Source organism: Vitis riparia, chromosome 8 (genome assembly GCF_004353265.1).
Source record: "Vitis riparia cultivar Riparia Gloire de Montpellier isolate 1030 chromosome 8, EGFV_Vit.rip_1.0, whole genome shotgun sequence".
In the NCBI taxonomy this organism is placed as follows: domain Eukaryota; kingdom Viridiplantae; phylum Streptophyta; class Magnoliopsida; order Vitales; family Vitaceae; genus Vitis; species Vitis riparia.
Window position 1 is genome coordinate 16399595 of NC_048438.1, and position 62760 is coordinate 16462354.

At 36.4% G+C, this 62760-nt stretch overlaps 5 protein-coding genes and 1 pseudogene across 9 annotated transcripts; 2 read left to right on the forward strand and 4 right to left on the reverse strand.

Moving 5' to 3' along the window:
• Positions 1 to 4721: 4721 nt before the first annotated feature.
• On the reverse strand, positions 4722 to 6351 carry LOC117921210 (annotated as a pseudogene).
• Positions 6352 to 9021: 2670 nt separating this feature from the next.
• LOC117919959 (probable LRR receptor-like serine/threonine-protein kinase At3g47570) lies at positions 9022 to 12727 on the reverse strand. Its single transcript, XM_034837280.1, has 2 exons — positions 9954 to 12727; positions 9022 to 9655 (listed from the first exon to the last, which is right to left on the reverse strand). The coding sequence occupies exons 1-2, from the start codon at positions 12682 to 12684 to the stop codon at positions 9240 to 9242; spliced, it is 3147 nt and encodes a 1048-aa protein (XP_034693171.1). The 5' UTR covers positions 12685 to 12727; the 3' UTR covers positions 9022 to 9239.
• Positions 12728 to 17162: 4435 nt separating this feature from the next.
• On the forward strand, positions 17163 to 20610 carry LOC117920823. Its single transcript, XM_034838470.1, has 5 exons — positions 17163 to 17500; positions 18248 to 18287; positions 18363 to 18523; positions 18607 to 19341; positions 20011 to 20610. Exons 1-5 carry the CDS (start codon positions 17306 to 17308, stop codon positions 20245 to 20247), a joined length of 1368 nt encoding a protein of 455 aa, XP_034694361.1. The 5' UTR covers positions 17163 to 17305; the 3' UTR covers positions 20248 to 20610.
• Positions 20611 to 23828: 3218 nt separating this feature from the next.
• LOC117920249 (RNA polymerase II C-terminal domain phosphatase-like 2) lies at positions 23829 to 42021 on the reverse strand. Of its 5 annotated transcripts, none has more exons than XM_034837677.1 (16): positions 41577 to 42021; positions 41021 to 41491; positions 38814 to 39024; positions 38435 to 38592; positions 38267 to 38337; positions 38026 to 38131; positions 37843 to 37932; positions 37453 to 37594; positions 37024 to 37349; positions 36806 to 36863; positions 34563 to 34690; positions 34417 to 34470; positions 29662 to 29758; positions 25803 to 25963; positions 24490 to 24566; positions 23829 to 24322 (listed from the first exon to the last, which is right to left on the reverse strand). In XM_034837677.1, exons 1-16 carry the CDS (start codon positions 41844 to 41846, stop codon positions 24217 to 24219), a joined length of 2526 nt encoding a protein of 841 aa, XP_034693568.1. In that variant the 5' UTR covers positions 41847 to 42021; the 3' UTR covers positions 23829 to 24216. The 5 variants fall into 5 exon arrangements, 4 of the variants coding, with proteins under 4 accessions (XP_034693568.1, XP_034693567.1, XP_034693566.1 ...); XM_034837676.1 differs by having other exon boundaries at positions 34563 to 34693; positions 41577 to 42020; XM_034837675.1 differs by having other exon boundaries at positions 36982 to 37349; positions 41577 to 42020.
• Positions 42022 to 45596: 3575 nt separating this feature from the next.
• LOC117920659 (clathrin light chain 2-like) lies at positions 45597 to 46089 on the forward strand. The gene is made up of 2 exons (XM_034838256.1): positions 45597 to 45704; positions 45853 to 46089. Exons 1-2 carry the CDS (start codon positions 45597 to 45599, stop codon positions 46087 to 46089), a joined length of 345 nt encoding a protein of 114 aa, XP_034694147.1.
• A 410-nt stretch (positions 46090 to 46499) lies between these two features.
• Positions 46500 to 52933, reverse strand: LOC117920816 (putative serine/threonine-protein kinase). Its single transcript, XM_034838460.1, has 7 exons — positions 52847 to 52933; positions 52153 to 52376; positions 50726 to 50838; positions 50308 to 50518; positions 49267 to 49504; positions 48040 to 48190; positions 46500 to 47095 (listed from the first exon to the last, which is right to left on the reverse strand). The coding sequence occupies exons 2-7, from the start codon at positions 52223 to 52225 to the stop codon at positions 46739 to 46741; spliced, it is 1143 nt and encodes a 380-aa protein (XP_034694351.1). The 5' UTR covers positions 52226 to 52376; positions 52847 to 52933; the 3' UTR covers positions 46500 to 46738.
• Between the last annotated feature and the right edge of the window lie 9827 nt (positions 52934 to 62760).

Consider the following 62760-nt stretch of genomic DNA (forward strand, 5'->3'; position numbering starts at 1 on the left):
GAATAGTAAAAGTAAATAATTTTTGAAGGAAAGGGAGTCGATAAGGGAAAGGAGAAGAAGTTGACCGCGATTAAATAGGTGCTGAAAATATGTCCCACGCAGAAAATGAGGGGAGTGGTCAGCCTCAGGAGGGCGGCCCATCGTATCCATCAAAGAAAAAGAAAAAAAACGAGTGGTGGGTTGATGATGGGAGGAAAATGGGGATTTGTTATACTACAAATAACATGTCCCTTGCCCAATGATTGACGCAGCCGGGCGCTTGGATCCTTCCCAGGCCACGTTGGTGGCAGGCCGAATGTCCTTTTCCTCTTTCAAATTTCTTTTCTACCCTTGAATTATTGCACTTCTGGGTATGAAGATTAGGATTAGGGTCAACATCTTGTGAAGTATTTAAAATAATTGAAACACCCAATCTTTAGCCACCACCTAGGACTGGAATGGCGCAGACTAAACTGCAGAGAGGTTCACCCTAGAAGCACACCATTTCCCCTAGTTCATGGTTTCATGTTTGGGACGCAAAAAAACTATTCTTTAATCCTCACCGAATCATCAACTTGCCTACGTGTAGTCATATAAAATTTTACTTCACTTGTTATCCATCATCTGCTGGCAGACGGAAAATAGTAAAAAAAAAGAAATTAAAAAGGAAGGGGGAAAAAGAGACATTTCTCTATCAAGTATCAGGGAGAAATTAATGGGTTTCATTGTCAACTAAAAGCATGCCCCAAATTTTGTTAATAGTAAGGTTTTAGTTTTATTCTGTCAATGGAAAAACTATGTTTACTGCAGGTTAGATTGGCGGCATACGGAAGGACATTAAGCCAAATGACAAAACATATTGCCGGTCCTTGTAGGGAATCTGGACTTGCGAAAGGGGTGTGATCGATTGCGGATTGGCGCTGACGTTTCAAACAAGAAGGGGTCTGTTTCAGACCATGACGCACGTCATTATGATTGAAGCAAATCCGATGCCACCATCCCCATTTTTTTATGTTGCGCTCATTGTCATGTGGCTAAAACATTTTCCTTCCTGAAGTAAAAAAAGAAATCTTCATTAAAAAAAATGTCTTCTAATAAGAGGATTTGTGATAATTTGGCAAGGAAGATGTTGAATATAAAGAAATGAACTAGAGAGGAAGTTTCTTGGATTTGAGAACTATCAAGTAAAATTAAAATTTATTACTATATAATATGATACTTTATATAATACATGTTATAACCTAAAATGTCAAATTCTTCATCTCTCTTTCTATTGGAAGTATGATTTAGAAGTTATGATTAACCAAATCTTTCTAGTTCGTTAAGAATGTTAACATTACATTTTTTATTATCAATTACTAGTGATCCAATAATCATAACATAATTACAATTAAAAAGACCCAAAGAAGCAAGATTATACTTTCATCTCTATATCTCTTTTTGTTATTCAAATACATTATTTCATGTCTTCTATAAATCTCTTTATATCGTGGAATGATAGTTCCTAGATACTTAAAGAAAAGACACCACCAATTAGATGGTACCAACGATGTAATTTGATCATATTGTTTATACTTAAATTTCATTTATTTGTACTGCAATGAGATTTATTTTATATACGTTTAATTTGTTTGTACACTAATTTTATGTGTTTGTACTTTTATTTAATGATTCAAATTTCATGCATATATTTCAAAGATCCAAATTCAAATTAAATAGATGTTAATTCAGTATCATATAATTTATTTTCTCTTACACCTTAAATCTTACGGGTGATAAGAGATATTGCAAATAAAAATACATCAATTATTATTATTTTCAAATAGATTCTTCAAGGATGTGAAGATCATTGATTAGCGGTTATGCAAACAACCAACAATGTCGACTACCTAAGGCTATGCAACAATGATGACATTTAACTACTATGAAAAGTGCAACACTAAACAATGAAAAAGGGATGATAATAATAAGACAAAATTTTTAATGCTATGAATGGATTTGGAGTGGCCTAAATATTACGCTCCACCTTCTATTATATATATATAATTAAATTATAAAAAGTTTAATTTATTTTTTATTTTCCAGTTTTTAATACATATAAAATAATAAATAAATAAAAACTACTTCTAAAAAAATATGAATTATAAAAATTTATAATATTATAAAAAATATTCATTTTAATATCATTAAAATTTTAAAAAATAAACTGCCCAACCACATTTAAATATTTTATTGAAACGAAAATAAAGGAGAACAAGATCAGGATCAAGATTTAAATAAAGGGAAAAAGATCAGGATGGATCACCCGTCCTGATTCCGTCCGAATCCAGCCTTTTGTCATCCCTACGTTGGAGTATGTCTCATTGCCATTGTCCGAATGTTCTGTTTCGGGTCAAATACAGCCACTCCCACGCTTAAGCCATAAGCGTCAATTAGAAAAATCAAACCAACCCCACGTCACCCGTCTCCAATCATTATCTAAGAATGGGAGAATGGTGCTTTTGCGATCGACTGTTCATGTCCAATTACAGCGGTTGAAAAAGGGGAGTGCATGTTTGGGGTGAAGTGTCTCATAGTAGGGGGATGATCCTATGTTTGCGGCCCGCAGGACCATTAAGAGCCGTACCCTTAGACCACTCATCTAGGCACGTGTTAACGTTACAACCACCGGTGGGAAGGAATCCGTGAATAGGGATAACGATTGATTCCTGGTGGGTGATCTTCATATCACGTCAAAATTCTGGTACAGCCAACTCAAACACAGCACCGTAATAATCAAGTTAAAATTGTAAATCAAAATAAGTCGTAGATTTTAAATACACTTGAAGGTCACGCTAAAGGGAAGTACTGGGCATATCCTCTGCAGCAAATAATACAATAATGATCGTTGAAGATTGGAAAAATGCTGAGCTCCAGAAAATAACAGAAGAACCGATTTATGTTATTGGGATTCCATATGACGGCGCTCCTGTTATGTTACCTGTGGCTTGACTCCATTTGAAGAATCAAACCAAGGAAAAGAGAAGTACTGCTATGAATACCTTCAAGCAATTCAATCTGAGAATCAGACTGTAGGAGTGGTAACAGCTTGATGAATATGATTCTTTTTTCTTATGTTTTATCTTCTACTCACACATAACCGAGGATGAGGATCATTCAGGCTCGTTTGTTCCTTGAAATCTAGCAATATGATGTTGGAGATGATACATATCAGCAAGTTTTGATTAATATTAAATTACTACGATGTTCATAAAATTGAACCATACAGAACATAAATTTGTGCCTCCCATTATCAGTTACATTACAAGCTGTGAGAGGGAAGTTACCACAGTTACAGACTACACTGGCTTATTTATTAGAGCACAACCCCATAAATGATTTAGACTGAATCTTCCTAGTCATGGACCATAATCGGAAATTTATCAATTCAATTTAAGATTTAGTATTATAACCTATACCCAATTCTCTTGTCTTGAGAGCATTAGACAGATTAACATGGCAAAGCCTTCTTTGATGTTTGCTACCACTCCATTTTAAGGCAACATGAAATTCTACCATGGTGGAATGTGATAGTTGTCATCTTGCAGATACAATTCTTGAAATCCCTTCTCTTGTACTATGACAAAGAAGAATCCATCGGTGAATGATGCCAGAGGAACAGTCACCTGGCAACAATGTTCTGGAAAACCCTATACAATGGCACTCGTTTGGGTTTTCTATAGCATAAATTCAACAGGGATGAATGAGCTGCTCTAGATTAATGTCAACCTGCAAATCTGCTACTTTCTTTGCCTAAGTTTTCAAAGTGGCCCTGCAATCAGGACAGGGGAGAGACATTCTTGGTGGTTGCTTGTATCTAAAATATTTTGTACCTCATCTTAATCTTACTATGCACTATTCCTGAGGGTGATCAGATTTTTATACTTGCAACAGTTCATCTGCAAGCATGCAGCAGATCTTTTTCTTGAACTAGATGGAAATTGAAAACTATTATTTTTTATTTTTTGTTGTTCCCTTTATTCTTCCAGTAAGGTATAAGGAGGATAAGGAATCACCTACCATTTGGGAGTAGGGGAGCATTTGGAAATAACCTTTTCCATATTATACTTGTTATTGTCACTATTATTAGACATGACTAGGAGCTTTTAGCCTCTTATAATAAAAGAAAACATTCATCCAATACCAACACAAAGATCAAACAGCCTTAATCCAAAAATTATGCCAACAAAAACGATTCATGTATCTAACGAATCAACAGCCATTAACTTCAACTACATCTGGTGCACAACAATAACAAACATTACATGCTTCCCCAACTACAAGAAGAAGGCCCAGCGCTGTCAAATTACATAATGCTACCAATGAATTGATTTTCCTTCACATCTCACTCAATCTCAGAAGATGATTCCAAATGAGAGTCATGCTCCACTTCGTTATAATAGCTAGAAGGCAGTATTAGTAAGGGGAGGCAGTGATTGGTATTTAGTAATGAAGGGCGATTGTTATGATGGTCAACAATGGCGAGGTGAAGAGATGGGCGACAAGTAAAAAGTGGCGGTATAGATGGAGATGCATCATTCACAATTAGAGCTCATAAGGGTGATTAAAATTGAAAAGGTCAACAATTAGGAACAAGAGAGTATTGTTTCACCAAATATTGTTCCATAAATGAAATCTAGAGTAGAAGACCAGCTGGTCATGTGGGAAGTGGCAAAGCACATAGCAACCACAATACCCATCTTCTTGACCCCTTCAACAACATGAAATCAATATAAACAAGAATTCCAAATCACCTCCTCTTAACTGCTGCAAAGAAAATTTAGATTCTTGTCCAAGAAAACTTGACCTGTGGACTTCTAGAAGATATTGCTAGGGCTCAAGCATAAGACAGGCAAACTATACATAGCTCAAGCATTCATTACATGGCAATATTGAGTGGTCTACCTATACTTGGTTATTTCTGCTAAGTTTCATCAATCATGTCCTTAATACTATGTACTTCCAGGACAGCATCACAAATATCCATTCGTTCTCTTGGTGATTCCTTAGAACATGCAACTCCTATTCCAAGTATAGAAATTAAACAAACGCTGACACTGGCCGCTTCCTCCTCTTCTCCTCCCAAGAGTGTCCGTACATGATCCACAATCTCCATTGCTCCTCCTGCCAAAGTCATGTCCACAAACTTATGAAGGCTGAGGCCATCGTTGAACATGTCATCAGTAGGTTTTTTCCCTGTGAACATTTCCAACAAGATGGCTATACACATCCCCTTGAGTTGACAGATCACTACCCATGCCATACTAGCAGTTCAACAATAACACATCTCACATAAAAATTGCAGCAATCACCTGTATGTTTTACTAGAACAAAGGGAGAAAAAAAGAAAAGGCTTAGTCACCTGGAGCAGCATATCCAATGGTTCATTTTAAAACAACTGAGCTGGTCTGAATATGAGAATTTTCATTGATGTGATGATGAAGGAACCTTGCAAGACCAAAATCACCCACATGAGCATTCTTATCATTGTCTAGAAGAACGTTACTTGGTTTTATATCACAATGTATGATTGGATCTTGGCGTTGGTTATGAAGATAATCCAAGGCTGAACCCACACCAATTGCTATATTTAATCGCTGAAGAAGGTTTAGACTCCTCTGCCCATGTGCATTCCCTACTGGGGCAAACTGATGCAACCAAGTCTCGAGGCTCCCATTTGGCATGTATTCATAAACTAGGGCTTTGAAGTCATTACCATGAAAGTCAACGCTTGAGCAAGCAGTTATGATCTTGACAAGATTCCGAGGCCGAATGTTTCTCAAAGCTTCGCACTCAGGCCATGAAACTCTTGGAAACTCCTCTGTTCTGAAGGTTGAATACCTTCACTGCAATGACTGTTTCGTTTGGATGAAGAATTCCCTTGTATACTGAGCCAAAGCTTCCTGTACCAATCAAATGGGCTGAAGAGAATCCATCTGTTGCTTTGACAAGCAACCCATAAGAAATATTCATAAATCGGTCCTGCAACAGAGATTCCGAGGGTTGGCCTTTGCTCACTTTTTTAAGCCGATGAAGGATTATACAGGACATCAAAATTATTCCCGAAAGTCCTATAGGGATTGTTAATTCGAGGGCGAGAGACATTTTCTACTTTCTCTTTTGGTCTTTAGAGCATCTTGGCAACTGTAATTCAGGTATACCCCCACAAAGCCTGTCATTTCCAGCAATTGAAATTGCACTTGCATTTCTGAAAACTCCATCTACTGGTATCTCACCTTCGAAATCATTCAAAGAAAGGTTCAAATTCCTCAAGGGAATAGTAGCCAAGTATCTTGGAATTTCACCCGACAGGTTGTTGTGTGAAAGATCTAGCTCTTCGAGACCTCTCAGAGTATTCAACGACTGTGGGATGTCCCCACCAAAGGAATTATCATACATATAAAGGCGTTCCAATCTAATACAACTGCCAAGACTGCTAGGAATATCACCAGATAACTGGTTTTGGGAAATGTCCAATTCAACAAGGTTTCTCAAGTTACCCACTTCCCAGGGTAGTAAACCACTGAGACTATTTCGAGCCAGGTTGAGGGATTTCGCTAAAGATGATAGGCCAATAACTTCTCGGGGTATGTCACCACTTATGTTATTGCCATAAAGATGCAACAATATCAAATTGTGGCAATTTCCAAGAGTTGAAGGTATACTTCCCTGAAAATTATTTTCCTCTAACCAGAGCTGGTTCAACAATGTTAAGTTTCCGATAGAGGAAGGGATTACCCTGACAACTTATTTTTATCGAAACCCACTTCTTGTAGCTTGTGAAGATTCCCATTGGAGGTTGGAATACTTCCTGTGAATTGATTTTTGTGCATATCTAATGCAATTAAGTTTGCGAGATTCCAATGCCTGTTGGGATGTTTCCAGAGATTTGATTTGCTGCGAATGATAGCCACTGGAGTTGGGTTGAGAGGTTGCCCAAGGAATTGGGTAACACCCCTCCTAAATTATTATCACTTAGGAACAATATTTTCAATTGCTGCTGTTGGTCAAGGAGGAGACGAAACTTAGGTCATTGGCTTCCCCACTTCCCAAATAGTTACTAAACACAGCCAACCGTCTGAGGTTGTGGAGATTTCCAAAACTAATAGCCACCATACCAGAAAATTTATTCGATGACAGGTCAAGTATTTCAAGATTTGATGTATTTGATAATGATACCGGAATGGGTCCACTAAGCCTATTTACGTGGACAGAAAAGAGCTGAAGCTTAGAGAGAGTGGACCATAAATCCAATGGAAGACTTCCTTTCAATTGATTAAATGCAACACCAAATTGAGTAAGAGATGTAAGGTTGGAGATCTATGGAGGGAACGTACCGGATAGTTGATTCGTGGAGAGTACAAGGGTCACTAAGCTTTGTAGGCGACCCAGTGAATGTGGGATACTTCCGTTCAACTCATTGGAAGCTGCAACAAGAACTCTGAGAGATGACAAGTTCCCAAAAGTAGGTGCTATGGTACCCGTCAAACTGTTGTAATCAATAAAAAGTTGCAGCATGTTGGATAAGGAGCCGAGCTCAGAAGGAACTTCTCCCCAGAAATTGTTGTTGCCCAGGTCAAGGATTCTCATATTAGAACATTGAGAAAGGTTAGCTGGGATTTGTCCTTCCAACCAGTTATTTGTCAAGTTTAGAATCTGCATCCTGACTACAGGAGGGACCTCACCTTGAAAACTGTTGTTGGATAGATTGATGGTTCTGAGGAAACTAAGGTTTCCAATTAGAGGAGGGATAGAGCCCACCAGACCCAATGAATGCAAATTTAAGACGGTGACTCTTTGATGCCTGCCACTGCAAGACACGCCTTGCCATTGGCAGAAGTGGAGAGAATCATTCCATGAGCTAATGGCCCTGAGAGGGGCATCAGTTATCTGAGTGTTGATGGCAAGCAGGGCAAGACGATCAGTTTCGTTCCAAATGGACCCTCACGGCTTTAAAACGTGTCAACATGATTAAGAGAAGTTCATACTTATATAACGTCAGGAACTTTCCCCTATCCAATATGGGATAATTTTTTATTTTACTTAAAAGTCTAAGACAAACTTCAAAATAGGTATGGTTTTTTTGTTGATAACACTTTCTTGTAAAAATACCATGGCATTCAACTTGGCGTGAAGTACGGGAACACTCACTACAGAATATTGGGATGTCACTGGAAGAGAATGCCTCAGAAGTTTGAAGTCAAGTCGGAGGTTGAAGTTTTACTTTGAACAACAACACATCAAATTCAACTGAAAGGTGAATGCATAGCTGGCGATTGTAAAGTAGAAACTGTAACGACTCGCACCCAACCATGTAGATATTGTCCGCTTTGGGCCCAAAGGGGCCCTCACGGCTTTAAAACGCATCTACTTGGTTAAGAGAAGTCTCTACATATATAGCGTCAGGAACTTGCTCCCCTATCCGATGTGGGACATCACAAATACCCTCCCATGCAAACACAACGTCCTCGTTGTGTCCCATGGGATTGCGGGGCCAAACAGACAAAGCCAAACAAACCCCCACACCGGGGTCGAGGATTGGCTCTGATACCATTTGTAACGACCCGCACCCAACCATGTAGATATTGTCCGCTTTGGGCCTAAGGGGGCCCTCACGGCTTTAAAACGCGTCTACTTGGTTAAGAGGAGTCTCTACATATATAGCGCCAGGAACTTGCTCCCCTATCCGATGTGGGACATCACAGAAACTCTGAAGCAATGGGGAGGAGCCATTCACCATACTTACACAGAGCAGGGATCCAAATTAACATGAATATAAGCATTATATTTTACTTCGTAAATCCGACTAATTAAACAAAATCATTAGCATTTACCAGTTGCCCCATATTATTCACTTGGATAGAGGAGGAAATTCACCTCCACCATAAACCTTACCCTACATACCCAGAAAAATGAAATTTAACAGAAAGCTTTAATCATCTTAATTGCTTCCAACTGACGTGCTGGAAAAACTTTCAGTGCTCCTGTTATGAGAGAGGAAAATTAAAACATAAGCTCAAATGCTCAAACATGGTATTGAAATATCTGGCTTCCATCTAGAAAACAAACATAAGCTAAAAAGAACGAAAAAAGAAAAGAGAAAAAGGTTTCCAATTGCTTATTTAATCTCTATCTCAGGATCCCTAATGATCATATTTCCAGATAGGCCACAAAGCACCACCAGAAAAAACAAGCCATAAAATTCAATCTTGAAAAGACTTCTACCCAGTGCTTGCGCCAAAGCTAACCCCATGTCCAAGAAGAATTTTTCTGATAAGTTGCAGTTCTTTGATAGCTTCTGTAATGGCCATTCGCTCTCTGGGAGATTCCAGTGAACAAGAAACTCCAATTCTAAGTATTGAGATCAAGCACTCATGCATTTTCTCTCTTTTCATATGTGCCAGATTAGAACTGTCTGCGGCAGTTGTTTCCTCCTCTTTTGCTTCACTAGAGAGGAAAATTGGGTCTATAATGTCAGCTATTCGTTCAGGCAATGCCATCTTCACAAAATTATGGAGATTCAGTTTATCATTGAACATGCTCTCAGTAGGCCTTTTCCCGGTAAACATCTCCAATAGGAGAATCCCATAGCTGTATGTGTCACCAAGGGCTGAAACCTTAGTTCCCATTCCGTACTCTGTAAAACTCAAATTATAGTTATGGTTGTTAGGACAAACTGCATGTAAGTCTGGATATGATAAGTTCTAAATTGAGTATTTATGCATGGCTTGATTGCCCCCTTTGTGAAGGCCTTTTTTTCTCCCCAGAAACCATTCCTAAGAGTTTTTCTGGCTTGAGGAGTCCCTTCCCGGATAGTTGAATCTTGAAACTGATTCTTGTGAAATGCTGTGAATATAGAGTGCAACTACAACTACAACTACAAATAAAAATTAAAAAAATGAAAAAAAAACATAAAAACAAAGAAACAAGGTTACCTGGTGCTGCATAACCAATGGTTCCCTTCAATCCAACAGAGCTGCTCTGACTGGGGTGAGATCTTCCTGCGGCTTCTGGAATGAATCTTGCTAGCCCGAAATCACCCACATGAGCAGTCATGTCATTGTCAAGAAGAATGTTGCTTGGCTTCAAATCACAATGAACAATGGGCTTATGGCAATGGTGATGAAGATAATCCAGTGCGGAAGCCACATCAATGGCAATGTTCAATCTTTGGGGAAGGCTTAAAATCCGAAGGACATCATTTATTTCATCTGGTGTTGGGACTGGGTGCAGCCAATTTTCCAAACTCCCATTGGGCATGAACTCATAGACTAGAGCTTTGAAATCATTGCCTTGGTAATCAACACTTGAGCAAGCGGTTAAGACTTTGACGAGATTCCGATGCCTAGTGTTTCTCAAGGCCTCGCACTCTGCCTTGAAGCTCTTAACAGCTCCACGCTGATGTAGCTGTATTACCTTAACTGCAACCACTGTCTCATCCTGATCCAGAATTCCTTTGTACACAGAACCAAAGCCACCTGTACCGATCAAGTTGGCAGAAGAAAATCCTCCAGTTGCTTTGAAAAGACTGTCATAGGACACATTCAAGATCAAATCCTTGGATGACGCAGATGTTTGAGAAGGCTCTCTCTTTACCCTTCTCAGTCGATTGATAACTAGAAGAGACATTATCAAAACTAATCCCAGAAAGCCAGTTAGTAATCCGATCATCAACTTGAGTCCGCGCTTCGATTCTCCTGTTTTTGGCTTAGTGACAGGGCATGCAGGCAAATGTAATTCAGGTATACCCCCACAAAGCTTATTATTCCCAGCTACTGAAATGGAAGTTGCATTATTGAAGACCCCTTTGGTTGGTAGCTGGCCTTCAAAATTGTTGAAAGACAGGTTCAAATTGCTGAGGGAAAGTTGCTGAAGAAATTCAGGAATTTGGCCAGAAAGGTTATTGCGTGAGAGATCCAAGTCCAGGAGACCTCTCAAAGAAATAAAAGATGGAGGAATGGAACCTTTAAAGTAGTTACCTTCCATATGAAGGTGCTCCAAGGTTAAACAACTGCCAAGGCCATCAGGAATTTCACCAGACAACTTATTGTCAGAAACGTCCAAGTGCCCCAGATTTTTCAGTTCTCTCACTTCGGACGGTAGCAAACCAATCAATTGATTTCTAGCTAGATTAAGGGAAATCGTAAGGGAAACAAGACCCATAACCTTTTCAGGTATAGTACCATTGAGAGAGTTGTGAGAAAGGTCTAGCTCTTGCAGGTACAAAAGATTCCCAAAACTAGAAGGAATTTTCCCGCTTAAGTGATTGTTTTGAAGATGAAGGGAATACAATCGCGTGATGTTTCCTAGTGAGGATGGAATATGACCCGATAACTGATTTCTAGACAAATCTATTCGACCTAACATCTGAAGGTTCCCAATAAGGACAGGAATGCTCCCTGTGAAATCATTGTTTGCTAATATTAAGTCGGTCAGATTAACCAGGTTCCCAATCCCTGGAGGAACTGTTCCCGACAACTGATTGTTGTCCAATTTTAATTTCATAAGTTGGGTTGAGAGGTTAGCTATAGAACTCGGCAACACCCCTCCAAATTGACTACCACTGAGATCCAACACCTGCAAAGCCCTGCATTTCGTTAAAGAGTTCAAGAAACTCAAATCATCGGCCTCTCCTTTTCCAAGAGGGTTGGAAGCAAGAAACAGTCCCCAAAGATTAGGCATGCCTCCAAAGTCGATTGAAACTTTCCCAGTAAAGTTACTCACGGTGAGGTCGAATTCAAGAAGGTTAGAGGCATTTGATAATGATGAGGGTAGGGAACCAGTGAAGTCATTATTGCCAATATTTAAAACTTGTAGATTAGGAAGAGTGAAGGCCAGGTCCCAGGGTAAACTACCATAAAGTTTATTATATGCCAAAGAAAACACTTTCAATGACGACATATTGTAAACTGAGGAAGGGATGATACCAGAGAATCCATTCATGCCCAATCCCAAAAACTCTAAAGTCTGAAACTGGCCTAATGCTTGTGGTATGCTTCCCTCCAAGTGATTGACTGCAAAAGACAGAGATTTAATGCTAGTGAGGTTGCCTAAAGAATCTGGGACTGGCCCGGTCAGATTGTTGTAGTGAAGTTGCATTCTCACAACCTTTGGATATGAGCCAAGCCAAGATGGGATCCTCCCAATTAAGTTGTTGAAGCCCAGACGAAAATAAACGAGGTTAGAGCAGTGGGAGAGATTGGCAGGAATCTCTCCGGAGAAGGAGTTGTTGGTCAAGTTAAGAGCTCTGAGTCTGGACAGACGCCCAAGTTCTTGTGGGATTTGGCCATGGAAGTTGTTGAGTTCGAGGTTGAGACCGGTAAGGAAGGTGAGGTTCCCTATAGAAGGAGATAGAGACCCCACCAAGTGAAGGGAGTTGAGGTTTAAGGTGTTAACTCGCTGGTGACGGTGTCCGCATGTGACACCAGTCCAGTTGCAGAAATGGACAGAATCGTTCCATGAAGTGGTGATTCCAAGTGGGTCTTGGGTTATCTGTGCTTTGATGGCTAGTAAGGCCAGCCTATCAGTCTCGTTGCCATACAAAATGGTGGATGAAGTGGTTGGAGATGGTGAATGGAGGAAGATGATGGTGTATGGTACAAGAATTGAATGGAAGATAAATGAGCGAAATGGAATCAAAGTATTGTCTTGAAGAGAGAGTAGCATGGCTGGTAGTAACTGGACAGACTATGAAGAGAAGTGGGCAATGTACGTGCATATCCTCTTCTTGGGATGAATGAATCCCAGTTCCCATGTATATATATATACAAGAATCCCTGCCAATAAATTTGAGTTTGATCGGCCTTCACTGACCAATATGCCCACACCTTTTAACGTCATCTTGAAGCCACTTGTTTACTTGCACAGTTGTACTCCAACCTAACTCGCCCAATATGCATGACTTTTTTCTACCACTAACAATTAGTATAATTTACTTCATAAAAGAATGATTACAATAATTAATGATTTGTATCTGGACAATACTTCAAGAATTAGTACATCCACAGGCTAACAAGAGGAGAATCATACAGAATTATTGAAACCGCTCAAGCCAACAGCTTCGCAGCTAGTGGGAAGATGGAAGATAAACCTATCCACTTCAGAACTGGCCCCATGTTTTTGGCAGCTATAAGGTGATGGACATGAAATTCAGGGCCAAAGGGAGGACATTTTGTCAATAGAGTGTGAACTCAATAGGCTAGGACTCGGCGCTGCGCGTATAGCCTCGTCCAGTTGATAGCTAGATTGGTGTCCATTGTCGTTACGGTATTATCAGCTCAGTTTCATACCAAATTGATTGAAACTCCAGTGTTAATAGAAGGAGAGTAATGTATATATATACAAAGGTTAGCATTCGATGATCAAGGATAACTTATATCATTTTGAAAAGATATCATCAATCAAAAATTTTATGTTTATACTTGTTTAGGATGATGCCAAATCATACTACTTGTGGATCATAGAAAATGAGAAAGGTTGGATTCATGAGTTTATTGAGAGTGATTTAATTTAATTTTTTTTTTTTTTTTTTTTTATCACATGACAAATATTCACTCGGCAAAAGAAGCTCACGACGGGTAAAATGTACACGCGAAAAGTTTAATTGGCGGAGGAGGATAAAATGAACGTTAAAAGACACGACACGTAAGCTTTACATTTTTATTTTTATTTTTATTTTTTGCTTTTCCTTTCAATATATTTCTTTGACTTGACGGATGAATTAAAAAATCGATTATATCGTCCAAGTAGAAGTCAATCAAGTCAACTGATGAGATTGTAAGGTTGCAACTAATAATAGGATAAGAAAGGGAAAACTAGAGTGACATGGTCCAAATTTTCACAGTGGATGGTGGTCCCACATCCAAGACTCGTTGGTCCTCAGGCCAATGCCCATTACTCGGATCGAAGGTTCCTTCGATTTCGAGAGAAACAAACAAAAGAAAACGAAGATTATGGCCATCATTGTTGACTCTTGCAGTTCAGAGGACCACCAAAGATCCAAGAGATGAACGTACAAGAAGGTGAAGGCCTAGATTAGTGGGGTTAAGAATTCAAGTCTTCTTCCTGGCTTTCTAAGCATGTCGGCATGAGGGGTCAGAATACTTAATCACGAACCAACCTAACAATTCTTGAAATTTGATTACCGATAACTAATCAGAAGACTCCTAGAAATGATGGGAAGCTTTGGCTAAGGAGAAGACTAGGAAGAGATGGTCTTTGTTATTAAACAATAATGCAATTTGCAAGGTGTGTTTCATAATTTAAAATGAGCTACAATCTAAAATTGCAAGGAAAATGTTAATGATAGGATGGCAACGGGGCAGATTCGAGACGAGTTGCCCCCGTCCCAATTCCACCCCGTTTATTCAAATTAATTATCATTCATGTCCCATTTAAAAAATTAAATGGGACGGGGTGGGTATGATAAATTTCATACCCATCTCATCCTGTCTTGTTTAAACTTTTTTTTAATTTTAATTTTTTTAAAATTACTTTAAAAAATTTTAATTACATTAAAATAAAAATATTTTATAAATAATTAAATTATTATATTTTTTATAACTTATTTTATTAAAAATATTTTATTATTATCTATATATTAAAAATAGTAAAATAAAATTTAAATTAAATTAATTTTATATATAATCGAGGTGGGGCGAGGCAATACCCGAATCCATCCCGAGTTTTAAAAAAAATTCTCAAATTCATTTATTAAAATTGAATCCCATCCAATTAAGGGTGGGGCGGGTACCCAAAAAAAACCAATCTCATTGTCATTCCTAGTCAATGAGTGGGTTTCCACGCGGGTAGAGTTTTGATAGTGGGCCAGGTCCCTCTCTCTAGGCCGCCTTCCTTTTTCTTTTTCCTTCACCGTGATGGTAGGCAAAGATGAAAATATTGGTAATCACGGATATATCGGTACTTCGATTTTACAGATATATCGGATATATCGGAAATATATCGGCGAATATTTTGGAAAAAAATATTGGTAGACTTAAAATTGTTAAAAACTCATGAAAATGTAAGAAAAACTTTATAATAATATAATTAGAAGTATAATAGACATTTTAAAGTTATTTTATTGAAAATTTTGATATATGTATAATATGATTTATCATATTTGATAATAATATCGTATGCATCGATAAAAATATGAATTTTATAAGTATACATTTATTATTAAATTACATCTAATATTATAATATTTGATTATAATATGTCTAATTTTAAAATATATATTAATATTAAAATTATGATCCATTTAATTTAATTGTATTAAACAATATAAAATAAATTATGATATATATATAATTTTTTAATATTTAATTAATTATTAATGATATTAAAATATTATGAAGAAAATTATATAATTTTTATATTTTTGGTAATCAATTAAAAGAAAATTTTGCATTTAATTATAAAATAATTATAATTAATTTGCTCTTTAAAATATTCTTTTAATATTTTTTTTATATAATGAGTTTAAGTATATATAAGTTTAGTACTCAATATATAATAAAGGCAAGTGGAGTGTACCTCAAACCTTGTAGCACATTGATTTCACTGTAGCGTGTTTGACTTTTGTTAATCATGCGATATATCGGGAAAAATCGACGATTTATTGCCAAAATCGTCGATATATCATCGATTTATCAGGATTTATCCCGAAATATCGCCGGATCGATATTTCTCCATGAAATGTCGTGTTGATACCCTCCGATACATGATATTTCGACGATATATTGCTGAAATATCGCAACATTTTCCTCCTCAGTGGTGGGTTTGTAACCCGTTGTTGCTAGGACATGTTGCCTCTTGTTTATCATGTGTGATGCAATAGCAAAATAATAATTATATATAGAATAAAAAATTTTACAATGAATACAAACATTAATATAAAAAAACTATATTTGTAAAAAAATATAATAATTTTTAAGATAATAAAATGATAATTGATCTTTATTAAATTTTATTAAAAGATTAATTAGATTATTTTTAAGGCATAAAACAATGAAAATGACCATTTATGATTAGATGATACATTTTCGTAATAGGATTGTGAAAAAGAAAAAAAGAAAAAAAGACCCTTAATCAACATCTAATTTGTAAGATCAACTATCCTTGAAAGCCTATTTTGTGAGCGAGCTCCATGAATTTCCACGGATGATGTCCACACAGTGACACTCTATTTACGATGCTATGTTGGGTCGTCCTACAACTTGGCCCACTACCACTTCTTATTCATCACAGGGCCTACTTTTATGATTCAGTGGGAATCCAGATTCAGCTCGAAAAGTAGGCCCATTAGCCCAATCAAACCCATAATAAAAAGGCCCATATTCATTCATTCCAATGGCGTTCAATGTTAATGACCACATCTTACCAATAACCATAAATATCAAATCTGATGGATTCCACATCTTTATACAACCCTTAATTTTGACATTTAGACAGAGTAATTACAACATTATCGTTTCTATTTGTTATGAATTAAAGAAGAAAAAGACAAAAAATGTATCAAGCCCACATCCATTTTTTTTTAAATAGTTTATAATTTAAAAAATTAATATGAAAGTTATAAAAATATTAATTTTTATATAAAAACTCTATTTTAACTTCTTCAAGGAATTATTTTATACTTAATAAAACTTTTTATTAACTGAAACATTTTTCCATTTTCCAATATGGGCAGGCAACAGGCAACAGGCAGCAGACATCGGGGGTTGCACTTGTACAGACCAGCAGCTCAATTATATCATTATCATCACATACCTTTAATATTAATTTGAGAGTTGATCTTTTGAATTTCTGAGCAATTGAATTTGGGGGCATGGAAGCGCAGAGTCGATGTGGGACAGTGGGAGTGAGCAAGGAACAGGCGAAGAAGTGATGTGTGGTAGTGGGAGTCTGAGTGGGATGAACCACCGTCGTTCAAAACGAGCGGTGGGAAATGTGTGAGTGAGTTTAATAATAATGAAGGATCTTGTTACTCTAACTTCTTGAAAGGCTCAACAGTTGGGTTCAGATTCTAACGATGCAGCAGCGATACACCTGGATCCCCCTTTTTCATCTATCTAAGGTGATGGGCCCCACTTCTTTGTTTATATTATTATATTATTAGATATACCCTCACGCTCTCGCACTCTCACCTGAGTCTCACCCACCACAGCGCCACAGCCACTTGTACATAACCCAAGAAAATCACCCAGTGTTTTTCACTACTTTCTCCATTCCCCTCTTCTTCCCGTGTTCCCCTCTCAGTCGTGGCCATTGCTAACTGTACTGAATGATGAAAGCCCTAGCCAGCTCTTCTTCCAGGGTTTTCCCTGGAAAGTATAGAGAGAAATGGTTTTCGTCTACTATGGATGCCCAGATTCGTTTCTTGCGATGTCAGAAGCTGGTTGATGTTGGTTTCTTCAATTCGATTTCTGTGCAGCATAAGCCCATCCCTCCCATTTCTTCGTCGTCTCCAGAACCCCAGGTATAGTTGCTTTTCTCATCTTTATTGTTTTTTTTCTTCTTCTTCTTCTTTTACTTTATTGCGGTTTGTCGGAAATCAAAAGCAGTGGTGGATTCTTGATATGTTCTTTTTTTTTTTTTCCCCTTTCACCCTACGTTTGTGGGATTTTCATGGCATCTTTTTGAGCAACCTTTCTTGATTATATGAACGGCATCCTGGCAGCACACTTTTACTTCCTCCTCCCATCCACTCAGAATCAATGTTTCCTTGGATCAAACATTATGAATTCAACTTTATCCCATTAAATTCTGGGAATCATGCATTTCTCACTTTATTTCTTCCCATATATTTACACAATTAAGAGCATGAACTTCTGTAAAAGCTCATTATTTTGTTTTCCTTGAACTGCAAACTTTTTTTTCTTAGTTTTCTAGGCAAAATAAAAGTAAATGTTGTTTGAAATAGGAATCTTACAATCTTTGTTTGTAAAAGATCAAAAGTTAATCATCTTTATGGACATATGAATAGAGACCTTCTCATTCTGGGTTTATTCCTGCTCTTGACAATATTCTTTTAGATATGTTAGCAAAAGGGGATATATCTAGGGATTACTGAGTCACGAAAGAATTTAACACAAGGCAAGAAAACATATATGCAGTATTTCAGGATTTCAGAGTTGGGAAATAGTCCAAGGCATGTTTGAAGATCAATATCTGTATATAGTTATATCGCATTTGGTTTTGATTTTGTTTAACAACCTCAATGTAGGCCGAATTGGAAACTGCAGAAACTAAGATTCAAAAGAAATGTAAGTTCTGATTATTTTTCATGATTTTTCTACACTGGGTAACCTTGCTCTTAATGTAACATAGCTGCTTTGCAGCTCGATCCAATACTGTTCATGTCAGATTACAGTTGCAGAAACGGTGCTCGTATGGTGAGCAGTTTCTGATAGTAGGGGATGATCCCATGTTTGGCCTATGGGACCCATCAATCGCAGTACCCTTGTGCTGGTCAGACGGCCATGTGTGGACAGCAGAACTGGTGAGAAAGAATCCATTACAATAAATGAAGTATATTTATTGCAATGAAGTTTTAATCTGTTCTGATGTTCCTCTATTGGATAGGATATACCCATTGGAAAATTGATCCAGTTCAAGTTCATACTGAAAGGAATTACTGGGACTATCTTGTGGCAGCCCGGCCCAGATAGAATTCTTCGCACCTGGGCAACAGAAAACACAATCACTGTTGTTGAAGATTGGGAAGATGCTGAGCTGCAGAAAATAACAGAGGGACCAGTTTCTATTCTAAATGAGGAACCAGTCATCAATTCAGACACGTTGATTGCTGCAGAGGATGTGACTCATACAAAAGATAAACACATATCTGATATAAACAAGGAATCAGCAATTACTGTTACCACAGCTCATCCATCTGAGAAACCACCAGCAGAGGCACAGAATAAACTAACTGTTGCAGACAACATTCCTAAATCACAAGAAAAACTCATGGCTATGGTTGCAGAGAATATCATTTACCCAAAGGAGGAACCCCTTGCAAATGCTAATGAAGTGCTTCGAACAAAGACTGCACCTTCTCCTGAGGCTACCTCTGAGAAAGATGTGTTGATGGCAGGGAACAACCTTGCAGATAATGGCAGAGCTGCGCCTATCAAGAATCCAGGAAGCGCAGAAATTAAGGAAAATTTGATTACCTATGAAGGTCCTGTTCTTGTACCGGGTTTGACGCCATTGTCAACAATACCAACTGAAGAAACAAGCCAAGATGGGGACAAGAGAAGTACTTCAATGGATGCCTCAGTCGGAGCAATGGAAGCTAAGGATCAGACTGTACCAGAGGTAACTGATTGATGAGTGTGAATCTTTTTTTCTTCTCTTTTATCTTCTACTTCATTCCGTTAGACCAAGGTTCCGGCTGAGTTGTATGTTCTTGAAATGTGTCTTCTATAAAGAGCAGCAATATTTGAGATGATATATCAGCAAGTTCAGCTCTTTCACTTGATTGATATTGAAGTATTTCAATTGGATAATCATAATTGAAAGATATAGATCCATAATAGAGTATAATTTCATCAATTTGCACCTCCAACTATCAGAAATTTAATGAGTAGATGTTCTCTTTTGGTAATAATATTGTTGCAGTAAATGTCGTATGCAACATACATTACAAACTCTACCCTGAATGTTTTCTCAGTTACAAAGTACACCATTACCTTAGAGCGCAACCCTTTAAAATTTGTATTTTATCCCGTAGTCTCTTGTGGGAGGCTTCAACAGATTAACACAACCAATCTATTAGATGTTTGCACTTGTCAGATTCATTACACCCAATCTATTCATGTTTTGAATTGTCTATACTGATAATTTGGCAAAACCCTTTTTGATGTTCACTGCACTCCATTTTAAGGCAACATGTTATTCTACCATGGTGGATTGTTATAGTTATATTATCCTGCAGATACCATTCTTGACATCCTTTTTCTTGTACTGTAACCTAATAAAATCCAGTCAGATGACAAACAAGAACCTGAAGGTGAACCACATCACGAGGGTACAACAGAAATGGTGTTCATTGATGAGAAGGAAGAACTACAGGATGCTGAACTCGAACAAGAGACTTCTTTGGCCGAAGAAAACCAGATGAACTCAGATTCACCTGGCAATGGTTTCTTGGGAAATGATGTACAATGGGGTCGTAGAACTCTGCAGAAGTTTCTCACTAACTTGGGTTTCCCTATAGCATGAATTCAACAGGAACACAACTGGGAAAGGAGCTCGTCCAAATTAAATACAGCCTGCAAGTCTGCAACTTCCATTGCCTAAATTTTCAAAGTGGCCCTGCAATCAGGAGAGAGGGGCATTCTTGGTGGATGTTTGTATGTACATATAGAATTTCTGTTACTTTTACCTGTTAGAATTTGTATCTCATCTTTATCTTGCTGTGCACCATTATTTGAGAGTGATCAGATTTTTGTACTTGTAACAGTGTATGATTTGCAAGCATACCATGAGATCCTGTTCTTAAACTTGATGGAAATTGAGTACTAAATAGTCCAGGACTCAGGTGGTGTTTGTTTTTTTGGACTTTTTGCTGAAATCAATTTATTTTCAGAATTTAGGTTGTTTGTGTTTCTATTTTTTCATAACTTATTATAAACTTTTTACTAAATAGAAAAAACCAAAATATGTAGTTTTTTTTAAATAGAAAAAATAACATATTAGTTTTTCTTTATTTTTTAATACTTAATAAAAATAAAATACTACAAAAATAAACAACCTAATATTTAACACAATTAAGTATTAAGGTTCTATTTAGAATTAAGTAAAAAAACAAACACTACCTTAGAGATGTAAAAAAACTGTTTTCTTAATGCTATATTTTTGTATTGACAGCAAATTCTTTGAACTGTCTTTACTAATATTGCATATTCATGGTTGAGGCTGATCTGTATTTGAAAATGTCCCTTGATTTGTTGTTAATATGTATAAAACTTTATTCTTCCATTAGGGTCAAGGGTGGACATGGAATTCACCTACCATTTCGCAATAGTGGTGATAACATTCTTTTCTTGTTATTGCTATTTGCGACCATATGACCTCTTCCTTCCTTATTATCAATGTTCAGGCAGGAATGCAACAATGAACAAGCCGGGTTATTTTCTACAAGCTTGAGTAACATGCTGAGAATTAAGTACATGCTGCAGGGTACAAAATTCCAGGTATAAAGCAATAAGAACTTGGCTATTTTCATTTACTTAACTAGTTGTTTTTTATTTTACTCATAAGCACATTCTCAGTGTAATTCCCCATCCTCTGTGGAGTATGTCATATTGTGTGTGGCTTTAAAATCTATTGGAGTTGTAGAATTGCCCAACCAATCCAGAGAAGGCAATCCCAATTGGCTTGTACTCTGGAAGCCTTCAATTCAGAAATGAATCGAATAACCTTTTACTCCTGGGATGCTTGAGAATGGAGTTCTTATGAAACTTTTTAATTAAAAACGGCACTGAAGAGATTAGAATCTACATGCAAAAGAAAATTACCATTTCCCTGGCTGGCACATGGCATAAAAGGCAAATAGTTTGCAAATACTTGTTTACTGGTGAACGGCATTACATTTTTTTTTTGAACATTTTTTATGGGGGATTTCTTATCATAAAATATTTAAAAGGAAATACTGCATTGATGCAGTCACCATCACCATAAAATTTCATTCTCCATTCCTTCTTAGAAAATAAAATTAGTCTTCATGCTCTCTTTCACATCTCATGGATCCTCTACGCCCCCTATCACATCCTCCATGCAAAACTTCACAACCCAGGAGACACACCAGCTTCACCACCAGGGACTTTATTTATTTATTTATTTGAACCCATACCTGCATCAAAATCAACTCGACTCTTGAGCACTTGCTGTACTTCAACGGGTGATGATCGGACCTGACTCGTTGGAGAATTTATAGGAAAACGGATAAATTTTTTTTAAACCAAAATCGTCTTTTCAAACTTTTCAAAAGGGAACTCGTCTCTTCAAGAGACGAGTTCCATGAAAAAAAATATTTAGGGAAAAAAATTCCTAAGGGAACTCGTCTCTTCAATAGACAAATTTCATGAAAAAAAATATATATATTTTTTATAAAAAAAAATTCCCAAATTAAAAAAAAAAAAAACAATTCCTTAAGAACTCGTCTTTTGAAGAGACGAATTCCATGAAAATATATATATATTTAAAAAAAAATTCCCAAATTAAAAAAAAAAAAAAAAAAAAAAAAAAAAAACAATTCCTCAATAGAACTCCTCTCTTGAGTTCCCATGAAAATAAAATATATATATTTTTTAAATTCCCAAATTATTAAAAGAAAAAAAAACAAGCCAACTCCTCAAGGAACTCGTCTCTTGAATGGAATTTTTTTTTTTTTAAATTCCCAAATTTAAAAAAAAAAAAAAAAAAAAAAAAAAAAAAAAAAAAACAAAAAGCAATTCCTCAAAAAGCAAAAAGCAAAAAGCAATTCTTGAAGAGACGAGTTCCCATGAAAAAAAAAAATTTAATTTTTTTTTTTAATTCCCAAATTAAAAAAAAAAAAAGAAGCAAATCCTCAAAGGGAACTCATCTCTTGAAGAGTCGAGTTCCCTCCCATGGAATTTTTTTTTTTTTAATTCCCAAATTAAAAATAAAAATAAAAAGCAAATCCTCAAGGGAACTCGTCTCTCATGGAAAAAAAAAATTCCCAAATTTAAAAAAAATAAAAATAAAAAATTCCTCAAGTTCCCATGGAAAAAAAAAAATTTAAACAAAAAGATTTAAAAAAGAGATGAGGAATTGTTTTTTTTTTTTTTTTGGAATTTTTTTTTTTTAATTTGAGAATTTTTTTTCCATGAGAACTTATCTTGAAGAGACGGGTTCCTTTGAGGAATTTTTTTTTTTTTTTTTAATTTGGGATTTTTTTTTAAATATATATATTTTTTTCCATGGAAACTTGTCTCTTGAAGAGATGAGTTCCCTTGAGGAATTGTTTTTTTTTTTTTTTTTTTTTTTTTTTTTTTTTTTTAATTTGAGAATTTTTTAAAATATATATATATATTTTCATAGAACTCGTCTCTTAAAGAGACGAGTTCTTGAGGAATTGTTAATTTTTTTTATTTTTTTAATTTGGGAATTTTTTTATAAAAAATATATATTTTTTTTTCTTGAAACTCGTCTCTTGAAAAGACGGGTTCCTTTTGAAATTTTTTTAAAATCGTCTTTTGAAAAGACGATTTCGCCTTTTAAAATTTGAAAAGATGATTTTGGTTTAAAAAAAAATTATCGGTTCACCCTCTCTCCTCTCTCCTCTCTCCTAGATGGCAAAAACTACCATATATTTGTAATAACTTCTTCTACTACAATAATTTAAGCATAACTTTTTTAAATTACCATACTATTGAGAAAAACCCGAAAATGGTATGGTACCATCCGGAGTCATAATCAACACGTGGGCCACTCAAATATATGATACAATCTTATTACAAAAAAATGAAACCAGCTAGCAAGACACAAAGCATTAACGCACTAATGGACGCTTGACATTTTATGACCGACACTACTATATTCCATCATTGAAATTTACTGTTATGCATTATTGCTATCTATAAAATAGTTTCATATTTCATTAAACTATCATTCTTGTCAACAGATCGAAAAACGTCATTTTAAGGCATAGTACTTTGTAGCCGGCTTTCCACTAGATGCCAACCTTTTATGAACTATCAACTGATGCTAACATCCTAAAAGCATGTAGCCTTTTAAAGCCAAACATTATTAGAACACATCATCGAACCCCATAACTATAATCAATCCATTCAACCAAAGGACCAGCAACAGGGAGCTAGGGAACTGAAACTCTCTGTAAGCTTTTGATTGAACAACCTCTTCATTATAATCTCACATTTTTTATGGCCATGAAGAAGCCTATGTAAACACAATACAAGCTAGAAGAAGGGAAAGCCTGGCTCTCAATATCAACAAAATAAGCAGGAAAAGAGAGGACACATTTGAAAAAAATAGCCCCGTCTTTTCACAACCTAGACAAAAATTTAAAAAGATATTCACCTCTGCAGCAGCGGGTTCCAACTTTGCTAAGAGAAAAAGAAACTTGGATCATGAGATGTGGCATTCAGGAGATCCCAACCTTAAAAGTCTTTCCATGAATGAACCTTCTGACAATCTAATGGATTTTCATGAAATGGTATGTCCATTCTTTTGTGGCCATGAGGATGAGAGGCTTTGTGAACCACGCATTAGTTCTTCTTTGGACCTCTTACTCGGAATAGATTGGGGCAATCTGAGATGTAAATGAGCAAATGAAGTAAGATAGTAGCAGAAGCTGTACCTGTGAAGCAACTGTACAGATGCCCTACCATCGAACAATTGCAGAATCTCACCATCTTAAATAATGCAAAACGAGTCCAAGCTTTTCCTCAATCATGACAAACCATTTATCTCATTTACCTGGGCGAATTGGCACGCTTCTGCACTTGCTGATTTACCACACTGGAGGAAGTAGTACCATGCGCCATTTCACCAGCCTGTGAAAAACTCAGTGAATACAGAAGACAAAATCAGGAATTTTAAGACAAAATGTTTAAAAAATCACAAACTGTGTGGAACTTGCTGTTTTGTGTACAGGGCATAGGGGCACAAAATGTTGTACCTACAAGGAAAAAAGAAAGTGATTTTGCCCATCATCCAGCTTGCCAACATGAGCAAAAGATGGAATTGGAAGGCATACAACATACCGTAGAACTCAACTTGTCAATTCAAGTATCAGGGAGAGAAGACCAGAAAATTTCAAGCACCACCACTAGAAATTATAAATACTATATATATATATATATATATATATGAAAAAAAAGAAAAACAAACTTATTCATGTGCCCAATTAATGGGACCTTTGGAATACTTAAACAATGTGTGTGCCTATGTGGCGAGGGTGGGGGATGGAAGTGAAGCACAATCAACTACATGGAAGCACTTCAACAATGGCTAGATACTGACCAACAATGCTTTAGAACAGAGTATGGCTAGAAAGCAATACCAAACCTAAAGCCAGCACTTCTTGGTGCAGTGCAAATCCCAAAAGAAATAAAAGGAAAGAGAGCCAGGGTCTTCTATTGCTTCTTAGCCACTCTGTTTTAAAGGGCTAGGGGGCCAGTTTCTTTAACAATGGATAGAAACTAGCAACCGAACACCTGAAAGCAAAGAAGAAATGGCAGACGTAAAGCAAGCACTTCTTAGTCCCCTGCAAATCCCAAAGAAAGAAACAGTGGAGAGAGAGAAAGACAGAGGAAAGAGAGAGCCAGCAAATCTTGGTGCAATGCAAATCCCAAAAGAAAGAAAATGGGAGAGAGAGCCAGCATATCTTGGAGAAATGCAAATTGCATAAGAAAGAAAAAGGGGAGGATAAGAAAAAGAAAGCAAGCACATCTTTGCACAATGCAAATCCCAAAAGAAAGAAAAAGGAGAGAGATCCTGCAAGTCTTCATGTAATGCAAATACGAAAAGGACGGGGAGACAGAGAGGGACAGAATCAGTTAAAGCCAGCTCACTGAGCTTTCTCTGTTTTTGCTCCCACATCTTGGTGGAATGCAAATCTCAAAAGAAGGAAAAGATATGGTGGAGACAGAGACGGAGACGGAGTGAGAGAGAGAGAGAGAGAGGGAGAGAGGTGCAACTCTTCATCTAGAAATTACTTGCAGGCATATCCATTATCAAGCATCAGCTCCACTTAAAATTAACAACGGGTAGCAAGTTAAAGAACCCACCTCAGAAATGCTTTCTTTGGGCAACCCATCTTCCATTAGCAGTTCACTAGATCCAGCACTAGTAGTATCCCACAGAAACCCATTTTCATTTGAAAGTGAAAGCTTATCAAAATCTTTATCCACAGCTCCAGAATGTGGTGTGGTATATGCTACATATTTATCTGGCCAAAGAAAGTACATCAGCACCTTATTATCATGTTCTATGATGCAATAATTCAAAAAAAAAAAAAAACACAATTGCCATTATATGATGTAATCATTCAAAAACACAATCAACTAGAAGACAGGTCAGTTGACGGAAAAAGATTTTAAACTGTCCACCCTTGCTATTATGCATGTACCTCCAAAAGGAAGCACATTAGTAACCATTGCATTTTCATGTAACCATAAAGCTCAAAGAAACAGAATTTGGACAAAAAGCAATGATGATGATGATAGTGTGACACAATGAATTGATGATGATGAGATATGTTAGCATTAGAAGTTAGAGAAGGGTATTAATGGCTCTACAGCTAAAAATATAGCTACAGATATGGCTACAAACTTGTGTTTGCAATCTGTGTCCAAATTTAGATAGAATTGAGTCAGGTTCGCATACCCTTTCCAGGACTTACCAAATTTAGATAGAATTGAGCGACATTTTGTTATTGACTAAAGTAAAGCTTCTATGGCTAATGGTAATAAGTTGTAGGAGAGTACAGGTCTTTTAGTGTATTTGCATGTGCATACAAAATGTTTTAAATCTTTCTAAAAATGCATTAAGAAATGTTACTGATTCAAACTTTGGTCTTTTATGCATAATGAACTTGAATAAAAAAGGCATAAGGTGATCTACCTTCTTGAAACATCGATCCTACCTTAGGCAGAAGGATCACATTGATTCTAAGAGGAGCTGACTGATCAATCCTCGAACTGATCAGTCCTTAGGCAGAAGGATCTCAATGATGCTAGAAAGAATTGACTGACTGATCTCCATTGGACAATAAGTCTCAAGTTGGAGTTCTTTTCAGAAGGCAAGCAACTGATCGGTGTTGCTAAGAAAATCATCAGCCCTCAGGATTTTTTTATTAAAATTTCTTATTCTATTGGTCACAGCTTCTTGGGTTTTTAAAAATTTCTTACTCTAATGGGGTTTCAAGGTCTTTTTTTGTTGTAAATACCAACAGAAACACCCAAGAAAATAAAGCAGAGCCATATTCCTAAAAGCTTAACTTTTCATCAGCATTTTCTGAAAGACTTCTTTGCCCTTGAGGCCAAGCTCAAGTGGTAAAGGGTTGGAGAGGGTTTAGTTCCAAGTTCAAATCCCAATAGTGACAAAATTTACCCATCAAAAAATAAGGAAACAAAAGAAAAGATGAAGAAGAACAAAACAAAGAAAATAAAATCTCTGAATGGGTTCTCAGAGATTGCATCTTTTATCAGAACTCAATCTCCCACCGGTCATTCACAAATTCATCATTTCCACCCCTCCTGCGAAAGGTGAAGTCCTCGAAGGGTTCAAGGCAGCTAGCATGCTATGTGCTTCAGAAAGGACTCCAAAATTTGTCTTTCTAAAGCATAACCAGGAATCACAACATCTCAGATGGGCAAAGATTAAACCAGAAAGTAAATTTATTGGGAGGATTGTGAGACTTGACATCTGATACTATAGTATTGTCCCTTAGCAAATAATTTCTGTGGGCACTCTAGTCCACCGTTTTACCTGATGACTTATCAAAGAAGGGTTTTCCACATAAATTTGCACATTCTATTGTGATTGGAATTTTCACCATCTTGTCATCTCAATCATCTTGGTTGAACTTGAGTACTGCATAGTTAGGGCTTGATTTAAAACAGAATCAATCTTTAACCAGAATACCTCTTCACCTCCCCTCTATGTAGTTCTTAGACATGGAGAACCACATATTTTCATAAACTTCAACTAATACTGGATTTTCATGATGAACAAAACGGAAATTAGAGGGAAGAGCAACATAAAATATAAAAAATCTCAGTACCCAGTAAAATCTCACAATTCATAAATTCAATAAATATGTGCCCATTGGGTGGGAAGCTGAGTTACAGCTGTACTTACATGGTATGAGTACATGTAAAAGACACCCAATAAATACATCTTTAAAAAGAGAAGACAGGAAGCAAATATTTATAGGTTGAGGGAAGCTGAGACAAAAAGGATGTGGACAGATTCAGTGAGGAAAGTGCAATACCAGTGGCCTCCCATGAAATTTCAGAAACATCAAAACCTCACATGTGAGGTACCTGTTTCCAAATCAAATGCTGACTTGCAATTTCGAAGGGACTGACTATTATCTTAATTGCATTTAGGAAGCTAACAAATTATAGAGGCAAATCAAACCAGGAAGACAAACCCAGGATGGTCAGAGATGTTTCAGAAACTGCAGTGAATGTCACTGATATTATCTCAAGCCCTTGTTTCTAAGACATTCTTTAGAATATCATGCAGGACCAAAGTCTAACTTCAGACGTATAAGGATCACAAACAAAAAATGTTGCATACCAAGATATTTCAGCACCATGATCTATATACACACTTCTGAAGATACTATCAAATACATGAATAAATATTTAGGAAAGAATAAGACACTATGTGCCCTATTTGAAAAGTGGAAAGGGGCATCCTCCTGAGTAACCTCAGGATAAACTTGTTTCAATTCCCTATCACGGAGCAGTTTAAGAACAGCTTCATCCACATTTTAATTAACACAAAAATAAGCTATTTAACTTTTTTTCTCTAGAAATGTCATAAAGCTTGCATGGCATGTTTTTATTGCCCAAGCAATTGTTCCTTGACTTTAGTACCACTGCTATATATTTTGCCTTTTGTTATTCAAATTAATCTGAAAAAGTGTTATTAATGTTTCATTACGTTAACAGCCTTAGCCATCAGTAAAAGATAAGTCTTCAGCTGATGCACCCCTTATTTAACTTTAACAACAGCAATCTCTTTGCCATCTTGGGCATCCTATGAGAGTAATAATATTTAAACAGAAACCAAAATTGCAGCTTACAGTTTTCATGCTTATGGACTCTTAACTAGCCTGAAGCAATACATCAAGCCTGAAGTGATACATCAAACCTGGATCTAATTCACTTGTTTGCAAATCCACATTTCACAAACAGTTTGTGGACAAGCCAACATCCAAAGGTTAGGAGGCATGCAAGCACATAACAAGGTTGAAGAACAACAGCATTAGTTTCACCTATCTATCCTTTCAGTCCACTCCCTTTCTCCTTAAAACCTTCCATGAGACCAACCACCTCTCCTACTGAGAGCCTACCATGGGTATATGGCATATTGATATATCATTAACCATCCATGCATGTGTACCATGTCAAACAAATAAAGAACTGAACATAAAATATTTAAAGACTACACAACAAAGAAGGAAATAAGAGAAATATCATTTGATCATTATGAGGAAAACAAAAGATCACAATATAGTCAGTCATCAGTTCCCAACCTCTAGGAAAAGCAATGTCATAGATTAACCCTAAGCTAAAACAAATATGAAGAATTAACTGTTTACTTGCAAGAATTCTATTTCATTCAATGCTAAATTTTGGGTGATCATAGAGAACAACAAAAAAAGGATTGTAATTTTCCTGCCCTTTTTAAAAATGAGTTATAAATTTCACTTACTATGGCACTAGCTCATATAAATAGAACTTATTCACCAATGTATGCCAGTTCCTAGTTTCTACCTCACTTATGCTTTGATCACAATAGTCAAGTATGAGCATGAAAGAAACAAAAGCAATAGTAAATGAAAAATAAAAGAGGACGCCAGCTTGAAAGATGGAAATCTAAGTGAGAAAAATGAACCAATAAAGACTGTACCAGCTAAGCTGTGAAGAGCATTCTCAGCAGCTTGTTGTTGAGCATCCTTCCTCGTCTTACCCATTCCAACACCTATCTTCTCACCGGTAAACAACACCTAAACAAATGAATCAACTTAATGAGCTTGTCAAAACTGAAAAACAAGGTGGTGCCCCACAGAACAGGGGGAAGTCATTCATGAAAGGACATTAATGCCAGATTAAGGGGAAAAATTATAATCCTAAAGTTAACATTATTAACAGATGCGACCTATTAATTATATTCAAACTTTGATATTGAATCGTACACACCTAAAAACAGTAGAGCAGATCAGTTTCTCCTGTTCTTCTGGATTTAAGTTTGTATGATGGGATTTTTCTTAAATGTAAAGAAAAGAGAGTGAACAATAGGTAAAGAAAGGCAATTCCTGTTTTCATCATGTTTCTACTAGAAGTAACCCAGCTCAAATATTTTCCATATAATTAGGTACTTCAAAATAGGTAGGAAATCAGATCCTGTGCCTCAACAAGTTCCCTTTTTTTTTTTTTTGATAAGTAAGCAAGAGGAAAAATCTATTAATGAAAAGGCCTACCGATGGAGACAAATGGCAGCCACCTTTAAAAGCTTATCAAAGATACAAAGGAATGGGATCCAAGGCCCAAACTTTAATTTAGCACTCTCTAGGTGAAAATGGGCTTAGTTGGGATTTTTATTTTTTATTTTTGATAAGTAAGATAGTATTAAAAAGCATAAAGTGCACAAGAGTATATTGGGAGTATACAACGAACAAGAAAAACAAAACAAAATAAGGGGGCAAACAAAAAACAGCTCCCACCCTCAAGAAGGACCCCGTCAATCTACACAATCAATTAAGGACAAAGAATTACCATGAATGTACACCTAAATCCACAAAGCAAGATTATAACGAAAAGAACTTTTAAAACTTTGATCTAACATCTTCTCATTTTCAAACACTTTGTGATTTCTTTCCTTCCAAATAGTTCAAAATATATATAAAGGGGTCGCTCTCCAAACCTTCCTGCGCCTTCTTCCCATAGAATAACCTAGCCACTCAAAAAGGATTTCCCAAACTAAGGCAAAAATAACCCATTGGATCCCAAATAAAGAGAACACCAACAACCATAAGGTTTTTGCCTTAGTATAATGAAGAAGAATGTGGTCAATGGATTCCAACTCCTTTTTGCAGAGAGCGCACTTGTTGACTAACAACCAACCTCTTTTTTGGAACTAGTTCAAAGTCAACACCTTTCCCCAACAAGCTTCCCAAGCAAAGAAACTCACCGTAGAGGGAACCCAAGAATTCCAAATAATCCCTACTAGAAAAGAGGGAGCACAATCTAGTTTCAACAATGAGTAAAGGGCTCTTATGAAAAACCTTCCTTTGCTATCACCCTTCTAACCACTCTATCCTCCTGCTCCTTATTCACTGAATGATCTTGCAGTTGAAGAAGGAACCTCCACAGAATCCAACTCTGAATCATTAAGATTCCTAGCAAAATGGAAGTTCCAAACCTTTCCTCCCTCCCTTTGCTCGCACAAATCAGCTATTCATGCCTCTTTAGCCTTAGATAAAGCAAACAAAATATGGAACGTAACTTTTAAGGGCTCTTGACAACACCAACAATCTCTCCAAAACTTCACTCTCTTACCATCCTTGATAGTATAGCAAACTTTTGAGTTGAAGAAATCTCACTCTTTACTTGTAGCTTTCCAAAAGCCAACCCCAAAAGGGCTCTCTTACCTCACAAGACCGTCAACCTCCTTCTTCCTACCTTAATTCCCCTTAATGACCTTCTTTCAAAGTGTATCCCTTCACTCACATAACACCAACATCATTTGCAAAGAAGAGTTTTATTCATCAAAGAGAGTGAACGAACACCTAGCCCACCTTTCTCCTTTGCCATACAAATGGATGACCACTTCACTAAGTAGGGTTTGTTCTCTAAGGCTCCCCCTCCCCAAAGAAAGTCCCTTTGAATTTTCTCTAATCCTAGCCTGACTAGTCTTAGAATGGTAAACAAAGACATGAAGTAAATTGGTATGCTAGAAAGCGTACTACGGACTAGCTTAATTTGTTCCCCTCTAGAAATGTAAGGTTTCGCCCATAAAGAGAGCCTTTTGTGAACCCACTCCTCAACACCGTCCCAAACCGCTTCTAACTTGTAAGAGGCCTCCAAAGAAAGTTCTACAAATAAGAAGATGGTAGGGGAACCAATCTTCGAAGCCAACACCTCCAAATTAACCACCAAACGTACTAGAATTGTCTTAATTTGCTCCAAATTTATCTTTAACCCTGAAATAGCTTCAAACCACATGAGAAGCAAACATAAATTGGTAACTTGATCTAGAAAAGCCTCACAAAAAATGATAGTGTCATCTGCAAAAAGCAAATGAGAAATTTCCTCTCCTTCACCATTTCTTCCCCCTACCTTAAAACTCAACAAGAACCTTCCCTTGGAGCTCTCACTAACAAGCTACTCAAAGCCTCCATAGCAATCACAACTAAATAGATGGAAAGGGGCTTCCCTTTTCTTAATCCCCTTAAGCTTCGGAAAAAATCAATGGGAGTATCATTAACTAAAACACAGAAGCTTGTCGTAAAGTACACCATTTAAACCACTTTAACCATTTTTGCTTGAAAACCATGTTACTCATAACCACTAACAAGAAGTCCCAATTAACATGGTCATAGGCCTTCTCAATGTTGAATCAACTACTTCAGTTGCTATAAGCACCGCATCAAGAATTTGTCTTCCCTCCACAAAAGCATTTTGATAATTGGAGACGACTTTTCTCACCACTTTCTTAAGCCTATTAGCCGAAACTTTTGCTAACAGTTTGTACAAGTCATCCACCAAACTAATAAGCCTAAAATCCTTAATATCTTTTGCCCCTTTCTTCTTAGGGCTAGCACCAAAAAAGAAGTATCAAGGCTTTTCATAAACCTACCATGCTAATGAAACTCGTTAAAGAAAAATAACACATCTGATTTCACAAAGCCCCAACTCAACTACCAAAAGGCCATAGGAAAGCCATCTAAGCTAGGACCTTTGTCACCATTCAGCTCCAACAGCATAGCAAGCACCTCTTCCCCCAAAAAAACTCCTTCAACTTTCTAGCCTCTTGATCCAACAGCACCTCAAAAGACATAGCTTCAATCCCGGGCCTCTAATCCCTTTCTTTAGAAAGAAGGGTCTTAAAAGCACCAATCACCCCCTCCTTTATCTCTTTCTCTTCTATAAGCCAAACCCCATCAACTTTGATCTTAGCCAGTTGATTTCTTCTTCTATGAGCATTGGTTATCTTAGTTGGTGGGATCTTATATAGTTCAATATGGGCTCGGCCTAGAAAGTACTTTCGAGAAATCAAATTATGGACCTAGTCAATGGTCATAAGTTACTATTTTCAATCATTAATATTGTCACCATTAGTCCGATCCTTTGTAGGAACTACCCGTAATAACGAACTTGCAAAATGGATCTGTTTATCATAAAGAGATTCGTTGTTCCTGACCCTGCTTCACCTTAATTGTTATTTGAACAAGTAAAAGTTATGTCTTGGTCCGAGTGGGGATAGCATTTCTCTTCTGCATGTCCATGGAGTTTTGAAAAATCCAAACATCTCAGAGATAGATAGAGAGGTAGGAATTTATCGAACAAACCGCACAAGTCCCTAAAGAACTTCTATATACTAGTTGATCTGCCTTTTGAAAATGATCAATAAATGAATGATAAAATTTCCAAAAGTCACTATTTTCTTTGTGTGATACACAGAGCGCTTCGGTATGAAGCAAAGGTTTCTAGGGTGATTCCTAGAGTTCTTTCAATTACACTACTACTCTCCTTACATTTTACTTTCCTCTCCTGCATCACCTACACATCAAGGAACATAGGTTGTATACAAGGGAAATCAAAAGGTCTAGCCAAAACGAGGGAAAATGCAAAAAACTGCTCCCTCCCTCAATTAAACCCCATCCAATCTACAAATTCGAATGAAGACAAAGTGCCTTTGGCAATGCACATCCTAACCCAAGACCATCCAATCATGCAGTGAGTGAGAAGCATAAGGAAGAGGGGGCATGTCTTGGTTTGATTTCTAGGGCAGAGGTGCCTATGGAGGATTGGTTGTCAAGCAACCCGGCAGCTTTCAGCAACTGGTTGGGCATGTCAGCAGTGGGCTTTGAGGCTGAGATCTCGGCTCTCAGAAATGAAGGCTAGGAAAGAGGTAAGGGGCTGAGAGGGTGGGAAGAGAAGGAAGAACTCTTTGTCTTCAACCAGTTTTGGCATGCCTACAAGAAGGTCATCTGGGGCCACTTTGTTTTTTCTAGGTCTTTTAGGCTTTAGGATTGGTTCAGGAGGCAGGTTGTTGTTAATCTTTCCTTTTGCTTGCCATAAGGTGCTATGTGCATACTCTGTGGGTACTTTGATGCACCTTTTTTAAGCGCTTGTAATATAATCACTAATTTTACCTATCATGATAAAAAAAAAAAAAGTTCATGACTATCATTTATTATATGGGTAAAACATCAACATATCAACCACACCGAACCTCAAGCGGTCCACATTCCATAAATTTATATAATGAGTTTCAGCATCATCTTAAAAACATGTAACCATCTATAGTAACAAAAAATAAAAAATAAATAAAAATTTTAGAAGTAAAGAAAAAAGAAAACAGTAATATTCAACGGGAAAATAAAAAAAGCAAATTTCAAAAAAGTTCATAAAATAGCAAGGAAATACATATTTCACTTACTTCAACAGAGAACTGCAAATCTTTACTGGTGCTTACAACAGACCTGAACTCAACCTGTAAAGCAGGACAAATGTGATGAAGCCACAAAAAAAAAAAAAAAAAAAAAACAGTAACCTGCATTCAAGCCTGAAACCAATTTGTCATACCTTTGAGCTGCATCTCCGTCCAATTTCTTGCAGAACTCCAATAGATAAATGTGGTGGCATCATGTTCACTTTTCCAGCTTCAGTTTGTTCTCTACCAGTGGTAGATGCTTGATTCTGAGAGACACCAACTTCTGGAAAAACTTAAATTAGCAATAGCATATGGAGAAGAATCACTCATTAACTTAAATTGGCCAATAAATATCAGGAGAAGAATCAATCATCAAATATGAGATGCTACCCAAAGAGAGATGATTAGCAAGATAAAAAGCATTGAATAAGTTTTTTGGTTTTCACCTGTTCCTGAAGGTCTCAACACAGAGGAATGCACAGATTAGTTGTATGAAAAAATGTTCAAATTTCTGTGTATGAATGTCTGGGTAAAGACCCATTTATGTATGTTTGAACTCCAATATTACATAACTATGCATCTTCATCAGACAATTATGCAAATATATAGTAAGATCAGAAAGCAAAAGAGTAGTTTGAGGACAGATACAAAATCAGAACAAAAAGAAAACGAATGTATCCACAAAGCAGATGTCGAAAAACAGAAAGAAGAGGCAAAATTTCAGCATTAGGAGCTTTGAGATATTAAAAAAGTGCCAAGAAGGAACTCTAAGGTGATAAATGCTATGTTACATGGGTTTGGGTATAGGTGCCAGGTGTGGGTATGTGTTTAGGTGTCAGGTGTGGGTATGTGTTTAGGTGTCTGATCCTTATCATCTCAAATTTTAGAATACAAGGACTCGGCTGAAAAATGATCCTAAATGGTACTTTCTTATCTTTTACCTTATTTTTAGAAAGAAAAAAAATCAAAATAGGGAATATGCAAAGCAAAACAAGAGTATCTGAAAAGGATCCCCAAATGCACACCCACACTTTTGTCATACCATGTTGACACAAGTATGTAGGGCAAAGTTAAAGAATTCAGATATCATAGGACAAAGGTATGTATGTTGGATTCTGTTAGATCAGCTATACAGCTACATATTAACAATTTCAGGTCAACCATTGTCAATGTGAGTACAGTTAGTTTGAGATGTGCAATCATTCAGAAAAAGAACATTGATTTTAGGAACTTAAAGACAATTTGTGGGACCTCTAAAACAAAGATCATGATGCAGGGAAGGTGCTGGCAGAATTAAGATTAACAACAAGAGTTAGTTTGTGGACATGGCCAAGATATTTTAATGGCTGGAAATGGAACATAGACTATGCTACCTCTCAATTAAACATGAGACACAGATTTTAGCCTTCTATAATAAAAACATTCATCCAAAAGCAACACAAAGATCAAACAGCTTCAACATATGAATTATGCCAACTAAAGCTGAACATACCTAACAAATTAACATCCATTAACTTCAAGCTCATCCAGAGCAGAAGAATAAGAAAACATGCTTCCCTAACTTTAAGAAAAAAAGCCCAATGCTACCAATCAAACACTAAACAACAAAAGAACCAATAGGAAGGTAAAAGTTTTTTCCAGAAACATCTGAAACATAGAACAGAGTGCTGAGGTTCAGCAAGTTTTGCTCTATTCTTCTTTTTTCTCCCTTGCAGATAATATTTACTTATTTCCAAGAACTTGAGTTTAATATTCCATGGTTGAATTGTGTTGGTGTTATTAAAATTGTGTTAGTATTATTAGAATTGTCTTCCAGCATGGATTGAATATTAGATTAAGATTGTAGCTGCAATGTTAGATAGGGCAAAAAAGCTCTAGGCATGAAGAAGAGCATCTTCAAGCAAGGGGTCATATCTGAGGTTCAGATGAAAATAAACTGGTATGGATGATATCATTGCACAAAGAATACCATGATGCATCACTTTGTAAATTCACATGGAGTTTTTTCAAATTTCAAACTGAACACTCTTGTCCATTTGTACCAGAATCATACATCAATAAGAATAAGCAATAAGTCAAGTTTCAGGATGCCATGAAAAATAATTTCTTAAACAACTTCATATCTGAGGTTCAGATGAAAATAAACTGGTATGGATGATATCATTGCACAAAGAGTACCATGATGCATCACTTTGTAAATGCACATGGAGTTTTTTTCAAATTTCAAACTAAACACCCTTGTCCATTTGTACCAGAATTATGCATCAATAAGAATAAGCAATAAGTCAAGTGTCAGGATGCTGTGAAAAATAATTTCTAAAACAACTTCATTTCCATACAACCAAGAGCAAAGTTTAAGATGCAACTCTTTTTAATAAAACATATACTCACATACCTGATGGCTGACTTGCAGGTGGAAGATTTTTCTTTTGCCATTCGTTTGCAGCAGATACCTGCATATGAGCAAGAACTAACTTGATGGACAATTTTATAAAGTTCAAAGTAAAAACTGTTTATCAACTATCAAAACTAGCTACTGATCTCTAATATGAATTCTTATACAGAACAAACCTCATCATTCTTCAATTGGGGCAGATGTGGAAGTAAACTCACAGGAGTAGAACCTGGTGTATTATGACCAAATGGAATCTGATGGCCCCGCTGCTTATCAGGTTTTAACACATCAGCTTCTTGAACAAGTCCCGATGCTCGGTTATTTAAATGTCCTCTATTACTGTCATCTTCTACCAACCAAACCCCCTGCGGATGCAATGAGGAAGTCGATATCTGTGGTAATCTAGAAAGAATAGGAGGATCACCCAAGCTTTGATTCCGTACATCTTGGCCATGCTTCATAATAAGGAGTCTTCTCTTCATGTCAGCATCAGATTCAAAAGAGCTGAAATCTCGCTTGATAGGAGCCCCAAGCAAGCTAGGTTCTAAAATATGATTGGAAACAATAAGGAGAAATAATATACTTCCATATTTTTTTATCTCTTGCTTTCAAAGCCAAAACAAAAATAAATTAAATGAGGTGCATACTCTGAGAAGGCATGAGGAGTCTCGAAGATGTTGGGCCAACAACATTCTGAACAGTTAATGCAGGCGGCTGAAGGGTTTCAGATCTGAACTCATAGCTATTTGCTATAGGAGAGGCAGCAGAATCTACAATATGCTTCTCATCCTGAAAATTATAAGGATCAAGGAAATAGAAATAACCGGCCATTTGTTTGGAAGGATCACATGCAGAGCAACAGAAAGAATGGGGATAAGACAAGCCAAATCATGATACAATGCCAATTTTCAAATCAAATATTTTACAGTTAAATAATTGTTTCTTTTTCTTTTTCTTTTTCTTTTTTTCCTTTTTTTTTTTTTTTTGTACAGTACAGCAAAAGCAAATCAAACTATTGGCATGAATGGAAATATTACTGGTTGGTTTAGTCTTCGTTCAACTTCAGCACCATGCATTCCTTCAGCAATGGGGACATTTGCATTCCCATTTGGTACAAATCCAGCATCCTGACATTCAATAAACACTAAATGATAACATCCAAGCATAAATGCCAAGCATTAACAATAGATTACGAGTCAAAATAATTTTTATTCAAATACCTCAGACATTAAGTAGTTGCTAACATCAGGTGCAGAAGGCAGATTCACCACCTCATCTTCATAGAAGAGTTCAGAGATTTGTCGTAATATATTCTCATCAAACTCTCTGTCAATATAAGGGAGATATGGATCATATTTATAACATATCAACAAGCACCATAAAAAGAAAGGAATCATAAGGAAAACCTTAATAACAAACTGTTACATAAAAGCTTCAATAATAAAAACTAACAGCTCTTACTTGAAAAAACCCGCCCTGACATTGCACGCAACATTTCTTGCTACACATAGGATTGGAACAGGATTTGTTGTCTATTCAAAAATATATATGTATCACATTAGTGCCAGTCTTGATGAAATAATGTAACAATTTTCAATTATCAATCTTATAGACAGCATAATTTATTACCTCTGCCTGAGGAGCGTAATAAGGAGTGAATGGTGGTACTACATGGACTCGCGGCTGATCCTTATCTTCCCACACCTTTAAACGGTCATCGATCACCATTGCCATTTTTGGATGGCAACTCCCATTTTGAAAGACATTTAACAAAGATTTCCTTGAGCCTATTTTAAGAACAATTGGCATTAAGATGTTTAGTAAAAAAAAAGGGTAGATGGCAGAAAAACTCCAACTGAATTGAGAAATGCTGCCAATTGGCTTCAACATGAAATGATCACTAAAAAACTATAACTTGTGTTAATTCAAGTTAACAGCTAGGTCATAGCATCTAAAACTTTAAGCATGAAACAAGGTTGAAATATTCTCAAAATCATAAAAAGCTTGCCTGATTTTACACATACAACACGGTCCAAAAGTTGCTTGGAACCTATTAGATGTGCCTCTGGGTCAAGAAGCCTCCACATCTCTAAAGCATAATCTCTTTCAGCCATGGTACAAACATAAACTTCAAACCTTTTGCGGCCTTTTGCAATTAAGTAACTTCTTAGGTCCTCCCAAGCAGGTCGTAACCTCACAAGCACGCTAGTATCACGAATCTGCATCAAGAAACCAACCTTTTATTATGAGAAAATGCAAAAGCCTACACATATTTCAACTATATAAACATATATATATACACACACACTGAAAATACGTTAAAACTGAGATTACTTATCTACAATTTTGTTCATAGTTGGACACCTAGTAGGACCATAGATATTGTTTCACAAGTTTGCAAAAAATCATCATTTTTCTTGGATTTCTACACATTTTACAGGAATTCATAATTGATAATTCCATTACTGTTTGATGATAAATTATTCAATTGGATTGTATACCCAAATTCATTTACACAAAAGTTTTCCAAAATTAATCTAGAAAGCTTACATAGTTGTAAGATTAAATTACACATTCATAAGAACAGTACTAAATTGCATTACTACACCTTAACTAACTGGCTTGCTTAAAAAGCTCATTATTATTTTTATTTTTTTGATAGGTAAATAAAAATATAAAGCTCATTATGTTAGTCAAGAAGTAAAGATAAAAAAGACAATGCAGATGGAAAGAGCCTTGCCAAAAGAAAAATCATCTAATAATACACACAAAGTATGTGAATAGTCATACAAAGGCATAAAGGTCAATAAATATTAAAGAATAAATAATATGCTACATCCAAGATCATTGTTCTTTGAATGGGTACTAAAGAATTCAAGTGCGCTAAGAACAACCAGGAAGCATTTATAAGAACTCCAGCACTTTAGATATTGATTTAACCACTGTTTTTTCAAGAAAAAAAAAGGTTAGAGCAACAAGGTACAAGAGCCACATTAGAGTTCAGGCAGATGCCATGGCATAAAGTAACCAGATGGGCACAACACTTAAGTGTGTCTAGGGGGGATTCAGGCATCTGAAGTGGCACCTCAGCACATTTCCCCACCATTAAGCTTGGAACTCTAAGTTTGAAACATCTCCTACAACAATATACCATGCATTGTAAAATAAATTACAAGTTCTAGAGAAAAATCAATCATATATTCTAAATATATCATGTGTTATGGTTGTAAGTTTCCATCAAATTACTACCAAGAGTCTAGATCATGTGTTTTAAAGTTTCATTCATTCAAGAGTAAAGGTAAGTAATCCCTGCCTATAAACATAATAATATTTAACAAATTTTCTGCAACACACATTTAGGCTTATAAAAGGCATCTCAATTAAACAGGCCCATGTAAGTCCATGCTGCCACCTAAGAGAAATTGACAGCACTACAATGACAAAGAATTTCAAAAAGCTGTAACCATGGTCCAACCAAGTTTCATTCCAAAGGTACTCCTGTTATTTGGATGCATGAGATACTAAAAAATAGATATTAATGATATGATTCAATCACTTGATCTTCATTCTTTGTAGATGATGCCTCCTAAGAACAAGGAACATTTACAAATTAGACATCACTTAAAGAAAAATATAAATGTACATATCAATTAATTAGGAAGAGATTGGTTTTTTCCCCTCTTTCTTTGGGGTTACAAAAGCAAAAGGCCACAGGCCCAAAAAAGTTGCAGGACAAAATCACATTTATTACCGGACGGACCACATTTATTGCTAATCTGCAAGGTAGAAAGCTAGGACTGGATTAAAAGGAATATGTCAGACAGCATTTGTCTCATGTGTTTAACCATTCAATAACAAAATACAAGCACCTTAAAGATCTCGTGGATGCATAATAAGCTAGATCATTCTGTTTCCATATGATCCAGTGTGTTCAATTATCTATCAAAGTAATTCATAGTTCCAGGGATCAATGAAATTAAACTATTAGAGTCAATCACTTCCTCTATTGTCAGGTTGAGGCTTCACCCCCTCAATGGACTTTCCCCATCTTTCTACCCACTTTCCATTGCAAGGCAAAATGTATAATAAGTTTCCCTCTACTAAACTAAATGTTTGTCTTACATTTAATCCAACAACCCAAAACAAACATCAAACAAGGAAAAATGAATTAACAAATAATTGCAAGGAACCCTCGGAAGCAACAAACGTTCAAACCTCAGGATTAATGCGGGTGAGGACAATATTCCTTTCTGGAAATCTAATCACAGGCCGAACAACTCGCTCATGGCTATCAGACAGCGGAGCAACCTCCTCTGATTGAACTTTCAATATCTTTCCATTATCCATTACCAAATCATTCTCCGTATACTGCTTCAAAAGTGCTCGATCATCGATATACCGCTTCAACTCAGCAGACATTCCTGAGATTCGAACTTGATCGCTTTCACGCGCAATCCAACCTCGAAGAGCATCAATTCTATCCTCGAAGGATTTCATAGTGTTTGCAACAATTAGAGTCTCATCAAGGTCAAAAACTATGGCAAGACAACGTAAATTCAACATCCACAAGCTAGAACTGTAGAGACCGCAGGGCACAGAATAACACCAAAAGCAAGGAAACTTCTTCTGCTTACTCGGCATTGCCACCAAGTGAAGCTCTTCATCTCCTATCAACACCACCGCCGTCTGGAAAACAAAATCAAAATAATCAGATTCCAAATGCTTGGCCGCAGAGAAAACTGAGGAAGGCAAAAGAAAATGGGAAGGGAACCTTTAATTCGTGGAAACAAGAGGCATGTAGATTAATCAAACTAGGCTGATGAATTGGAGAAGACGATTCGAGCTTGCATCGGACTGAAAATGAAGAGATTGTATGAAGAATTGAAAGAGGAGGGCATCGTTCGCTGATTGGGGATATGTGGTGGACCCGAATCTCGTTATTTGGGAATTGGAAACTCTGGTCCTTTACGGGAATAGCGTCCAGCTCTCCCAAAAACAAATCCCCGTGATACACCAGGGATTTGAACCCTAAACGACTCATTGAAATTAGTAAAATCGAAGAAACAATCCAGTGATGGAAGAAAATTAAGGGAAAGAATGATGATAGATTGAGGAGGACAATGAATTGTTAGGGTTTCATGTGAAGTGACGGGCACTTCATACACACTCCACGCCTTGGCGCTCTTTGCGCTCTCTCTCTCCCTCGCTCCCCCTCCCACTCCCCTCTCCCTCTCCTCTCCCTCTTCCCTCTTCCCTCTGCGGTTTCAAACTCGACACTAGTATGTCTGTATTTATAAGCGGAAATCGGCGGTTTATTCACCAAAATGCCTTGCACCCCCACATGTCCGTACGCCTTTTGTACACGTGGCTTTCGCAAGTTTGTAATCATCTTGCAAGGGCAACTCTTAGCCGTCTGATCAAAGGTCTCGAGTATACCTTTTTGACTCATCGCAACCCAGAGGTGATGATCGAGTTCCCAAAGCCTATGATGCATGTGATTTGGCTTTCCTTGCAATTTATTTATAAAATTCATTTAAATAAAAATTGAAATGATAAAATTTTAGAATTAGATCTGATACAGATTATTCAACAGACTTCTCTAAATTTCCTTTGTCAACAGCCGACAATAACGTTAATTTACGTAGTCTTATAACATTGGGGATATCCCACAAACTTGGTATACAGACTAGTGTTTGAATTGTTTTAAAGCAATCTAAACGGTTCTAAATATTTCGTAAAGACTTTATATCAATTCCCTAATTATTGAGAGAAGTGTTGTACCTCTTCTTTTATACTGCCCCACAAGAATGATACCCTACAAACAATTGGAAATATGATTGATACAAACTCCTGATATAATTTTTAATGTGCTTTAAAGCAGTTTAAACAGTCGGAAATATTTCGAACCACAACTTTTCATTGATTTGATGCAAATTTTTGAGACAGAGTTCCCAAACAGTTGGGAATATACCGTTTGTCGTTCGAAATATTTAGAATTAGAACCTGATTCCAATGTACGTTCTACAAACGTTTGGTCTTGTCAAGCAGTTTGTACAACAAAATGTTTTGAATTAGACCTTTGCATTTATGCGATCCAGAACCACAATAAAATTTAAAAAGTTTCAAGAACTCCAAAATTGTAGGAGACGGTTTTTAACTTCTTGTAACGGTCTCGAAAAGTTAGGAACGACGATAAAGTTTCAAATGGATATCATTTCCTCCAAGTATTGTCTTTGCCTTTGGCTCAGGGTTTGCTATTAGAATAACGTTTCATTAGAATCGCTTGAGAAACCGTAAGAAGTGTTGTTGATGTTTGGAAATTTTGGGAGAAAATACCATGGAAAAAAAAAATAAGGAATTAAAAATAATTTAAAATCAATTAATTATTTTTATTTTTATACACTTAACCCAAATTAAATCCTGATATCAAAGGATGATCAAAGCAAAATTAATTAAAAAATCATAAATTTATAATCTAATAATTAACTTGACAGTTTTGTCCTAAAGATTTATTTTTTAACCTATGTATCTTATTGCCTGTACACATCAAATATTTTCAAATATTTTAATGGATTCACCTCAACTTTTGAAGTACTTCTAATAATACAAAATTCAAAGCTTCTTATTGAAATGTTTGGGCAAGTTGGTTATGATATGTTTCAACATCCAATTCAAAAGCATATTCAAAGCTTCGATATATGTATGTTTAAGAAAATCAAGGATTAGAAAATGAATTTTATCAACATTCTAAAAATTAATTAAAAATAATAATTTTCTTAAAAAATAAAATATTGACTTTAAAAAAATTAATTAAGAAAATAATTTTCTTAAAAATAAAATCTCAATATTATCAAAAATTATTTAAAGACATTTTAACTCAATTTTAAAATTTATAATACAACTTTATCTTATTAAAAAAATAACTTACCTTTAACAAACTTTTTAGACTTACCTGTTATAATATGATTGAATGAACAACAATTTTGAATTTTCAATAAAATATGTCATTATCTAAAAAAAGTTCATATATGAAAATGAATAAAATTGTCAATATGGAAAAATTGTATTCTTTTATTAATTTAGGTTAAAAGAGTCAAAATTGATTTTACTATTATAAACGTTTCTTATGCAAAGGGGCAAGACGATGATAGGCTAAGGACTCTTGTGTGACAACCATGGGGAGGAACGTGAGGGGACTTTAAAAAATTTAAATTAGGGAAATTAAATAAAAGTTACTTTTTTATAAAATAAAATTTATTTTAAAAAATTATAATTTTATTATTTAATGTGAAGTTATTTCTACTGTCTAATGATATTTCAAAAGATGTCCTAAATTTAGAAATAGTTTTAAAAACAAATATTTTTAGATTAAAAAAAAAAAAAGATTGATTTTTGTTGAGACAAACATGAGTCAATAAAAGAAGTCCACCTATCTCACAAGGGAAGCTAAAAATTTTGAAAGAAAGAAAGAGAAAATTGAGTTAGGAACTTAGGATATAATAAAATAAATATATTTTAAAGTATGATTAAATTTTTATTTTTTAAATATAAAAAAATTAAAATATATTGAAAATTTATATTTATAATATTTATTTATAAAATCAAAGTATTGCATAAGTAAAATTTTTTATTTTATAAAACTTAAATGCTACACAAGAAAATAGATGATTTATTAACCCATGGATATTATTTATAGCGAATTTAAGTAAGTCTTTTTAAAAAGAGTAATGTAACTGAATTTGATTTAAGCCTGGATAAATTTGTTAAATGTTAAGTCTATTTATTTTTGTATGTGAAAAAATATTTATAAAATTAATTATTATATTTATTTTATTTTTATTTGAAAAAGAAGTAATTTAATATATTCTCAATTATTCCTAAATATCAAAATTTATTATCATAATAAAATTTTTGTAATGATTAATGATGCAATTGGTTAAAAATTTAGTAACAGACAATAATTAGAGTTTTTAATTATGCTTGATTATTAATAAAATATTAGAAAAAAAAATTATAACTTACTATTGTTTCTATATAAGGCGTTTTAAAATTTACTATTAAAATATAAGTTTGGTATTAAAATTAATTCATTAATTTTTGGATTTTTAATTTGGAAAAGAGTGAATCCTAACTTTTTATTTTTCAAAAATCCTTCTCCCAGCTTACTTTTTTCTTTGATGGAGTAAAAGTGAGAATAGAAGATTAAGGATTTAAGACTTGAAAGTAATTATTTTTTATATTTTTTATTATAAAAATTTGGCCTTATGGTTATCAACATCATGCAATTTTTAACATTGTTCATGAATGATGTTATAAAAAAAATTTGGCCTTATGGTTTATCAACATCATGCAATTTTTAACATTGTTCATGAATGATGTTATAAATAGTCATAAAGTTGCGGTGGATGACAATTTTGTGATCATATTTTTATTTGAAGTGTTTTTTTAATAATTTTAAAATATCAAATGATTTTTCTAAATGTTATAAGTGATTTTTGAAAATTTAAAAGTGTTTTTTTTTTAAATGTGATATTTTCCTCCCACTTATATTTTTTTATGTTAGAAGTGTTTTATAAGGGCGTTGTCAAATCGACTTTTAGAATGTGTTTAATAATGATTTTAAGAAATATTTTTAATTTTTTCTATACTTGAAAAATAAAAAATTTTAAATATAAAAAATATTAAAAACACTTTTTAAAATAACAATCAAACACACTCTTTACGAGAGTAACGACGTTTAATGGATAAATAACGCAAGCGAATGGAATGGAGCAGGAGATAAGAACTAGAGATGTTGGAAGAAATAATAAAGGAAGCGGATGAATACAAAGTCCAGCTTTACAGGAGGCGGCAGATAGCTTGTGAAACCAACAAAGCCACCGACAGGGAACAGGTGAAGGTGAAAGACGCAAAGTCTCTGTTTGATCATTGATGATGGGGGGCTTGATCAACTTTGAACTTTCTAATCCATTCAACAGTATATAAACGGAGTTCATGCTCTCTAATTAACGACTTTAGTTAGTTATGACTTATGAGATATCTGTCAGTTATTTGAAGCGAACCAGGACATGTTCCATGCTGAAGCTGAGAAGAATTACTGGAGGGCAATTATGGAGCTGAGCTCCAATGAAGTGCCGGCCACTGAGAAAAGAAGGAGAAACGACAACGAGAAGAAGCCTTCTGTCATCGTTATTCAGGGGCCCAAGCCCGGGAAGCCAACAGACATCTCAAGGGACATAATCCACCTCCTCACCACCACCTCAACCAGTCCGACAAGAAGCTAAAACTGCTCATGCAGTGCAAGGCGAGGCTTTAGCTTCCGTTTTAGAGTGCAGTTGCAGTTTGGTGAATCTGCTTCTCTCTATGTCAAAAAACATTATTTGCCAAATACAGCTGTCCAAAATTTCATGGCTCCTTAGGCTTCCAGCAGTTTTTCCATGTAGAAAAGGTCTGTTCCTTTTGTATGGATTCTGTTGGCTTGGTATCTCTTATCATGCTGCCTCCATGTGAAGATGGTTTTGCTTCAACCTCCTCTCACGTTGGCTCAGTATCTTTTTTATTCTATAATTTTTTATCTAATTTTCTCTGTGTTTCCTTTTGTAGATTGGTCTTGCTTCAACCTCCTCTCAAGGGAAGTTTCTGATCGAAGAAGAAATCTGCAACCGTGTATCGGACTTGACCCACTAAAAGAGAATGAGAAACGATTGGATATAAGAATTTTTGAATCTTCGAGTAAGAAATTGATGACCAGTTATACATGTAAAAACATGAGCCACAGAGACAGTTTCTGCTTTCATTCGTATACATTTCTAAAGCATAAGTGGAAAAAGGCCCACTATCAAACAAATACATGTTACAGGCTTCCATAAAAGTACAATAAATAGGATGCTGTTAAACCATTAGTAAAAACGATGGGCTATATGAAACACTTGGTCACCTGGGAAGCATTTGCGTCACACTCTGGCTGCCTAAACTGGTTGAAGATACAGAAGGATTTATTGATTGCTTGCCTTTATTTCCCTGAGAAGATGATGACTCCTGTGGACTACTTTCCACATGATGAGTTGGCCGGCCCTTGTACACCCCTGGCCGTGTTAGTACCTTCTCATTGAGAATAACATCCTTGGACAGCATATCCACAACTAGCTTCATGTTGGGTCTTTGGTGTGAAGCTGCTTGAGTGCAAAAGAGAGCAACCTTAATGAAGCGCATCATCTCGTCCTCTGGATAATCAGTCAGTTCTGGATCAACAATTTCCAGAAGTCTTTCTTCTTCCTTCAGCTTCCATGTCTGTTATTCACATTTCAATCAGCACATACAAAGAGATTAACTCATAAACACACAAATCATGGTACACATTTGCTGGAACAGTACACCCGAATTCTTGCATCAGTCAGGAAGGAAACATAAACAAAAACCAACAGATACCAATTTAGGTTTCCAGCTCCCTTTGGAGGTGTAACTAGACAACATCTATAGGCTACCAACCAAGCCCAAGTAGGTTACATTTTAATTTTTTCCTGTTCAAAATTTGATCCCAATTTCCTTTTGGAATTTCTCCACCCATAGATTTTAACTGGCAAGGACAGGACCTGTCCTCTTCCACAACCTGCCCATTGGCATTCACCAGATGGAGATCCTATTATTTTTTAGATGCTGAGATTGCATAAATTTTGTTGGTTTCTGTATCATTTTCCAATGCTTACCTGATATGTCTTCTGTTGACATGACCAAAATTACTGGACAATTGAGCAAATAGGATGGAGTTCAGCAGAGAGTTTGGAGAGTAGCTAAACCAAATAGTCATATAGGAGGCCTAAGCTCACATTGCTAGTTTGGATTTTAATAATGTGCACCCAACTCAACCAGCCTAGGCAAGAATACTCTCCTAAGGTACAGCTAGTTTGGATTTTAATAATGTCTGCCCAACTCATCCAGCCTGGCCAAGAATACTCACCTTGGGTACAGCCCAATGGCTACTGCCACATTTCTTAAGAGAGAACAGTGCAAATGCAACATGCATCTTAATTAAAATGAAAAGAAACTACAAGAAACATCTATTTGATTGCAGAGTAGCATGAAGAGAGAAGAAAATTTGGAAACCTATAAAAGCAGCACCAGCCCAATTTCAGAGTTCTCATTTATTTTCAATGTCTTCTCAGCAATCAAAAAGGATAGTATACTTCTCTGACAAAAGTTTAGTGAAATTGAGGAATCAAGCTTGAAAAATTTACCCATTCTACCAGAACCAATAGTTCCTCTCCAAATGCTGCTTTACTACTACTTCTGCCACTAATTATTTCAAGCATAAGCACCCCAAAACTGTATATATCTGCCTTTTTAGTAAGCTGTCCCAACAAGGCATACTCCGGGGCCAGATATCCCCTGAAGACATAAATCAGATGAATAATGAGATGTAATGAAGAAACAGAAAAAATGAATGCCAAAATGAAAGACAAAAAAGAAGAAGAAAAGACGAAGAAGAAGAAGAAGAAGAAGAGAGAGAGAGTGTGTCATAACATTTTACAGCATTATATCCATTGAAGTGAAACAGAACATTTAATGCTGCAAATACTAATTACAACTGGTTCCACATTTACATTATTCTGTTATTAGTGTAGGTCCATGTGCAATATGATTAAACGTCAAAACTAGTAGCCGACTTGATACACAGCCTATCATTCTGTTTCCCAGAAAAGCACAGCACTGGCTAACCACTGGGGATTTGATGCTAGGAAGGGCAAAAAGTTTTCAAGTCAATCCGAACGCAGGTAAGAAGAGGGTTGGACATCTTGTACAAAATTTGGGACAACCAACACACTTACAAATTTAAGCTCATTCTCTTGCAATGTAAGAAATGCATGTGTATGTCAACTTAGTTTACCTACCTCAAGAAGCAAGTAAACCAAATTTAAGCTTTGAGGTAACCAAAATTAATTTCGAATAATTAACCCACAAATTCATCTTACCAGCAAATAGCAATATGCCCATGTCAACAAGCAGACCAAGCTACGCTTCTATGACAAATTGGCCTAACACTCTAGATTGATGATTAAATCTCCAAACCTCTAGCATTTGTAGTTCATACTCCATATTTGGCCAAAATAAATGAGTGGGAAGATTGGATGAGTCTACCAATTCAAAGAACCAATTCTTGTTAAATGAGGAACCCACTGATGGCCCCATCAAATGACACCTTCCAATTTTTGGAAATAGAGAATGGGTACCAATGTTCCCTTTCTATAACATCTTCTACATTATCAGAAGGCTGACAAATTTGCTAGTGCTGCCTAGCAGTTAATTTCTAAATAATTTTCAGAATCAAACTAATCTTGGTTTCAAGAAAATCTTACTCAACCAGACTTTCTAATAACTCAAAGTTCCAGATGATAACATGATAATCCTACTTAGATCAGATGGTCCACCAGATAGGAAGAAAAACAATCAAAAGCAATGCTTACACTGTCCCTGCTACTCGAGTGCTAACATGAGTGACATTGTCCGGGAAAAGTTTTGCCAAACCAAAATCTCCAATTTTAGGAAGAAAGCTTCCATCAAGAAGTACATTACTAGCCTTAATATCTCTGTGGACAATATGTGGTTCAGCTTCCTCATGAAGATATGCAAGACCAGAGGCTGTACCCATGCAGATAGAAACTCTTGTAGGCCAATCCAGAATCACATGTTTACCTTTTGAACCTGAAAGAATCGATGTTGGAACTTAACACAGCCTGAAAACTGAACACTCATAACATACAACCTTAATTCATAAGATTAAAATAAAGACCATCTTGAATGAATCAACTCATGCTTTGCTCATGTGGTAAAGGGGTGGGGAGGGTTTGTGGGAGGTTCCAAGAAAAATTTACCTATAAAAAAAAGAAAAAGAAAACACTTCATGCTTTGGACAAATCCCTTAAATATAAACGACTTTAATAGAAAATAAAGCTTATAACTTCACTTTAAAGCCACATTTTTTTATATATATATTTTTTGCTTTAGCTAAAAATTGAAGTTGAAATTAAAGTTATCATTTTTAAAAGGTAATATTGGTATCATAAAAGTTTTATTAAATATGAAATAACTTATTGCATAAGTCGAAATAAAGCTTCTACAAGAAGTACCATTTTCTTAGTCTTCATATTAAGCCTTTTTTAAGTTATAATCTCTTTCAACAAAATTAACCAAACAAGTCCCCTTATTCAGCTTTAAAAAGTGCTTATAGCTTCTCAGAAGCCAATCCGAAGAGGGCCTCAATATGCTATGATTTGGCCATGTCACTTTGTTTGTCATAACCAATAAAATAAAAATTAAATACTACAGCATTTTCTAAGCCAAATCAGGCAGTGAAAGTTGAGAGGATAGGAGGAAAAAATTGGCACAACTAGGCACAATCTCTGACAACTCAAATTCAAAAAGTTATATTCTATGTAAAGTTGTAAATTCATTCAAGTTGACATATGAGCCACTTTCACATAAAGCACCCATATGCTGATGATTACCAAGTATTACGCTTGCAATGCTATTGTTCTCCAGATATTCATACACCAATATCCGATTACTGCCTTCAATGCAACACCCAATGAGTTCAACAAGGTTGGGATGTCGGATATTTGATATCATGTTAATCTCTGTTAAGAATTCTTGTGTTCCTTGTTTAGATTCAGCAGAAAGACACTTGATAGCAACTTGAGTACCATCCCTTAAAACGCCCTGTAACAAAGTGAGTGAGTACTAAATACCAAAAAGAACCATCTTCCCACACATGCATACATACCCATCCCTATCAAAGGAGGAACCAGACAATCACACACAGAGAAGGAGACACCTTAGCAGCTATAAAGATAATTTGAATAACATAAGGATTAACCTTAGGAGATATAAAGATAATTTGAATAATATGAGGATTAGTTATCTCACCCTATACACAACTCCGAAACCACCTCCACCTACTCTGCTTGATGGATGGAAGTTATTTGTAGCTGATCTCAGTGAATTATAAGAGAAGAGCCTCACATTGTTTGTAGCAATCTCTAACCATACAGACACATAAACAACGGACAAACATGTAAAGATCATTTAAGGTTAATTTGTGAATAAGACAAGCAAGACTAATAAATCTTTCAACTAGAACATCAAAACAACTTAGAATTAACTGGAAAAATTCTCAAGAGAACAAATATTTATAAAATATTTTGAGCTGGGCATTATTTTCTGCATGAAGTTCTAAGGATTTAACTTTGTCCATGCTTTCCAGATTAAACACAAACCAAAGGTTGTCTACAGATTCTATAGTTTGGTCTGCATAAATGAAAAATTTTAATGGCAGGCAAAAAAATGAAATTTTTTTAAAGGTTGACATATGGGTACAGAAAAAAATTTGTTGTGCTAGTATAAACTTAAGGCAGTTTGGTCCACAAAACTTGAGCACAAATTGCAGCCTAAAGTCAAGCTCAGGTAGAGCTTTCTTAGCCTGACACCTGGCCTGACTTGAAATTCAGTGATAAATGCATTTTCAAATATCCTACACTATTTTTATATTTTAGAGTAAAAAAATTACAAGGTCTATCAGAACCAAGATCTTGCATTGGAGTTCACAATTTGGAAAGTAAAATATTAATTATGCTATTTAACTATTCCAGGTAAATATGGGATGACACAAACCCAGTCAAAATCATCCCGTGCAATTGGTTGTGTTCAGGCTGTATGATTCAAGGCCCAGAACTTGTGTTTTGGGCTTACATCAGTTTGACTCAGTCCAATCTGAATTGCACCATATAACAGGTTCAACCATAATGAGCTTGTGAACGTGTCAAACCTGTTTTGACCAGCATACAGTTGTCCATTTTTATCCTGAATCGCTTAAGTTTTAACATCCTTAGGCTCATCTAGCATTAGTGTTGCTAATTAACACCCACAAACAACTTTATGAGGGCCTAACAGCAGGTTGTCTAGAGATCTTTTTAGGTGTGAATGCCTACAGCAGGTGAGATAATCCCAAAATAGAGTATTCGTGATGGCATCTTCTATAGATCAATCAATGGAAATACATTCATAAAAGGCTTTGGCAGGAGGAGAGGGCGTGATAGCTATATGAGTTATTAGGGTTACATATGGACAAGCAAGAAGGCGTTGACACCATTTGCACAGAGGTTCAATCCTTTAATTTCTCATAAGGGAAATTATAGTCCTGCATCCTCCAGGAAATGCTGAAAGGCCAAATGGAAAAAAATGCTGGATGGTACTACCATCAAATCCACAATTCACTAAGAGTGCAATTTCAACAAATAATCCATCAATATAAAATTTACTTATCAAACAAACTCATTCCATATTCATCCTCATACCTTCTGCCTCTGGCTCCCTGAGACTCTTCTTCCCTTTACACCATTCAAATGCACCAAAACAGTTAAGACCCATTGCTACAGTGCCAGGCAACTAAGCCCTTAAACCCACCTCTTCTTCAACCCCATACCTCCCACCAACAACAAAAAGATAAAATAAACAACCTGCGACAGTTCCAGACACATAAGCCTTAAACCCATCCCTTCTTCAACCCCATACCTCCCACCTACAACAAAAGTAAAACAATCAACCTAACATTATTACAGATTTTGTTACAATAATAAAAAAAAATGCTAAAAACTGGTTAAATTTTTGGGTTAATTGATTAAAAGGTCTCTCAAAACCCAATTTTTTAAATTTAATCTCTCACCCTTTTTTGGCATCATTTGGACAAAAATATCTTCATTATTTTATTGTAAAAATAACCCTTTCTTTTAGGTTTTGTATGTAAATACTTAAAATAGAAAAGGGTATTTATCTCAAAAATGGATTCATGAGAAGGGTTAGATTTCTGATTTTGAGGATTATTTCATCCCTTTTAACTAAATATTTCTAAATTTTTTGCCTTTGTTCCACATTTTCTTATCTTTTCCGAACAACCAAACACGATAAACAAATCAAACACAACAAAAATATAAAAATCGTAGGAAGCAAAGGAATTAACAACCACAAAACGAGTAAATTCAAAACCCTAACCTGCGTCCCGAGCAGTTCCGGATAGAAGAAGCAGAATGCAAAGCCCTAAAAGATTCAAAGCGCAAAACCTTAGATTGAATGGATTGGTGGGAACAGAGCAGGAAAAGATCCATTTCAATACAAATAGAAATAAAAATAATAATAATATGAAGAGGCTTGTGGAAGTGAATATATTTTTGGGGTACAGATTTGGTAATTGAAGGGCGAAGGTCAAAAGTTGGCCTGATGGAACATAGTAGGCATAAGCGCTTTGATGGTGACTCGGAGACGACAAACAACTCGTAACTACCACACTACCAGAGTCTTGCACTCATTTATTGAGATTTTTAGGATTTCCATTAAGAGTTTCTGTTTTCAGCGGAGCCGCCACCACCCACCATTAAGTTTCAGAATTGTTTAAAAAATTAAAGATATTAAAAACATTTTTATTATTATAAAATTTGAAATTATTAAAGTGATTTTTAAAAATATAATATTGTAGACCCCCTTGGAGGTGGGGATACCGGGCAGCACTTGAGGAGTGGGGGCCCTCTTCTCCCGAAAGGACTGGCAGCATGGACATGGCAGAGGCCATGCTGGAGTTGGAAGAGCCATACCTGCTGAGAGATGAATAGGGAAGCAGGTAATAGCTTGCCCGGGAAGGTAGGAATCAAAGGAAAAAGAAAAGAGCAAAGAAAAAAGAGGGGAATAGAGGGCGCTGCAGGTGGCGGGAGGATTTTTCGAGAGAGGAGCTTGCCCGAGAAGAAGGAGCAGGTATGGTTTCTATTCAGCTGGACCTCTTTGCTTCCATACCATTTTTGTTATGATTTATGGGTTTGCTAGTTTGTCTTCCTTTTATTTATCCTGATGTATGAATGCGAGCATTGTGGATTTTATTATGTTATTGGATGTTCTTGGAGGTTTTGAGCCAGCATGCCTTCATTTTATGGTTGATTTTTAGCTTGGTTTTCAGTATATTTTCGGAGTTCTATTTTGGCACTCATGTTCTTGGAGATGGAAATCTCTGGTCCAGAAGCTCTCTATCAATAGGAAGACCCATGCGTTACCAAAGGGAATCATCTAGTATAGTGCAGCCAGCCCGCAATGCCGTGGGCAAGCACCCATTTCCTGTGCCCAGATGCTGACCCAATGGCCATGACCCTAAGCTTTTTTGCCATGCGGATCATTATCCACCTCCTGACCACCCATCAAACTCCTCAATGGCCCAATCTTTCGCCCACAGAAGCCACTCCGTTCATCAAATAACCACTGCCGGAGAGGGAGCCCGCCACTCATTGCCGTCGTTGCTTTCCTTTTCACCAAGATCTCCTTCCAGCGTTGGAGACGGCGGCGATACCAGCAGCGCCAGCCATGGCAGTGCGAGCTCCAGCAGAAGCAGCAGCCCCCCACCTCTATTCCCTCATACCCTCATGGCCATCATCGACTTGAAGGCCCTATTCCCCACCGTCGGCTTGCTATCCGTTGGCCACCATTTTGTTTTAAAAAGAAACAAAGTGGCAGCCACCTCCAGATCCTCATGATGGATGTTCAGCTGGTGGGCTTTGTTGGTGGGCTCCCAAAGCCCAAGTTGCATGTTTAGATCAGTTTGCATGGACCTTAAGCCCCGTCCTCCAAATTCGGGCCAAGAATACGGCCCCTCTCAAGTCCTTTTTCTAATGTTATAAATATGTTTTTCCAATGAAGATTTTAAAATTAGCTATACGAAATATCATTTTCGAAATAACTTCCTAAAATTTAATTTCAAATTCGGTTTGTAAAATTTTGATTTCTCGAAAATTCAATCCCGAAAATTCCCCCATGCAATGTCACTCGTTTAAATATTATGATTGTTAATTGTTATTATTTCATATGTATTTATTTACCATCTTCTAAAAATCTCATATTAATCTAGCCTAATATTTCAAAATCCCGTGTCTTAATTTAATTTTTCTATAATTCGTTCAAATCTTATTTACGTCAACTAGAATTGTTATCATATATTTATCCAGTTATTTAAAGTCTAATCTTTCAAAAACCTTATGTCCTAATTTAATTTTTTTTTTTTTCAATCCTAGAAATTCCATTATTCGTTTAAATTTTATTTTCGTTAATTAGAGTTCTTATTCCCTATCTATTTATTTATATAAGGCCCAATATTTCAAAAATCCAACTTCTGAATTTAAATTTTCAATCCCAAAAATCCTATCATTCATCTTTATTCGCCTAAATATTATTCTCGTTAATTAGTGTTATAATCCCATACTTATCTACTTATTCAAAGCCTAATCCTTTAAAAATCCAGCCCCCTAATTTGATTTTCAATTAAAAAAAGATTCCACTATTCATTTGTTATCACTATTATTATAATTCGTTTAAACGTTATTTTCGTTAATTAGCATCTTTGTTCCATATTTATTTAGTTAGTCATTTATTTCAATCATTAAAATTCAAATTTTCAAAACTGGATTTCCAAATTTAATCTTTAGACTCAAAAATTCCAATATTCGCATTAATCTATTTATTTATTATTATTTTATCTTATTTATTTATTCTAAATTCCATTTTAAACAATTCATCTAAATTTTCGACTTCCAATTTTAATTTCTAATTCCGAAAATTCCAATATTTATTAATCTATTTATTTATTATTATTTTATCTTATTTATTTATTCTAAAATTCCATTTTAAATAATTCATCTAAATTTTCGACTTCCAATTTTAATTTCTAATTCCGAAAATTCCAATATTTATTAATCTATTTATTTATTATTATTTTATCTTATTTATTTATTCTAAAATTCCATTTTAAACAATTCATCTAAATTTTCGACTTCCAATTTTAATTTCTAATTCCAAAAATTACAATATTCACATTTATCTATTTAATTATTATTATTTTATTTATTTATTCTAAAATTTCATCTTAAACAATTCATTAAAATTTCCGACTTTCAAATTTAATTTCTAATTCCAAAAATTCCAATATTCACATTAATTTATTTAATTATTATTATCTTATTTATTTATTCTAAAATTTCATCTAAAACAATTCATTAAAATTTCCGACTTTCAAATTTAATTTCTAATTCCAAAAATTCCAATATTCACATTAATTTATTTAATTATTATTATTATATTTATTTATTCTAAAATTTCATCTAAAACAATTCATTAAAATTTCCGACTTCCGAATTAAATTTCTATTTCTGAAAAGTTCCAATATTCACATTAATTATTATTATTATTTTATTTATATATTCTAAAATTTCATTTTAAACAATTCATTAAAATTTCCGACTCCCGAATTAAATTTCTATTTCTGAAAATTCCAATATTCTCATTAATCTATTTAATTATTATTATTTTAGTTATTTATTTTGAAATTCCATTTTAAACAATTCTTCAAAATTCCAATTTTCTGAACCTAATTTCCGATTTCCAAAATTCTAATTTCTTTCAAATTTAATATCTGAAATTCCAATTCTTAAATTTAATTTTCAAGACTCCAATCTTCAAATAATTTTCGAGACTCTAATTTCCAAATAAATTTCAAAAATCTAATTTTCTCCCGAATAGTTTTAATTCTGCTCTGGCTTTCAAATAATCTTCTGCTCCTCTTGACTTTAATAAGGAGGAACGAATTTTCCGTAATTCCGAATAATGGAATTTATGGGATTAATTCATGCAATATAAATCGGGCTTTGGTGGGGGCCCAACATATGTGATTTCCTTATGATTGATTGATTGTTTGTTTGATTTAATTACCATGTATGATCGATTTTATTTAGCTCTATGACATGCTCGAAATTATTCCTTAATTGTGCGCTAACCTCACTTCTTGATAGCGCATTATGGCTCGCCACCCAGGTACGCACCTACTTTCATTCTGGTAATTGTCTAAGCATATTTTGATTCTCACGTGTGTATGATTTATTCTGGGTACTCATTGATTTACTCGTCCATTGCCATGATTGCTTCATTTTATTAGTAGAGACCCGACTTTAGGGATTTAGAGGGGTGCTACGGTTTTTACCGTACCTTCCTGATAAGTAACCTGACCCCCGAACCCGACCTGGTTTTTCACAGACCACCTTTTCCAAAACAAGGAGTCACACTTAGGGTTTTTCTTTCTTATTTTGTTTACCCTTTAAAAATAAAACAAAAATAAGTGGCGACTCCAAGTCATTTTCTTAATGAACTAAAAATCAATTTTTCAAAGTAAAAAGAATCGAGCTCGCCATCGAGTGGAAAACGCATGAGCACGAAATGCGGGGTCCACAAAATTGGCGACTCCACTGGGGAGTTTAGAGGGTCAAGCTTGAACTTAAGATGAAACAAATGTGGCGTTTGATGAGTCGATCAGTGGGTACTCATCTCTTGATTGCACATTGAGGGTTCTCGAGTTTTCACTTGGGACATTGATGTGTTGATCATGTTGGTTGATTATTTGGTCGGGGATTATGATATAGCCAGTTTCTTCATGCTTCATTGATATATTTGTATGAGATATTTGACATGCTGATTACGAGATTGATTATCTTGATGGAGGATTTTGTTTTTTTCTGTGCTTCATTGCCATGTTTGTTGAGTACATTGACATGCTGATTATATTGATTGATCATCTTGCCTTGCTTAGCATAGTCATTCTGATATTTGCCATGATTGTTTTGATTGCCTTGCATATATGGATTCATTGTTATACCTCGTTTGATTTGACATGTCGATTGTCTAGATTATATATTCTCTTGATCGTCTTTGAGCATGATATTTGTGTCACTTTTTCATTCGATTGTCATAGCTTGTATGTGTGCATGAGTGATATATCTTGTACTCTGCCTGACTGCATGTCGCATGATTGCCCTTCTTCTGCTTGATTGCATGTCGTTTGTCTATGTGGGTCCCACATCTATCTCCTTATCTCCAACTCTCTTGGTTTCGGTCATTCTTTTCATCCCGGTTCTCACTATTGCAAGTGTGAGGCCTTTTGTGTGCTTGCTCTTCGACCGAGCCAGAGATTAGGAGTAAGGTCTAGCGACGGGCTATATCGATGCACGGGAGCATTTTGGAGGAGAGCGACACTTTGATGTCAATTGGAGTCCGATCATTGAAGACCTGTATAGCCCGGAGCTAGGTTTCAAGGATAGTTGTGCGATCAGTGTGTTTCTTCTTCTGCTCTAGATTCATAGGGTTTTCAGATGCACCCATACCGCTCACTGTGCACTTTAGTTGACTATTGAGTGTTGAAAGTGTGAGAGCTTTCACTGTAGAAGCACCCCATCTCTTCGGAGGCGTGCAAAGGGTTGCGTACCGTTGGAGGGTATGATCGCTTCTGCTAGGGATTTTTAAAGTCCACCCATATCCATTTAGAGCCACCTTCACCTCGTAGGTTGAGCCGTAGATTCTTCGATTAGGACTCCCTTTTTACACGTGGGTGCATCTGAGGGCCTTCAGAGCCTCTGTGGTTACACTTTGGATTCGACACTCCCTCCTTTTAGTCTCCAGTTGAGAGTGCTCGGAGATTGGTATGAGTTTGAGTACGGTTGGATCACCTTTCGTCTTGTCGCCTTAGTTCGTGTTTTTCACTCGATGAGTTTAGCATGTTTTCTCCCTAGGGCTTTCGTTTTTCTTTCTTGGCTCGGCACATCCTTTCACTTTGTTGACACTCACTCGATGCTTTGGGATATGTTCATCGATCATGATCATCTTGTTTTTACACTGTACACCTATCACGGGCTCAATACCTCATGCTTTGTTTGATCCTTGGTTCGATTTTCAACTCGACGCTCATATTTTTTCATTACAGAAAGGTGAAAGGCATATTTTCATATTCACAACATTTTTCGAGAGATTCGCCTTGATCACTTATCATTTTTTTCTCTTATGGAGCTAGAGTTGAAGGTTGAATCAAGGATATTTGGTCTATATTGAGTATCGATCTCGTGATAGTGTTGTTCTTCACACCCCATTCACTTCACACCTCGATCGTTTTTTTGGATCATCGATAGAAATTCTTTAATCATATTGTGTCATCTCATGTTGGGCACTCATGTGACTCTGGAGATTCTATCGTACATCCAAATTTTGATTGTCACCATAGGATTGTGTATCACACCCTGTCATATATTGGTTGTATTGTATCATGCGTTGGTCATTGTTCGTTGTATCCTGTGTCGTTGCATGAGTCGTGTTTGAGTCGTTTTGTTTGGGTTCTTTTGTAGGAGTCTATTTGTAGTCCCAGTCTTGGTTCAGTGCCCTGGGTTGAGTGGGATAGAGGTTGATTCGTATCTCTGAGCTGCTATAGACGGATTCACAGTCAGTTTCGATTGATTAGCTTACCGCTTCTGTGGTTTCGATTCAGGGGGCATTGACCAGTTTGAGTTAGAGGATGGATACTCAGCATAGTAGGCGAGTAGTGCTCGAGGACACGCCATCTGATATAGTAACACCACCTGTTATACCTGTTCAGATGCCAGCTACACAGACTTTGCATGCTACTTCACATGATCGGGTTGCTGTCATTCCACCTATTGTCACACCAGTTACCATTGTGAGGATCCTCATTCTCGTATGGACAGACTTGAGCGGAGGATTGGACAGATGAGAGATCCTGATGAGATGATTTCATGGGATGACCCTGTCGACGTGCCAGTGGCCACTTTGCCAGTCGGTTTCAGGATGCCTGATATAGAGAGATATACGGGTGTTGGATGTCCTCGTATTCATCTTAGACTTTATAGCACGGTTATGAGGGCCCTTGGTCTAGATGAGGCACAGTTGCTCACCTTGTTCCCATTGTCATTGAGTGGCATGACGCAGAGATGGTACGCTTCATTAGAGACATCTCGTCGGAGAACTTGGGAGGACTTAGCACAGGAGTTTCTGAGACAGTATTCCTCCAGTGGTGATACAAGCGCTACACGTAGAGAGCTTGAGTTTCTTCGACAGGGATCAGATGAGCCTATTTCTTCTTTTCTCTCCCGCTGGAGGGAGAAGGCCGCAGAGATGATTGACCGACCTACCGAGAGAGATCAGATGAGCATGTTTTTGAGGAGTTTGCATCCTAGGTTTGCTCGGCATTTGACAGGAGTCCCACTCCAGGATTTCAGATCATTGGTTCAGGCTTTATTCGATGTAGATGATGGCATCTCTAGAGGATTATGGTCAGATATTATTCCTCCTCCGGATACTGAGGGGAAAAGAGTTGGTGGATCATCTGAGAGCTATGGAGACGTATGTTCTGCGGATTTTCAGCATCGACGACCTGGTTATCATCCCTATGCGAGGTCACTACAGATACCCAGGAGTGATTTCCCGCCTTTACAACATCATCATCCTCATTCAGTTCAGCAGTACCCTTTTGTGCATCCTCATACTATCACGGTGCGACCTTCATTTCAGTTTCAGCGTCCACAGACTAGTATCCCACGACATGAGCAGTCTCGTCCCCATCGCGACATCAGAGGACTTATTCTGATTTGGGGATGCCTTTGGATAGAGCTTTTGAGCGACTTAGAGCTACTGGTTTTTTAGCACCATTGGCCCCCTAGGCCACCCCCGAGTATCTTACCTCCACGTTTTCGTGCTCACGAGTTCTGTGCATTTCACCAGATGGCAGGCCACCGTACTGATTATTGGCTTCTCTACGTCACACCATACAAGATCTTATTGACAGTGGTGCGGTTAGCTTTCCCGTATCGACCACAGATACTGATCTCGGCTCAGATATGACTGTTGATTCCTTTCCAGCCTATTCCACACATGCAGTTCCTCCTCCTTCGGGCTTATACCATCATGTTTGAGACACCCAGGGCACTGATATTCACCAGACGTTATGATATGGCAGACCTTGTTGGTGTACTTTTGGGACTACATTATTAGTTGGTCGTTTTGAGGAGTTGTTCTCTTTTCTTTTTATTTGAGTCTTGTTTTGGTTAGTGATTCGTGTTCGTACCTTGTGTTTCGAGAGTAGACCTTAGTGTCTTATTTTGCATGATGTACTCTCATTTCGCTTAGTGGTATTGTTGTTTTCTTGGGTATGCGTTTCTGTCTTCTTGTTATTGTTATCATTATTTCTTATCATGCATTTTATGTGTTGTTATTTTGGGTAGCATCGTGTGTTGCTTTGTTTTTGTCTCTTGTATGTTTTTGTTTTAGAGTCTTGGACAGTTTTAATGTCGTGACTGGTCCCCGAGCAGAGATTGATGGTATGATGATTATGATACAGAGCACCTTGATACTAGACTTCTTCAGCTGAGGTTCACCATGTCGGACGAGATCACACCCATTACTCTTACTGCTCTTTATGAGATGATGGTGGATTTGACGCGGAGGGTTGAGAGGATTGAGCTTATTTTGTCAGAGCATCCATCGTCATCGAGAGAAGCTCCAGGAGTAGCGATGCGTTCATTGCCACATTTGACTCCATCGATGTTTGCTGCTTTGGGTGCCTCACATCCACGGCCTCGCCCACATTCAGTGTTCCAGCAGCGCTCCTCACCCATTTCATTGGCTATGCCGACACGACCTTCATCCCGGCTTCAGGGCCCTCCAGTTATTACAGTCCCTCAGGAGCGACTTCACCCTCATCGACGATGTCAGAGACGCTTTTCAGATTTGAGCACACCCCTGAGCAGAGTTCTTGAGACGTTCCAGGCCATGGGATTCTTGGCTCCTCTGGCTCCCAGGGCACTTCCAGATCCCGTGCCTTCGCAGTTTCGGCTTGACTTGTATTGTGCGTACCATCAATCAGCAGGACATCACACTGATCGTTGCACTGCTCTACGACATGCCATACAGGACATTATTGATTCTGGGACGTTTGGGCATCCTCAGTCCAATATGTTTCCTATTCCTACCTCAGCTCAGGCCATGCATGTAGACTCCCCTCCACCAGCAGTCCCTGATCTTATTGATTTGGGCGATTGACTCGTGATTGGCTTGCCTTAGTACAGTGGCGCTCAGATTTTGTTCCTTCTGTGGCCAGAGATGTGACGACAGGACCAGTCACTGTTTTTGTTTTTGTTTGTTTAGTCTTGTCTTACTTGTGACTTTTAGAGACTATAACTCGATTTCTTGAGTATTGTCTTTGTTATCTTTCTTTTTGCATGATGTACTCATCGGATTATCCCATTGGATGCATTTTCTTTTATGGACATGTGTTGGTGTTTTGTGATACTATGATTTGTACTTTTGACTTGAGGCATCTCTTCACTTGCACGTTGTGGTATTGAGGCTTGACCTATCATGGAGGATATTGAGCCTATTGGCCTAGGATCAGAGATTTGACCTAGGGAGTTCGAGACTGGGATACATCTTCTAGCGATTAGAGCCGTATCTTGCTCACTTCCCACACCTTGACTTTGTTTTGACCTGCGTTCCATCCATTATGAGCTTTGCATAGCATCACCTTTGAGACCATTATATGACATTGCTATCCTCGACCTTTCTAGCTTTGCACATCCCCTCTCTGATTCGACCAGGTAGAGTGTGAGGAGTTTGAGCCCATGGTTGTTCTTTCATGGCGAGGGATAGCTTATGATCTTTAGGTGGCTTACGATATGAGGATTGGTCGAGTGCTTGATGAGACTATCACTTATTTTGCCGTGAGTATAGAGATTGATCTTGTACGATGAGAGTTAGCTTGTGACGGGCAGTCGTGCCTGATGAGATCACTGTTTACTTTGCCTTGAGAGGATCATCTTTGAGATTATTATGGAGCATTCGGAGTACGGTTGATACATGATCCTAGAGGAAAGTTCAGACCCAACTGGAGCGGACCTTATTTCATCAGGGAGTTGACCCCAGAGGGTGCTGCATGGCTGATGGGTTTAGACGGAAACCGATTCTCAGAGCCAACCAATGTGGATCAGCTAAAGAGGTACTATGTTTGAGACCATGGTCGCAGGATGGGTGGCCATCATTTCGGTTAGCCATTA

What these genes read in the sequence shown, in the direction of transcription:
- LOC117920816 (XM_034838460.1), bottom strand. Translation starts at nt 52,225, where the DNA reads ATGGGTCTTAACTGTTTTGGTGCATTTGAATGGTGTAAAGGGAAGAAG. An exon ending in CAGGGAGCCAGAGGCAGAAG is followed by an intron (nt 50,839 to 52,152) that starts GTATGAGGATGA and finishes CTGTATGGTTAG; the next exon opens with AGATTGCTACAAACAATGTG. An exon ending in CATTGCAAGCGTAATACTTG is followed by an intron (nt 49,505 to 50,307) that starts GTAATCATCAGC and finishes CGATTCTTTCAG; the next exon opens with GTTCAAAAGGTAAACATGTG.
- LOC117920659 (XM_034838256.1), top strand. Translation starts at nt 45,597, where the DNA reads ATGTTGGAAGAAATAATAAAGGAAGCGGATGAATACAAAGTCCAGCTT. An exon ending in CCGACAGGGAACAGGTGAAG is followed by an intron (nt 45,705 to 45,852) that starts GTGAAAGACGCA and finishes GATATCTGTCAG; the next exon opens with TTATTTGAAGCGAACCAGGA.
- LOC117919959 (XM_034837280.1), bottom strand. Translation starts at nt 12,684, where the DNA reads ATGCTACTCTCTCTTCAAGACAATACTTTGATTCCATTTCGCTCATTT. An exon ending in CATTGGTTATGCAGCACCAG is followed by an intron (nt 9,656 to 9,953) that starts GTAACCTTGTTT and finishes TGAGTTTTACAG; the next exon opens with AGTACGGAATGGGAACTAAG.
- LOC117920249 (XM_034837674.1), bottom strand. Translation starts at nt 41,846, where the DNA reads ATGAGTCGTTTAGGGTTCAAATCCCTGGTGTATCACGGGGATTTGTTT. An exon ending in TGTTGTATGTGTAAAATCAG is followed by an intron (nt 38,593 to 38,813) that starts GCAAGCTTTTTA and finishes TTCTTAAAATAG; the next exon opens with GCTCAAGGAAATCTTTGTTA. An exon ending in GTCAGGGCGGGTTTTTTCAA is followed by an intron (nt 38,132 to 38,266) that starts GTAAGAGCTGTT and finishes TTATATTGACAG; the next exon opens with AGAGTTTGATGAGAATATAT.
- LOC117920823 (XM_034838470.1), top strand. Translation starts at nt 17,306, where the DNA reads ATGATGAAAGCCCTAGCCAGCTCTTCTTCCAGGGTTTTCCCTGGAAAG. An exon ending in ATGTGTGGACAGCAGAACTG is followed by an intron (nt 18,524 to 18,606) that starts GTGAGAAAGAAT and finishes TCTATTGGATAG; the next exon opens with GATATACCCATTGGAAAATT. An exon ending in AGGATCAGACTGTACCAGAG is followed by an intron (nt 19,342 to 20,010) that starts GTAACTGATTGA and finishes AATAAAATCCAG; the next exon opens with TCAGATGACAAACAAGAACC.